We start from the raw sequence: 59,028 nt of genomic DNA, 5'->3' as shown, positions 1-59,028 counted from the left end.
CCCCACATGGGATGAGGTGCCTTCATTAACCACTGGCCAACAAAGGCACCTGCAGCCCTCGGACATTACCTTACACATGTGCTTTATTACAGAGGGCACGAGGAACAAAACAGCCCCTGCACCAAGCCAGTGCTCCCCAAAACACCTGCACATCACCATAAGCATGGCAGGGATGCAGAGCAGGGACAACCCTGGACAACGCACCCAAGCGTTGCATCAAAACACACTTTTTCCCCAATTTTTCCTTTGGTATGAGGTTTCCCCAGCCAGGTGCCCCAGATTTTGGCCGCAGAGCCCCACGGTGACACAGGGAGATAAAGTCACGGCGAGGAGCTCCACGCAGCACCGTGCGGCTGCTCCACAGGCGACTCCGTTGTTTGGCTCCTGCACCCGGGTGACCTAATTAAATTAATTTTGTGTGCTCTTTTTTTTTTTTCTTTTTTTTTTTTTCCCCGGTCTGGCTAAAAGATAATTAGCCAAAAGATGCCCTGATTTCTTTCTTCTGAGTAAGACCTTCCATTTAATTATTCAGAAAAGTGAGCTCGTCGTTTCGCTCGCCATTTGCGTTATTTAGGTCCCAGGGACAGCTGATGCCCAGAGCATTTTTGGGACCGCGATTCACACAGGTCTGCCCTGCTCTGGCCATCAGCGGGACAAATCCTGTCCCAGGCAGCCCCGTCCCACCAAACCCTTCATTCTCATTGGGGTTGTGTTGGGATTTGGGATGTTTGGGGGGATGCGGGGGGATGCCCGGCCCCTTGCGGGGGGTGATGAGGGCGGTGGGTTTGCCAGGCCTGGTGCCACAGGGAGGGAGCTGGGGGTACAGGGGCCGAACCCCCTTTCCCTGCTCCTTCGGAAACCCAAAGCCAGTGTTTTTGTTTTCTCCTAGGGTGTCTTCTTCTCCTTTTGACCCCGGAGCAGATACAAATCATCACTTATTTAAGAGAAAATGCAGCTAACGGAGGAGCTCCGTGCTACGTGCTTGGGGGGTGGTGGGAGGAGAGGGGGGATGCCAGCGGTTTTCAAACTTCACTCACACGCCCTTTTTAATCCTTTTTAACCCTTTTTATTTTATTTAGCACGTCAGTTGCCTCCGCTCATGGGGCGGTGGGAACCTGGGGAAGGGGGCAGGCCGGCTCCCTGCTGCCGAACCCAAACCCGCCCGGCTCCTCCTGCGGCCGGAGCAGCGCTTGTGGGGAGCCGAGCCGGGCTGTACCGAGCCGTGCTGACCCATAGCGATCCGTACCGAGCCGTGCTGACCCATAGCGATCCGTACCGAGCCGTGCCGAGCCGTGCCGGCACCAACAGGTGGCGACAGGCACCCGGGGATCGGCCCCGCTGCCACCCGCGCCCTGCTCCCCGCAGCCCTCAGCGGGCACGGCCGGTGCCGAGCCGAGCCGGGCCGGGCCGGGCCGAGCCACACAGCGCTCCCCATCCACCCCCAGCCCCGGCGGGTGGCTGAGGCACAGCCCGGCTCGGCTCGGCTCGGCACAGCCCTGCCCGGCTCAGCACGGCTCGGCTCGGCTCGGGTCCCCTCCCCCGGGCGGCGTGGTGCCGGTTAGCGCTGTATGTAAATGGCAGCCAATGGATGCTGCTGTTGCGCGGGGCTGGGATTAGCGGCGGGGCGAATGGCTGCCACTCTTACTGCCGCTCCAGAACAAAGAGCTCTCCGCGCCCGAGCAGGGCGCCCTGCCCGGCCCCGGCCCGGCCCCGGCCCGGCCCGGCCCGAGGGGAGGAGGCGGCGGCGGCGGGAGGCGGGCGGCGGGAGGCGGCTCTGCCCCGGCCCCGGCCCCGGCCCCGGCCTCGGCTCCTGCCCCGGCTCGGCCCGGCCCCGCCGCCCGCCCCCGCCCGGAGCCGCCCGGGGAGGCCGGAGCGCGGTGAGCGAAGTTGGGGCCCTGCCACGGCCGCCACTCCCCGGAGGGGGCCGGGGGGAGGTGGGGAGGGGAGGAGGGTGGCTGGGGGGGGAAGGTGGTGAGGGGGGGCTGGGGACAGGGCTGGGAGCAGCCCCAGGAGCAGAGCTGGGGACACAGCAAGGGACCGACCCCAGGAGCAGAGCTGGGCACCAGAGCTCCTCTGCGGCTCCCCCGGCCACACCGGGCTCTGGCCCTGCATGGGGCTGGGGACAGGGCTGGGGACAGCCAGAGCTGCGATGGGGAGAAAGTTCCTCCCCGGGGAGCCGGTGCCCTTGTCCTTCCAGCGCACGGGGCTGGCAGTGGGTTGATCCGGGATAAGCCGCAGGTCGGAGCGATCCCACTGCTGCGCCGCGCTGGAGCGAGCCCTGGACCCGGTGGCACGTCGCAGGTAACCCCGGGGGTGCGTGGCCGAGGGGCACCCCATGAGCCGGGGATGCTCGGGGCCGGGTGGGGATGTGGGTGCGGAGCCGCTCACGCTGGGAGCCCCCGCTGCGGGGTGGCTGCTCCCTGCGCTCCTGCAGAGGGGCTGCAGCCGGAGGAGGACCCCGCGATGTGAGCGCCGGGGGTTCGGCTCTGGAGATCCTCGCCGGAGGAGCCGGCACCCAGCCGAGCCGGGAGAATTTCGGGCTTCTAGGAAAACCACCGCAGCGCTCGAGCTGCGGACGAGGAGGCGATGCGCGGGCTGCCTGTGGCCAGCTGGAGCTCTCCGGCTGCCGTGGGCATCGAAGCAGCTCGGTGTGTCCCACGCCGGAGCACAGAACCCTTGCATGCCTGTTTGTGCCACCAAAATACCGCGCCCGCTCCTGCACTTCTCCCTCCTTCCCTGCTGACACTGCCTTGGTGGCCGCCCGGGTCCCACTGGGTGCTGCGGCCCCGAGGGGACACCCAGGAGGGTGCCAGAGGGGACACGCACCCCTGGGGATGTGCTGCCTGCCTGTGCTGCCCCTCCTGGAGGGGTTTTGTGTGGCTGTGGGGTGCTGGTGCTGCGGCGGGGCTGGCACGCCTCCTGGGCTCGTGCTGGCCTTCGGGAACCAGCATGGGAAAAGGGGACACCAGGAACGCCGGGCACTTCCAACACCCCCCAGTCTGTGTCTTGGGTGGGGAGAGAAACCCCCCAGTAAGGGGGACGGGGCTGTCCTGGGCAGGTCCAGGTGCCACGGTGCATCCCTGCCCGCGTGTCAGTGCTTTGCTTCAAGCCTGGTGCTGCTCTTGGGTCTGATCCCGAAAGCAGCCCCACATTTGTGCCTCATCTCCTGCGCCGCTCATGCCAGGGAGGAGAGGCGCGAAGGTCCCCGGCGCCTTTGGGTTTGCTAATGAGAAGCTGGAGAGGAGGGAAGGAACCTGCTCGGGGACGTATTTAGCAACTTGCCCTACAAGCCCGGCGTGAGGGACGCCTTGCCCTTGCTTGCTGTCCTGGCAGCCTGGCACAGGGAGGCGACTTGCAGGACCTCGCACGGTGCAAGAAGGGCCCGTTTTTAGGCTGTTTCCATCTCCCAGCACCCGGAGGACAGGCCGGGCTGTCCTGCACCCACACCTGCATGGACGGCGCCACCTCTCAATCGAGCAGCGCTCGCCTGAAACGAAGGAAAAAAAAAAAAAAACCCAAACCCCAAAACCCCAGACCATAACAGTGGTTGGAGTGATCTCCCGCTGTTGGAGCTGATGGGGGATTCCCATCTGCTGTTCCCACAGGAAATAGCTGGGATTTTTTTAGGCAATTATCAATGCCCTGTACTTCCTCTGGGAATTTCATCGGCTGCACCCTGGCGGTCAGGCTTGGTGGAGGAATGCGGAGGGACAGCGACGGGGCCCGGGCTCGTTCCCTGCCAGCCACGGTGCGGGCACAGGACTAGGTGCCAGCCGTCCCCATGGCAGAGGGTGCGTTTGCTCTGTTTGCTGCCTGAGCGTAGGTTGTAGCTGCTGCTGGTGGTGGACGTGCTGGTGGTGGTCATCACCAAAATTGAGGTGTGAGTGGTGCCACCAGAAGCCTTGCCCTTGAGGACGGGAAGGAGAGGACCTACAGGGAGCCTCTTCCCAGGATGGAGGTGTCCACCAGGAGCTAAATTTTGTATTTGTAGAGTTTCTTTATTGGCGAGCTCCCAGTTGAAAGCTGTAGGGAAGGGTCTCCTGGTATCTCCTGGATCTTCCCACCTGGAGGTTCATCAGAGCAGCAGGGCTTGAGGCAGAAAGCAGGACGATTTCTCGGGAGGTGAGCGGTTGTTGCAGACCAGGGCAAGGTTTCCCAGAGAAATTTCTCTGCCCAGGTGCAGCCTTTCACTTTCCACTGTGTGTTTTATTTCAATCTCTTGAGACATCATCTTTAAAAAGAGGTTAGGAGCCCTTGGTCTGGTCAGAAGCTGTGGGAGACTCCAGGCTGCGCAGTGGCTGTGATTCAAGCAGACCTTACAGATTGTGGCTTTGGGGTTTTTTGCTTATTGTTTTGGGCGAGGCTGCAGGTTTAATGCATCCTTCTGCAGCGCTTAACATGACCCCATGGATCGAATTTGCTTTCAGTGGTGCCGGGAGCCCTGCCTGGCCGAGGTCCCCCTTCCCCACTGGCTGTGTCCGAGCAGGAGCCGCGGCCCCAGACTGGGTCCCACCAGCTGGGTGCTGGGATTTGGCGGGGGGTCTGGTCTGAGACAACCCCACGGAGCAGCTTTATCAGCTGAAGAGGTTCCGTGTTACATGCAGGGCAGGTGGGAGGACCTGTGCAGGGCCTTGTGTTTCCAGATCTGCTGCCAATCGTCGCTTTTCAGACGCTTTGATGGTGATTTCCAGGGGGCTTACCTACAGCATCAGGAAGGCTTTCCCCGGCGGGTAAACGTTATTAAGAAAAGCACTCAGTGCAAGAATTGCCTTCTTAAAAGCAGATTGCACCTTGGTGGGATTTACATTTGTATATCCAAACAGCTTCTGTTTGAATTTTCTGGCTTTTGTGGCTTTGTCTCCGCTCAGTGCTGTGATGGCTGTTTTAAGAAGAGAATTAACTTCAACTAGATGAATAGGAGACCGGCACAGACTATTGCTCTGCCTTTGCAAATTCACAGCAATCTAATCATCCTTTACCAGGACTTTCTTCCTCAAAGCTAATCTCCACCTTTCCCTTGAATTATGAGGCGCCTCCATCTTTGTCTCCTCTAAACCTGCAACATCAGAGGGAGCAAACCCACACGTGGAGGCTCCGAGCCTCTCGGGAGCTCCTCCACCGTTTGCTCCAGAAGCTTGAAAGGGACACAGGTGGATGTCCCTTGCATGGATGGTGTCCTGCGTGGGGGCTGCAGGGCTTTGGTGCTCACCTGAGCCACCCCGGCAGCCGGGGCTGAGCATCAGGGAGCTGAGATCCGCTCCTGGAGCAGGGGGAGCTGCGGGGAGTGGAAAGGTGCCGTGGAGCTTCGGTTGGGCTGGATGTGGTGGGGGTGAAAATCCTGTGGGAAGGAGGCTTTGTAACTATTTTTTTTTTTTTTTTGTACTTTCTCTCAGTCTGGTTGCTGCCAGGTGCTGCTCTTCCTGCTTAGCTCGGGGGGGGAGCACTGATGTTCCTGGAGAACAAACCTCCCCCCCCCCCATGAGGCACGTGAGGGATTTGCACACTTCCAGGAGAAAGGCAGTGCCTGCCCCGTAATAATCAGGAGCTTCATGGTGTAATTTGTGGGGGAGAAATCCCTCTAAATGAGGCGAGGAGCTGTGCAGCCAGGCTGGGGCTGAGCCCTGCCCTGGCCGAGGCAGGGGATGCCCCATGGGTTGTGTGGTTGAAAGAGAAGTGGTTGAGGAGCCCTTGGCTTCCTCCTTCCCTGACTGAAAAAAATGGAAAAGCAGGAAAACCTCAGAGCTTTCCCTCTCTCATCTGACGACCAGAAGAATTTAGAGGTGGTTGTTTTGCCCTCACGTGGAGGATCGCGGCCTTTGGTGTGCCCCCTGCCTCACAGGCCCGGGGCCAGGCCGCGCTCCGACCTGTGCCCGTGGCTCTGCTCCCCCACACTGTGGAGCCTCATGGTCAAAAGGCCGAATCACAAATCATTTTGTGGTGCCTGTGAGCTGCCCTTGCTCTCCTGTTGCCTAAATCAGTGTGTAGATGTGAGCTCCGGAGCGATGGGTTTTAGTCCTGTGGGCCCTCCTCGCTTTGCCTTGTTCTTTTCGGCACTGGGGCTGCTGAAGCCCAGGGGCTGGCTTCTGTCTCGCCCTGTGTTGTTCAAGAAACGCGATAAAACAGCCTCGTTGGGTAAATACAACGGTGTTACAACCCGCCATCTGCCAAAGCACTGCGTGGAGTGGCAGCAGCTCCTCGGTGAGCTGCTGCTGGCGGGGCTGGAGAAATGTCACCTCTTTGGGGCCGCGCACCTCATGGTGGGAATGGGGCGGAGAAAGGGCTTTTCCTTATGGCTTCCTTCCCCTTCACCGGCCTGGGGACAGATAAATCAGACTGGGACAACTGATTGCCACAGGAGCAGGGTGGGCTTGTGTGGGGAGACTCCCTTGAGGGTCATCAGCGAGTCCCCCAAAAACCAGGTGTGCTGCTGCCACCTTCCTGAGCCAGAGCCTCTGGTTGTACCATAAGGAGATGTGCTTGTGCATCAGGACATCTCTGGGGGTCTGGGGCTCTGGGGGTGGGTGGGCACAGCCAGGTCTGCAGGGATGTCCCTGAGATGCCGCCACAGCCATGGGAGCTGTGGACACACGGCTCTGCTCTTCCCCCGCCGCCGTCCTTCCTCCCGTGGGGCTGGGAGCAGCGACGGGGTTTGGGGAGGGGGGGACACCCACACAGGCACTGGAAGCCCTCCCGCAACCTCCGGAGGCGAAATATGTTAGGAACTCTGCTTGTTTAAAGAGCCTTTGGGGTTTGGGGCCTTAAATAAACATCCTGGTTGGGGTTGGGGTTGGGGATGGGGATGCTCAGCCCGCGGGAGGCCGGGGGGGCAGGGAGCTGTACGGGTGCCCAGAGCCTGCGTGCGCCTCCTGACAAGGTTATAAATTAGCGCCATTAGAGGAGGATCACCGAGAATAAATCGCTCTGCACCCTTTCGGGCCATCGCTGCGCTGTAATTTCATCTCGTCTTTCTGGGGACAAATGCCTAGAAAGCCCCCGGATGAAATTACAGCCACCCAGCCCACGAGGGGGGCACCGCGCCCTGACTCCCAGCCGGGGGTTCGTGCCCCCAGCTCACCAGGAAGATGCAGGCACCCCAAATAGCGCTCGGCCGGAGGAGCTGAGCATGGCTTGCATTGAGAACCCCACGGGGTGGGAACGAGGGATTAGCCGGGTGTTGCTGCAGGGGTTTGGGGCAGGTTTTGCCAGGTGCCCGGTGGCCACGCTGGCCCCGTGCCATCGCTCACCGTGCGGCAGTGTGCCCGACCCGAAACCCCGGCCAAACAGCAGGGCTAAAACCAAGCAGCCCGCGTGCTATTAATACGAATGCGTGGCTAGAGCAGGAGGCGGGCGACCTTTATCAAGACATGAAACATTTATTAAAACCATTAGGATTAGCGTCAGGTTATATTTATTTATTTTCTTTTATTTTATGAAAACTGGAGCACGTGAGCCCCGTGAGATGGCCGCACCGGTGCAGTGCATCCCCTGGCTCCGGATGGGTCCCAGCGTTGCTTTGCTGGAGCCAGGGATGGAAAAGAGCCAAGGGCGGCGTTAGGTGGCTTTTTCCCACCTGCCCAAAGGTATTTATTTCTCTTAGGATGGGACTGGTGAGCGGGGGATTATTCTGGGCTGTGGGCGAGCTCCCTGCATCCCTCCTCGGGTTTTCCCAAGCTGCTGCTCCGCGGATTACGCGCGCTCTTGAAAACGTCTTTGTTTTGCGATGTTTGCTATTGTAATTTATGTATGATGCTGCCGCTTGTTGAAAAACAAGGTCTTTATCTCCGTGGGAATTACACCTGCATAAATACAGCCCATCAATGGCTGCGTGCGCCAGGCACGCCGTGACAAAAGCCGGCTCTGGCGCCGCAGCAGCGCTGCAAAAGTTTCCCCCACTTCTCCGCCGCTTTCCTCCGCTCCTCGCACACCCCGCTGCTTGGAAGCGAGCTGCTGGTTTTGTGGGCACACCGCCCTTTTTTTTTCTTGTTCCCCAGTTCTTCCTCCCCTAGCATCATAGGTATCGCTTCTGCTGTTGAGCATAAATATTTTTTTGGTTCCCGGTTGATTTTTTGGGGGGCGAAACAAGTGCTTTCATGCTCGCCGACCTCCCGGTGCGACGGAGCCGTCGGATGGAGCCATGAGCACGAAGGGGCTTCTGTGGGCGGCTGCCGGCGCAGGACTATTTTTAACACAGCCGGGATTTTACCGCGCTGCCACTGATGCACGGGAGCACGTAGGCATCCGTTCTCATTTTTAAACCCGATAATTAAGGTGAATGCGCAGGCCGGCCCCGCCGGGGAGAGGCGCTGCCGAGGATGCTCCGGGTTGCCGGGGCCGGCAGGCAGGTGGCCACCGGAGCCCTTCGGAGGCGTGGGCGCTGCAGGACCAGACGAGCAGGAAGGGAAATCGCTGCCGTCGGGGATCCGGCTGCAAGTGTGGCAGGACGCGCTCCCCATCGGCACCGCCAGACGGCCGGACAGACGGCCGGCTGTCTGTCCCCAGCCTCCTTGCCCCGGCCAACCTTCCCCCGAAGTGGAACGGAGGCGGTTGGGTGCACGGTGGTGTCGCACGGGTGGGAGCTGAGATGTGGGTGCCGGCAGCTCCCTCCTCTTCCTCCTGCTCTTCCTCCCCACGACTGTTTGGTCACGGTCGGGTCGGGGGGTGCCAAGCCCCTGCACGCTCCCCGCCGGGAACCTCGCAGCAATGCCGGTGCAAAGCCTTGCAGCAACCGCAGCTCCTCTCAAACTGATGTGCTGCGGGCTTGTGAAGGGCTTTTCTTTCTCATTTTTCTTTTTCTTCCTTTTTTTTTTTTTTTCCCCTGCGCTAACCCGCTTTTAGCCAGCACTGTTACAAGGCGTTTAAGCCCAGAACGTTCCTTCTCGCTATTGATTTTGCTTTCTGCTTAAATCTCTCTTTATTGCCCTTGGTATTTTGAGGAGCTGGAAGGAGAGCAGGGAGAGCTGAGCTGCTGCTTCGAAGAGTTTTGCCTCGCATGGGTGGAGGCTGAGGGAGAAATCCCTGGCGATGGCAGCTCCCCACTCCTCTGCCTCCCGCTGTGGGGTGAGGGCTGGGACAAGCCCTGGAGGTGTCCCCATCCCGCGGCTCCCTGTGCATGGAAAGGGGTCCGAGGATGTGTGGAAAGAGCTCTGAAGCCTCAGGTTCCTGGTGCCCAGGTAGCAGCAGTGTCCAGAAGAGCCGTGTCTCAGCTGGGTGAGCATCCCAGCAAATCCCACAGCTCCTTGGGGTCCTACAAAGGAGCTCGGCTCCTGTGCGGCAGGGCCGGGAGCTCCGGGTGAGCTTTGTGCCCTCGGCTCAGGGCACACCGTGGAGCTGTGAGCCCGGTGTGCTGCTTCTCCCGAGGCGATCAGGAGGTGGGCAGGGGATGTAGAATAAGTCCCAACAGCCCCGTTCCCAGGGAGAAATGTGCTTGGGGTGGCCAGCTCCTGTTCCTTCCTAGGCTGTAGCTTGGACCAGCTTTGTCCCCACGTTCCTGCTGGTGGCACGCCGGGATTTTGCTACCAATAAGCAAATAAAGCTTCTAACGAGCTTTTTGGGCTCCTCCTGGCTCGGGCTGGGCACAGGGCAGAGGGCAGGCACTGGAGACGTTTCGGAGGAGGAGGTATGGCAGCGCACAGCCCCACTACAGCCTCCTTAAATATTTACCTTCCCGGCACAAGGCAGCTCCGCGCTTCCCCGCCGCGCACGGCAGGTCGAGGGCTCTCCAGCGCCCTGCTCCGGAGGCAGCTGCTCCGATTGCCTAATTGCTTGCCGCCCATTTAAGGGGAACCGATTAAGAAATTAATTCAGAGTCTTAGGCGGCGCAGAGCCCGATGTGAATGCTTTGATCGCCGCGGAGCAGGGACGGATGCGGGCGAAGGCGCTGCTCGCCATCCGTCTGCGGCGGGAGGTAATTAAGGTACGGCTGCCGTTCGGGCGGTCACGGCTCCGGCGTGGGTTTACGCAGAGGTGGTCGGGCTTGTTTATGTGCAGGTTGTCCTTTTTTCTCCGGGTTTCACCCCAAGAATAGCGCGGAGATACCCTCTGTCGGTGCAGGTGAGCCCAGAGCCCTGCGTGCAGAGAGGGGTGCTTGGGATGGGGAAAATACTCTTTATTTTTTATTGGTTTCTACAAGTTTTGTGGTGTGTGGGTTCGGGGGGTTTGGGGTGAGGGTCCATGCTTGGTGCGGGCCTGAATTTGGGTAACCGAGCCCCTCAGCACCGTTTCCTTGTCATCCCCACACCCACGGGAGGCTCCGAATCGGAGGCGCCGCTTCGCTTTGCGCTTCTCCGGGTGCTGGCAACCCGATTAAAGCATCGCAGCGCTGCTTGGAAGGGAAATGTGCCATAAGGCAGGTTTGCTTTTTGCAGGATTAAAAGCAAATAAATATTTATACAGTATGCAAAGCAGGCTCGATAAGATATGCACATCAGCGAGAATTTGAAGCGGTTTAGTTTTGGGTGCAAGATTAAGGGGTGTGCGTGTCGGTGCATTATGTAGTTCTAAAGGGATGTTTTCCTCCTGCTGCACAAAAATAAAAATAGGAAGGGAAGAGCCGTTTGCGCTTCTTGGTCCGCTCTGGTCTTGGGTTTCACGATCTCCGTGCACGCCCGTATCTTTAACTGCAGGGATGGAAAAAAGCCAAGGAGAGAGGGCAGTGCAGGCTGCATTTCGTATGCAAATATCATGCTGGCCCCGTTCCTAATATTCGCTGTGTTTACACGTAAATGCAAACAACTGTTGACTTAGTTTCAACAGATAATGTGTTTCATAACACAATGGAAATTAGAATTAATCTGGAATTGAGCAGGGGCCGTGTGTGTTTCCGCCAGAGCTGAGGCTCCGTGGGGGCTCGGGACGGGGCTCGGGTGATGCTCAGCACCCCCAGCCTGTGCTGGGGAATTTCATTTCCCCTTTTCTCAGTTCTTGTGAATTTTTTTGTGGAGTCCCTCCTCGCTCCTGTTGGTGTGGGGGGACCCCTCTGCCACCGATGTGCTGTGCCAAACCGGCCTGAAGGCCGTCCAGGCGCCGTGGGAGGGATGGGGGGGGTTCCTCTGCAGGAAGAGTGAGCTGAACCGGCTGGGAGTGCGCTCAGGGACAGCGTCCCCCGAGGTGACACGGACGTGGGGTGATGTGGGGACAGACAGCTCCTCGTGGGGAGCGAGGTGCTTGGAGAAACGCCAGCGTCCGCATCCGCCGCGTCCCCTGGGGCTGGGTGGCAGAGCCCAGGTCACCTTGTCCTGGTGGTGACTCCCCGTGGAAGCATCCAGGAGAGGCCCCGGCTGTGTTTTAGGGCCTCATCCTGGCCTCCTCCGGCCCGGGGCAGCCCTCACTGGGCTCCCGGCTCCCTCCGAGGCTTCCTCGTAGCCCCGGGGCGGAGCAGCATTGCCCGGGAGCCGATCATTTGGGAGCAGCGTCATCCCCATCTCAGGGCGTCTGCCTGTCCCCGTCCATCTGTCTGCCCATCCCTAGTAATTTTTCACCGACTGGCTGGCTCCCACCGGGCGCCGGCTGCAGGAATTGGGCAATTGGATTTGGGATGTGCCATCCGCCACTGATGGATCTCCACGGGACAGGTGGCACCAGAGGGGACGTCCCGGCCCCGAGGCGTGCGGTTTTGCGGCTGCCAGGGCCCCTGGGGATGCCGTGCCCGTGCTGTTGGGGTGTGGGGGAGCAGGATGCGTCCCCGGCCGGTCCTGCTGCCCGTGCGGGATGTGCAGGGTAATTGTATTCCTGCCCGGGCTGGGTGGGGGCCGTGGGCACCTGGGGCTGTTTGTGTCCTGGAGCTGGCAGTGATGCAGCACCCCGATAACACCAGGTAAGGGCAGGATCAGCGTGGTGCTGGTTTTCGGGGCTCCCATCCCGATGCGCACACTCGGCGTGGCCCGCAGCTCCTCTGTCAGATCCTCTCTGGGTCTTCCCCTTAAAAAAAAGGACCGAGCAGGATTTAGGAGCAGTGTGCTCCATGTGTCGGTGCTAACCCCCAGCCCCCAAATCGCCTTTCCATGCCCTGTGTGGCGCTGATGGTTGCGCGTGGGTGCTGTAATCCCCGCGGAAGGCCCGTGTCGTTAGCTATCACCGGGCTTATTTATGCAGAGCGGAGCCAGGCACGGGGTGGCAAGCAGCACGTCCTGTAACAGGGGGAATACTCGCTCCTGAAACAACAATAACCGGAGAGCTGAAATATCAGCGATAAAATTAAACCGTAATGAGATTAGGCAGTGGCTCTTCCATCCGAGCGCGCCTCGCGCGGAGATAATTACCCGGGAAGAGCAGCGAGCACGCTGCGGGCACGGCCGTGGGCTGGGATGGGGACAAGGGACGGGGACGGGCGCCGGGGCTGCTCCTGGTGGAAAAGGGAAACGGGGCTGAGCCCCAAAAAGCCGGATGAGGCGCAGACCTCGCCAAATTCACGCCCCGGTGGCTGTGATTTCGTGCGTCGCTGCCTTGGAGCAGCCCAGCTCGTGGCCAGGCGCAGGAGCTGCGACGATGCGTCGCCGGCGGGTGGGATGGGGAGGCAGAAAACGTGCTGGGGCTGGGACCTCGTTGGAAGGGATTTGGTTCTGGGGTTTCGTTTCTGCATCCCCAGGCGCGGGGCATCACCTTCACCCGCACGCGGGATTTGTCTTTGATGTGGAGGAAAAAAGGAAGGGGGGAAAAAAAATAAATCCATGTGGCTGTGTGATATAAAATCTGAGTTTGGATCTCAGTAACTGCATGGAAAACAACAGGCTTTTTATGTTGGCTCTCGGGGTAGGAGGAGAGCAGGCTAGAATAAAGATTTACAGTGTTTGGGAGATTAAAGGCCCTTGGTACATTGTTCAAATACCACGAGATTAGTTTCCAAGGAGACGGATACCAGTTGCCATAGGCACCGGGGGGCCAGGAATTAGGATTGCGATTTTTTATCCTGATCACGCAAACAGTAGCTGAACGCTGCTAAAACTCCGGCTTTAAATAACACGAGTGTTAGCTTACATACCAAGAAAGCAGAGTCTGGAAACTGGATCCCATCCTCTCCCCGCTCCCCATCGCCCTTGGCTTCTTGCAGGGCACCTCAACCGCAGCCGCCCCGTGCCACGTTGGACCCAGCTTTAAAAATTCGGGTGCCGCGAGGCGGCGTGGGGCACGAGCCCCCCGTAACACCCGGTGTCCACCACCAGATGTTGGGTTTTGGCCCCGAGTCGCTCCTGATGCAAAGCCCCACGCGTGGTGCTGGGCGGACGATGCGTGGCACCGCTGCACCTCCTCGCCACCAGCCGGCTTCGGGCTCCTGCTCACATGGCACCGAGGTGCAACCCACACCCCTGGTGCCACCCCAAGCCCTGCCCCGACGGCTCCGGGGTTCCCGGGTTGGTCTCATCTTCCTATTGAGGCTCGCTCCTGTTTCGGGCCGCCCCGCAGGAACTATTCGTGGGCGGCAGCTGTGGCGGTGCAGCACCAGAGCGAGCTCCCGGTGCCCCCTCCTAATTTTAGCTGCTGTGGGCCACCCACTTCTGGGAAATGCAACCTGAGCCCTGGCACCACCGCAGCACCCATCCCTCGTGGCCCTGCCACCTGGGCACCCCGCGCTAGCAGCGCCTGCTCCCCGCTCCCCACTCCCCACCACAGCACTCGCAGCATCCCTCCCTTGCCGCGGCGGCGACGCTCCGATTAATGCTTTGGGTTTCCCCCCTCCCTTCCTTTTTGTCTCTCTTTTTTTTTTTTTTTTTTCCTTCTTTAATAAATGAAGAGGCAGTTGCTCGAAGCTAGAGCTTCTGTGCCTGCCCGCCGGGAGGTTGCGGCGTGGAAACTTGGCTGCGTGGGGATGCTTGAAACGCGCGGCGGAGCCGGGGGGAGCGATCCTGCTCGGCTGCGGTGACATGGAGGTGTTATCGGGGGGGGCACCCCGACTTCCAGCCGCCGCTTTGCTCCCACCTCTCCCTTCGCCCTGTGCAGAAGCCCACGATAATTTTCCCGTTCGTCCTGCGTGCGCCGAGAGCGGGATTTAGAAAAAGAAAGGTAGCGGCAGAATGAAACGCTCGGATTTTGCTTCCCGTAGGAAAAAGCTCCATTCCTGCTGCGGAAACACCTCCTGGCTGCTCGCGGGAGCCTCGGGTTTGTTCTGCGCTTGTTTGCGGAGCGGGACGGAGCTGAGCCGGGTGAGAGATTGGCCGTGGAGCAGCTGGGGCAGCGGCGCTCCGGCTGCGCTGCCTGGGGATGTTTTCGGTTCTGTGCCGGCGTGGACGTGAGGAGCTTTTCCAGCAGGTGCCCTGGTTCCTGTGGGTAAAGTAACCCAGCCAGGAGGTGTCTCGTGGCCTGGAGCTGTTCCTCCCGGTGTTACCCAGCTGGAGAGGGTGAAAGAAAACCACCAGGTTTTGGTGGTTTGGTTTGGGGGACCCCTCCTGGCCTAGGTGCGGGGGCTGCCGGCACCGCGGGGATGCGGGCGCAAACCACGTGCGTGGTCAGGGTACCCCAGGCTGTGCCTGGGGGCTGTCTGCCCCCTGATCACCTTCATTTGGGGACTTTTGCGAACAGGTGTAGCAAAAAAGGAAGCCTGGGGATGTGGGGAGAGACGTTGCAATGGGGCGGTGGTTATGGGGCAGGTTATGGGGCTGGGGGATGCAAACCTGGCCTTGTTCTCGCAGCGGCCACGTTCGCAGGGCTACATGGGTACCCCAAAAATCAGAGCACCCCCCCTCAGGAGGGCTGCGCAGCAGCACGGGGGTGAGATCAGAGATCTGGGGGCTTTGGGGAGTGTTTGGACACTGGAGAATGTCGATGGGTGTTTTGTGACCAGAGGTATCGTGGTAATTTGCTGGAGCTGGCATCAGTGCTGACCGTGCTGCTCACCAACCGCCGACGGGGCAGACTGTGCTGAGTTAGGCGCGGGGGATTACATTTTAGTGGGTTTTGGGATCACCAGGGTGTGAGGAGCAGTTATTTCTCTGCCGGCAGGCCGTGCAGGGGGAGCCTTTCATCAGCCCCTTCACGGTGCGAAGCAGTCGCTTGCCGGCGTGCGAGCAAGCTGCCCGTGCCGAGCAGACATCCCCGCCGTGCTGACAGAGCAGGGCCGTGCCACGGTGCTCATCACCGCCAAAAGACCCCAAAGTCCCCAAAATGTGTCGGGGTAGGTCAGTGCCCTCGGTCGGCCTCCCCTTCCTGCAGCCCGTGGGGACGTCGGGGCCGGTCCCTGCGCCGGGAGGGCGGGTGCTGTCTCCGGGGTGCTGTGCCCAGCCAGTGCCATGAATTGGCCCTGCAGCTCCTATCGGGACAGCTCATGCTGAATTTTAAAACGCGTTTGATGATGGCTGGGGCTAATTACTTAAATGTCCTCCAGGGCTGGTGTAATTTCTAAAAATCCCCTTAAACGCGCCTGCCCAGAGCAGAAGGCAATTACACCCCAGATCTCTGCCAGCTCATCGTTACACACGGACGTGGCTCATGGACCCTCCGGCCACCGGCGTTTCAGGTGAAACCTCCCGAGTGACTCAGGAGCCCCGGCACCATTTTCAGAAGTCCTTTTGATTCCGGGCAGCCCAATTTCCCCCGGCAGTGCCCCAACGCCTGCCCCAGGCCGTCCCTCCTCTCCCCCAGCGGGGTGAACGCGCCGTGAGCCCATCTCAAGTCCTTCCCTGAGACATTGCTTTGACTGCTTACATTCGGTGCGTTTTATGGATGCTTCATGCAGTAAAAATGGCCAGGGCTACGTTTTTATGGACCTGCAGGAAAAAAATAAATAAATCACCCGATTTGTGGAAAGCCGGTACTGGTAGGGAACAGGACGAGAGGGCGATGCACAAAGTCCTCGGTCCTGGCCACGCGGCTGTTCCCGTCCCGCAGCATCACAGGTCCCCTGCTTGGCACAGGGCTTAGCCGGGGATAATGCCCCAAAAAAGAGGTTATTGCCTTTTTTTTTTTCCCTTCTGGCTGCGGGACTTGGCTTGTGATGCCGCCACGCATCCGTTCCCTTCGCTTGGTCCTAGCTGAACCTGTTTATAATTTGAAAGTTACAACAGCGCCGTTCTGTGCTCGGAAATTTGTTTTTGGGGGGCGGGGGGGGTGGTGATGTTCCTGCTTTGTTTGCCTTATTTTGCTGTTTTGTTTGCTCGGAAGGCTGTGGAAATGGTGACGCAGCGCGCCGGGCGGGCGGATGTTTATTTTCGGGAGGGATGCTGCGAGGCGGGCGGGGAGGCGATGCTCAGGCTTGGGGTGGGGATTTTGGGGACCAGGTCTGTCCCTGTCCCCGGGAGCAGGCAGAGGGGGCAGGACGGGGCTGGCTGGTGGCGGGGACGCAGCGGCACCTGCGGGAACAGCTCCAGGTGGCCAGCTGGGACTCGTCCTTGCGTCCTCGGCGCCCGGACCCCTCGCTCGGGGATTTCGCCGTGCCCCCGTCCCACCCGCAGCCAGCCCTAACTGGTGTAAGAATGGTTTACCCCAGTTTCCCTAAAGCTTAGTTTCCCTCTGATTAGACAAACAACTTCAAGCTGTACATCTTAATTTGATTTGGATAAGCCTATCGCTTGCCATGAAGTCTTTTTTTTTTTTTTTTCCCCTCCCGTTTATTCCCCTTCTCCCCTTCTAAATCCGCTGTCGCTGCTGTTCGTGACCATAACTGATTAAACGAATTACAGCAATATTCTCCCCCCCCCGAGATGAAGACCCAGACGCATCACTTGGGCCACGTTTGTGCTGCCCCTGGGGGGGAGGCAGAGGGACGAGGGAGCTGCAGCTCGCGCTCGCCGCGGGGCCGCCACCAGCCCCATCCTCTGGGGCCGGCTCCTCAGCACCACCAGCAGCACCGACCTCTCTCTAATAGCAGCAATTTATCATTATAATAATTAGGGTGCTCGGAAATGCGTGCAGGCAGCGTGATCAAAATAAGGCTGCTGTCCACCAGCGCTCCCAGGGGGGCCCAGCAGCGAGCGGTGCTGCATCCCTGGGCCATGTCCCTTCCCGGCGGGGCCTCCAGGAGATGCACGGTCCGAGCCCGCTGTCCTGGCTGGGACGTGGGTGGCATCCCCGCCCGCACGGGTGTCCCAGCTCCTGGTGGCTCTGTGGCACCCAGCTGCTCGAGGGCTGCCCGAAGCCTGCAGGTGGCCGGGCCCCTCGTCCCCCAGCCCGCAGGACAGGGCGCTTTTGGTGAGCCTTTTGGGTTCCCTCCCCAACATCGTCCCCGGGGACAAAACTCCGCCGTCAGCTTTGCTCGGGCAGGCAGCGCTGTTAAGAAATGTCAGCTGCTTTTAAGAGGATTTTTCTGGGTCAGTGCTGGCGTGGTGCAGCAGAAGCCCTGGCACTCATTGCTCTGCCAGCCAGAAGTGCCCGCGTGGCCCCAGCGCAGCCCCACTGTCCCCTGCCACTGTCCCTGTGCGAGCAGCCAACCCAGGGCAGGTCTGGGACGCAATTTCTGCAGTTTGGTCATTAACATTTCCCTAACGAGGAGTTGTCCCTGCCCTCATCAGCTTGTTTGGTGCCCTGCTGAGTGCGCCCATCCCTCCCGGGCACCGGCAGAGATGCCCCGATGGAGACAAGGGGGCCAAACCCCACTCTTTTCCCCCTGCTTTATCCGGCCCGGATTTGCATGCAGCTGACTCCTGCAGGTCGGATGCAGGCGTGAATCAGAGCGGGGCGGTGAGCCGCTTCGGTTCTCGCTTTGACTTTCAGCCCTGCTTTTAAGCAGGGTTTAATCTCGGCCCAGGAGGCACCGGCACCGCGCGCGGGGCTGCCGGGCGGCTGCGGTTTTTGTCTGCGCAGCAAATCGAGTTACGCACAGGCAGCTTCATTCATATTCCTCGGCTCGCCCTGCCCGGCTCCTTCTAATCTCGCCTCATTAGAAATTCCCCGGCCCCTTTTATCTGCTCGCAGCTTCGAGCACATGATTCACGGTCTGCTTTGAATGGCTCGCCGGCGTTCTCCTCTCCTTTCGCCATCCTTTCTTTGCAGGTTTCAAGCCGGGCTGTGTGGCGCTCTGCATCTCCCCCTCCCCATGTTTTTGGGTGCTGCGGGCGCGATGCTGTACCCAGTATGGGAGCAGAGAGCTTGGTGCGGGGTGAGCCCCTGCCTCAGTTTCCCCCAAAGCATCGGCATCGCCCTCGGTCGTGTCCCGTGGGTGCACCCCTGTGCAGGGACCTGGCACTGTCACTGCACATGTGGCTGGGCCCCACACAGAGCTGTGTGGGGTCACCAGGTGTTGGTGCAGCGGGATGGGACATTTCCCCATGCTTATCTTCTCCACCTCATTCTGAGTAGCTGGATATTGTGGCTTGGCTTGAGCCAGTCCATTTTTCCCCTTTTTTTTCCCCATTTTACAGCAAGGGATGGAGCTCCTGGGGCTAAGCTCCTTTTTGGCTGCAGGGTCCCTGCTCCCACTGGCTTTGACCCCCAGGACCCCAAACCCTCTCCTGAGCGGCTGTTTGGGTGACACCCCATTGCCTCAAACCCCTTTGAGACCAAAACAAAAAGGAAAAAAAGACAAAAAAAAAAAAAACTAACGAGACTTTTGCTTTCTCCCCAAACCGAGCTTGTTGGTGGTGAGCGAGGTGATGGCCGAGCGCCCCATGGCTTTGGTGCACCCTGAGGACACCTTTGGGTGCCAGCTGCTCCCCTGGGTGCAGGGAGAGCCCCTGGGGATGGGGAGTGCGGGGTGGCTGGCGCGGCGTCCTCATGGGGACACGTGTGTCACCCCTTCTGCTCCATATCCTCCCCCTTGGCACAGTCACGACCCCCTTTGGGCAGGGTGTCCCTCGTGGTGGTGGCCCAGGGCTGGAGGTGACCCCGCTGGATCCGCCGGGCCCGGTGCTGCTGGGACGCGTGGCGCTGGCGCCGGGGTTTGGTTACGGCTTGGCAGCGAGCGCGGGTAGCTGCTTTTTCTGCTCCTGGCAGGGATGAGCTGATTCGCACGTGGGTGTCTTCCGCATGCCTTTGATTTTCTGCTTCTCCTCTTGCTTCTACCCACCCGCGTGCAGGGCGGCTCCACACCGGAGAGATGGGGCCGGGGGCGTGGGCTGCCCCAGCCCCGTGCTGTGCCTCGGTTTCCCCTGGCATCGTGGTGGTGCCGCATCCCGGCGCGTGTCCATGGGGCAGGGGGACCCAGGAGGAGCAGCAGCACTGACAGCAAGCTGAGTGCTTGCTCAAAACCCATTTCTCTTTCTTTTTTTTTTGGCAACTTTCATCATTTTTTTTTGCCATGAGGGGCACGCGCCATCAGAGCTCCTGTCAGTAACACAACACCTTTTTTTTCTTGTTTCCAGGTGAATATGGCACTGGCAGGGAAGCCTCTAGACGTGACCCTCAGCAGCTCCAGGCCTGAGCAGTGGAACATGGTTTTCCCCCAGAAAGACGAAATCATCACCAGCTTAGTGTCTGCCTTAGACTCCATGGTAAGAGGCCGTGGGCACCAGCGCGCGGCGTCCCCGTCCCCGTCCCCTCCCTCCCATATTTGCTACTTCCACCCACCAAGGGCATCGCTGCAGAGCAGGGCTGACGGCCCCGGGGCTCTCAGGAGAGGATGAGGAGGAAAAAACCTCCATCACCCAGCCCGTCACGTTCCCCTCTGCTGTGGTAAAGCCCGTGGAGCTGCAAAACGCAGCGCGCCCCGTCCCGATGCCCTGCGGACGGGGCTCAGCCCCAGCTCATCCCAGCTGCGCCGTGTTTCCCCATTAATATTTATGCCGGTGTCAGCCGAATGTAGGGGCTGGATTGTGTTTTTTTTTTCTTGCTGTTTTACCGATGTTACCGTGAGCTTTTACACAACAGGAGAACAATGGCTTTTATCTGGGAGAACAAAGAAAATAACTTTCATATCTTTTGACGTAGAATTCCCGGTGGAAGCCTTGCATAAGTCAGGCGTGCTTACATAAACAAGATAACTGGTGGGATTAATTCTCGTGGACCAGAGCTAATCTTATTTTTAACTGTGAGTGTGATCAGGAAGGGAAAGTGCGTGTGTGGCAACAAATACCTAATAAAAAGCAGCGTGCTAAGTAGCCCTCCCCTTTAAAGCCCAGCAGCCAAGGTATTCGCCTCGAGTGCATCTTCAGCTCTGTGCAGGCAGGCGTTTTTCCCCCAAACAGCGATTTCCTTCTTTTTGACCACCATCACCACATTAAAGAGCAGGTTCCCCGGAGGTGACGCACCCCACGTGGCTTTGCTACACGCGTGCCATCCTGTACAGCAAATCGTGGTGTCATCGTCGGGTGCCTGATGAGTGCACATTGCACAGCCTCCGAGCCTCGCCTCCCGCTGCAGGTTTCCTGGTTCCTTTTTGCAGGTTGAGCTTCCCTGAGCAAAATACTTCAAGTTATGTTGGGTTCTTGAAAGGAGGCTTCTAAAAAATAAATATTTTGGTGATGTGATTAAATACTCCCTTCCCAAAGAGGCTGAGCAGGAGGTTAAATGGCAGATTGAGTCTGCTTTAAGCCCAAGTCAATCAAAATCACTGCAAAAACATGCAGGGGGACTGCGAGAAGGTGGTGGCCATGGTGGGGTTTGGCCCACAGGCAGCTGCTTTCCTGCTCCATCCCTGCCTGCCCGCGACTCGCAGCATCCTCCAGCTCACTGGGTTGTGCTTTGGGCCGCCTGCGCTCACTTCTCATCATCGCTTAAGGATGGAAGTGGGAAAATCCCCAGCTAAATTCAGCGCCGTGGCTGCTGTCCTCATGGCGTTGATGCTGTGGCTTTGGGGATGGGACTCAGGCTGCGGGCGCTGCGTAGCAATCAGAATGAAAAATAATAAGAAAAATGCACATTACACGTGTGTTATGTATAGCAGGAAACGCACATTACGTAAAATGGATTAATGGAGGAAGTTCTTTTCCATCTCTAATGTTTTGCATAACTGTACAAGAAGAATCACTCGGCTAATCCAGACTTTGACCATATTAGTGTTCTGTAGCCGAAATAAGATTCCCGTGCTCCTTATTATATTAGGGTTGGTGGAAAAATACAAGTTGTTGGGTTTGCTTTTTTAACAGGAATGTTTTCTTCTAAAGAAATACTATGGAATGGTTACTTTTAGGGGAGGAAAAGTAGAAGGTTGGAAATGCTTTCAAACCAAACCAGCTGCTTTTTCATATCTAATCCACGTCCCTTTATGGGGTCGTAAAGTTGCCAAAGTGTTTGTAGCGTAGGAGGTACCATAAACACCATGATATTTGGGCCAACACAAGAATATTATTGATGATGGATGCGGGTGGCTGACGCGAGGCACCGCTCCGGCTCTGACCCGGCCGCGTCTCCGCAGTGCTCCGCGCTCTCCAAGCTGAACGCCGAGGTGGCCTGCATCGCCGTGCACGACGAGAGCACCTTCGTGGTGGGCACCGAGAAGGGCAGGGTCTTCCTCAGCGCCAGGAAGGAGCTGCAGGCCGACTTCCAGAAGTTCTGCCGTGAGTATCCCGGGCGGGAAGGGGGAGCGTGGCGGGGCGATGTGCTCGGGTTCGTTAATTGTGTGTTCGAGGACGTGCTGGTTGCAGGAGCTTGGTGCTCCATTAGCTCAGGACCCCAAAATTGCACAAAGAAGCTGTGGTTGGGGGGAATGGGGTGGGTGGGAGCTTTTTCCAATGCATGCCCCGACCCCTTTCCAACGCATCCTTTGGTCAGTGAGGTCTGGGGCACGGCCGTCTTGGGGAATTCGCAGAAATCGGTTCTTCCAGGGAACAGCCAGGAGCCAAGGGTTTTCTTCTGCTTTTGGAAAGACAGGAGCGGTTATAGGGAGCTGAGAGTGCTGGTTGTGAGGCTGTTTACTTTTGGGGGACAACAGAAATGGAAGGACACCTTGAGTGTCCCAGGTGCCACCACCCACTGTGCCCTGACCTGCGCATGCTGTCCTATATGTAGGCCCTACAAAAACAAACCAAAAGGTGAGGGGAAAGGTGAGGACCTGAGGTTTGGCATCATCCCTATCAGGCCAGCTGGAGCTTGCCCCCAGTGGTGGGAAGGGAGGTGGTTTTGGTGGCGCTGGTGAACCCCAAGCTGGGGAGAGGTGACCCAGAGCAGCAAGCGCGGCCACCACGCGCAGTGGGACATTGGTGGGGGCGAGCAGCCCGTGTCTGCGTGCACACATGGCCTGGTGTTGATAGAAACCATATTCGTGCTTAATCCGTTAGAGAAATTGCTCAAGAACGGTTCATCCTAGTGAAAACATGAGTGCTGTAAAGCTGCCAGGGTCACTGTCTGCTTGGATGATTCGTTGCACATGTGCCGGGCGAAGCGGCTCTGCTCGCCCGGAGCGGTCGGATTTGCAGCACAGCTTCCCCGAGCGCCTCGGCTCTCCCGGCCCTGCTCCTCCATCCTGCTGCGGATGGCAGGCTGACATTTCTCCCCCTGGTTGGAGCCAGCAAAGCCGCCTGCAATTATTCTCCATCTTGATGCGTTTCATTTTGCGGGCGGGTTTTTTCAACAGAGGCATTTCAGGGAAGTTTCCTGCACCGTCCGCTGGGGGTTCTGGCTCTCCGCCGCGGGCAGAAGGCAGGAGAGGAGCTTAGTGGTCAGTGCAAGGGAGCAAAACCTTTAAGTTAAAGACAAACTGTGTCACCCCACAGCTCTTGTTAGCTGATGACTGCAAATCTCACTTTTGGAAGCAGAGCCACAAATATTGTGCTCACTGACCTCCGACTGTCCTGGGTGAGCCTAAAGGTACTGAGGCGCTCAGCATCGGGTCAGAGTTCCCCTCGCCTTTGGTTTAATTTACACCTTTGTGAAAATGGAATTGTAACATCTGGTACAAACCATGAAATCCTGGCGGTGGGCTTCTGACAAAGCGGCTGATACTCGAGACAGGGTGAAATGCGATAACTCTGTCTTGAATTATAAATGGCCGAGGCTCAGCTCCACTACATAAAGCTCTTACAACTGGCATGCATCGTAAAGCATCCCTGGAAATGCCTCTGATTTATAGTCTAGCTGCCCCCTTAGAAAGGATCTGAAATAATCTAAACCAGACATCACCGGGAGATGTAAGAAGCCTCTTATCTGCCGGGCTGTGCTCCTCCGGGCACACAGACCTCACTCGAACGCCCTCATTTATCTGGAACTCTGGCTCAGCCTTTCCTGATTTGCAGGGGGACTTGACAATTATAAGGATTGATGCTAATGGAGGGGTGTTTGTGCCTCGACAGGAGGGAGACTCTTGGAAGGTGTGAATTTGGGTGGATTTCACCATGTTTGTAAATTACCCAGGGTCTCCTCCCCATCCCTCTGGCTCCTTAAAAAATAATAAATAAATAATAAAATAAGGGGGGGGGGGAATTAAGGGTCAGGGCAGCAGGTGGAGGTCTCCACTCAAGTCCATGATGGGCGAGACACTTTGCAGCAGGGATGCAAGGTGCAGTATGAGAGCAGGGATGAGGAGGGACAGCGTGGGGGTGACACGGGGACACTCCCTGAAGCCACCCACCAGTGGCAGATTGATGCTTACAGTGATTTGTTTTAATTATTATTATTTATTAAGTCATTTGTGCTGGCTATCAGGAGAAAGAGGACACGGGCCAGCCCCCAGAGCTGGGCACGGGGCGGTCACCTGCCCTCGGTGCCGATGTCCGGGCTGAGGTGGCCGTCCCGTTCCTGTGTCCCCGTGTGCCAGGAGGGGAGGGCGAGCTTCTCCTCGAGCACCCACGCGGCAGCCAGGGCTGATTGCTGGCGAGAGCCTGTCGAGGATGATGAAGGAATTAGTCCTTTGCCACTGAAAATCCCTGGTGAATCGGTTTAGCTAGAATGGCAATAATGCACTTGTAGTGTTTAATTTTCTGTGCATTTAGAGACGCAAGGAAGTCGTTGCCGAAGATATGCTTTATTTGAGGTTTAATGGGGGAAATTAGCAGGAAATAGCTGGTATTACTGAGGTACGTGATGCTGAAGGGTAAAAAAGCCTCTGAGAAAGGCGGATTTTCTTTTTTCGGAGAGATTGAAGGCTAAGCAGATTGAAACCAGAGAAAAGAAACACACCGGCCAATTAATCACAACAGCCTCAGCGCGGCTGGGTGTGTAAAATGGGGGTGCTGGGGCGCAGGATGACACTGCTGCCTGTGCCTGCACCTTTCCCTGTGTGTCTGGGGCTGCCAGATGCCATGGTCACCTCTGCTGCTTAAAGGACTTTGCTGACACCGGGGGCTGGCAGGGGGTCCAGAGCCCATGGGACTCCGTCTTTGTGCGTTGGGTGGGCAGGAATGTGTGCTGAAGCCATGCTGACTGCTTTCATCATTTCAAGTGGTCACTGCCAGGTGCTTCGAGGCTGCTGGGGGTGTTGCCTGTTGAAGCTTTTCCCACTGCAGCATCTCCCCTTTTCTTCTCTCCGCCCGCAGGAGTCCAGCAGCGGAGGGAGCAGGAGGCAGAGGCGCAGAAGAAGGCAAAGGAGTGCGGGCGAAGCATGCTCAGGGTCTCCCCGGACCAGGGATCAGACGTGTACCTCCTCAGGAAGATGGTAGAGGAAGTGTTTGATGTGCTTTATAGTAAGAACCTTCACGATTCCATTTGGGGATTTGGATGGCCCCGGGGCTCGCTGCGCTGCCAGCTCCAGCCCGCCTCGGCGAGCGCGCCCCTGCCTGCGGCTTTGGGACCGGTGGCCCCCAGCACGGTGGGACCTGCTGATGGGCAGGGGCTGCGCTGTGCTGAGAGCAGGTCCAGCCTCTGCCTCGGCCCTCTCCAGGCTGGCAATGAAAGGGGCTGCGCCCCAAACGGGTGACAACGTGTGCCAAAAAAATAAAACCCCACTTTTGGGGGGAGCACCCTCCCGTCAGGCCAGCTGAAGGCTCTGCCGAGGGCTAAATGGGGTTCTCACGTGCGCCTTCATCCCGAACGCTGCCTTACAGCACCTCCTCAGCAGCGTGTGTCGGGGCTCCGCGGGGCCTCGCTCTCCCCTTTCCATGGCAGGCCTGCTTAAAAGGAAAAAGATGACTTTTCTCGCAGGCGGCCCCACAGCCTCAGCTCCGTGAGACGAGCTGGTGCCATTCCAGCGCATGCATCATCCCCAGCAATAAAGCTTCAGCAATTAAAATGTAGATGACCATATGGCTGCTGCTACGTAGCCCGGTGGGTTGCAGAGCTCCCTCTGGGCCCAAGCTGTGGATGCTGGAGCTGTGGCAGTGCCCGCTTCGCGCTCCGGACGTCCCCGATCGGGGATCCACGGGGTTTGCTCGCAGAGTTTTGTGTGTTAGCAGTGAGGATCGGGCTCCTCGTTGTTGTGCAGCTCCACGTTCCAGTGCCTGCTCCTACCTGCATGCAGAGTTTGCTGCTGTTTATTTGAAGCTTGCCCCTCCAGCGTGCACCGCGGGCTTTGCAGAGGGAGAGGAGGCAGCATCGCTTCCCCCGGCTGGGACAGTCGGGATCAGAAGCTGAGGTTTTCTAAAACCACTTAAAGGACTCGGATGAGGTATTCCCATTAAAGGGGGTGATCAAATCCTCTCGCTGCCTTTGAGAGGCTCAGCCCAAGTCATGAGGAAAGGGAAATGCAGAAGAGCCAAGAGAATGAGCTGGGGCTGGCGTTGCAGCGTGGATAGAGCCCCACGCTGAGCCGCAGGCTTCCTTTTCCTGCTGCTGCAAGAAAGCTGGCCTTTAAAGCCTCCGGGGAAGATGGCAATAATCCTTAGATAATCCAAATACCTACTTATATGAGAAGTTTGACCAGGGTGCTTTGGCATGGTGAGGGACAGACTTAGATGGCCAGTGTGTTAGGGTGAGGCTGGAGATGCAGCGTGCAGGGTTGAGGTGTGGTGAGCGTGTGCGGGGGTTGAACGCGGAGCCCCGACAAGTCGGACACAACCCTGAGCAGAGGGGTTTGGCCCCGGCGTTACCACACGAAGGTGTAATTCTGGCTTTGCTGCTAATTCAGCCGCAGGAGCTGTTCCCATCCCCACACCTACCTTGACTCTCCGTCTCGGGAAATCTGCCGGGCAGATGCTCGCCCTCGGCAGCTGCTCGCTCCGCAGAAGGAGCTGTGGCTTGGGGAACATCTGTTGGTTTGGGGGAGAAACGCAGCTTGCCAGCAAGGCGAGCAGTGGGGCCATCGCTCCCGGCACACCCGGGGTCAGGTTTTGCACTGGGGCTGTGATGGGGCTGTGCTCGTCCCAGGGCCATCTCCCTGCTGGCTGACCAGGGGGAAATAGCGCAGAAGACAGAAGGTGTCCCAGGGTGATTCTGTTCCTAATACCGACAGGACTGGTAGAAATTAGCAGTTATCTTTCTTACCCTTTTTTTTTTTTTTTTTTTTATCCTTTCAGTTGCCTCCCATCAACAGGGATTGGAAACAAAAATCTTAGAAAACGCTCAGTCAAAAAGCTCGCATATTCCCTCCAGAGCTGGGTAATCTCCACACCAACAGGATGACTGATTACCGCCGGCTTCTATTAAACAGGCATTAATGATGATTATTGTCTCTCTTTAGCTAAACCGTGAGCCTCTGCGTGGCAGCGCGAGGCTTGGTGAAGGTCACTTTGACAGTAACACATTCCCCATAAAAATGTGTTCGGGGAGTTGTTGAGCTCCGAGTTGATAAGGAGCCGCTTGGGCACGGGGAGCGTCTCCCCCCGCCGCAAAGAGAGGCGCTGGTGGGAGGTGGAAAGCCGCTAACGCCGGCGCATCGAGGCAGGGAAGCTGCCGGTGCCTCCCGAGCCTGCAGAAAGTGTTCTTGCAGTGTTGTGGTTCAAAGGTTTGGTTCAAAACTTCTGTTATTGGCTTAATTAAAACATTATCCATCTCGGCTATAAGGAACCTTGATGGCTTGTGCAAGTCACACATCATTAGTTATCATGCTTTGCTTCAAAGAACATGTTGAAGAAATCACTTTTAATAAGGACTTGCTGACAGTGCCACAAGATTTCCAGGGTTTCTGTGAGATCTTTTGTGTTTGTTTATTTATTTATTTATTTTTCAAAGAGAGAAAAAAAAGAAACCATTTGAAAGAAAATCACCAGTATAAAATCCCAACACTCTTCAAATGTCCCACAATCTCCTCTGCTCCTCAGCTCGGTGCTGTGGCCTGGATGGAGACCCCATGGGGCTGGAGATGGAGGAGCGAAACCTTGCCTTGCCACGCAGACAGATGTTGTGCATCTGGCCGCTGGTTTGCCAGACAGGTCACATTCATGCACGGCTGTTCCTTCTGCTTCGTGCTTGGAGCGCCAGGTTTATTGGTTGCAGTTAGTTGGGTTGGTTTCCAGAGTAATTGCTCAGGAGAGAGCAGCTCAAGGGGCTTGGCGATTTCCCCCTGAAACACTTCAGCGAGGCCTGGTTTTGTGTCCTGTCTGGGATTCAGGCTGCCTCAAGCATCCCAGCTGTGGGGACACGGCCTCTGTGGTAATTTTAGAAAATCTCTGCAGAGCAGCAATGCTCTCTGGTCAGCCTTCACTGCTGGGGAAGGGTTTGCTCCTGTTTGCTCCCAGCTTTTCGGGGAGGTTTAGCTATCAGAGGTACCGGTTGTGTCACTGAGCCAGCCCCATGCATCTGTGGGATTTTGGGGCTGCTGAAGGGGATCATGTAGTTGAAAGTACTGATGTTCGCTCTGCCTTCCACCTGAGGACTGGAGGGAAACTGCTGGGGGTTTTCTTCTTATCTTTCCATGTGCGACGAGGCTGCCTGACAGCAGCAGGGCTCAGAGTGCTTTCTTTTTTTCCAAGAGGTAAAGTAAGAAAAAAGGCTGAAAATAAGATTTGCAGAATATTTCAGTAAACGTGAGATAGAAACCCACACGAGCCCATCCTCCTCCTTTGTCAGCACTCGGCTCCCTCTCCTCCTGCTGGTGACCAGATCCCTCGCTGCCACGGGTCCACGGGGATGCCGTGGGTGAGCCAAGTGACCCCAGTGAGGGATTTCACTGTGCAGCCCCAGAGAGGAGACATCTGCTTGTTGGCTTTTGTGAGATTTTTAATAATTAATGCTTTGAAAATTCTAAAGATCCTTAAACGCTAAGCACAGAGGTAGGAGATGGCTTCCTTCACCTACCTACGCCTAATGGTGTCTCCGTTGGGATCTCACAGCAGTGCCCGTGGTCATGGTTTTGCTCTCGTGTTTGCTCCTTGAACCCTCCCTGGCTGCAGTCCGGAGGGTTTGGGGGTCCCTGCCCTGTGTAACTCTGCCCTTTCCCCAGGTGAAGCGGTGGGGAAGAGCAGCGTGGTCCCCTTGCCCTACGAGCGGTTCCTGAAAGAGCCGGGACTGCTGGCAGTGGCCGGCTTGCCCGAGGGGATCAGCTTCAAGAAACCCATGGAGTACGACGTGAAGTCCCTGATGGCCATTTTAGAGCACAGCCACAGCATCCGCTTCAGGCTAAAAAGGTAATTTCAGGGATCCCGGCGGGGCTGGAGGGGGACGAATCCTTGGTGTTTTGGGCCCTGTAAGACCGGTGTGTGCTGGGGCTGCTGCTGAGCACAGCCGTGCCCTCGCTGTGGGAGGACCCTGCCAGAATTTTAGCTGCGGTACACTAGGTGCTTCCTTGTCTCCAAAGAGGTTTCCAATGTAAATGTTTCAGGCTCCTCCCTAAGTATTTTTACACCAGCTGATGAGGGAGGCTGGGGACAGTGGCGGGGCCAAGTCCCCTGGCTGTTGTGGCCGCATTGTCACAAGGGGCCTGTCGGTTTGGGATGCGTTTCCTCTGAACTCGCCTGAGTTGAAGCACCTTGGATCAATTCAGAGAAATGCTGAGCACTTGCAAATACCTCCTTTGAAGGCTCAGCACTTCTGGAAAATCAGGCTGAGATAGCTAAAAGTAGGACACGCAGAATTTGAGCTGTTTGTGTAACCGTGGCTGCCTGTCTCGTGTGAGGCATGTGTGCTTCCTTGCTACGAAATGCATCCTTGGGCTGCCTGAGGTCCCAGGGGAGCGTGCCGTGAGTCCTTGGTGCTGAGAAGGGCAATACAGTGGGTTGGTGACAGTCCCACAAATTGTTTTACTCCTTAAATGCACCAGGCTATGGAGCTAGACAGCTTTGCCGGAGCTGTAAACATTTTGAACTACCATAAGACTGCCCTGCTCTACTTAAAGAAGAAGGAAATGATGCAGGTGCCTGAGGACGCTGTAGAAGGCGAGGTGGCTGCCTTAATTTTTGAAACAATGAGTAAAAAGGAGCCAGGCAGCCCTCAGTGTACACCTCAGGGTGTCCCCTCCTGGGCATGGCCCATCTGAAGGCTCTCTTGTCCCCTTCCACATCTCTGCTCAACCAGCTTATTTATTATACTCTTGTCTGCCCTTAACATTAGCAGATGATGTGGGCAACTTCCGAAGCCTCTGTTCCCACAGTTTGGAGCTCTGCACACCCCATCTTTCTCTGAGCACCCTTGCTTTGAGCAGTTTGCCCCTTTCCAGACGCTGGGTGTTGGTGGCAGGAGCGGCGGGACAGCAGCTCCTGGCACACGTAGGCCGCGGTGCTCAGCTCCCAGGTCACCATGGACCCGAAGGAACCTGTTTTTTCCTCTTCTTCTCCTTTTTTTTTCCCTTCAGGCCGGCGGACGAGCCCAGCAGAGAGCCGAACCCTAGCGTAGACTTGACTTGTACCTCCCTCGCTCCCAAGGGCAGCCGGGACGCTGGTGCCAACGGCCACATGGCCAAAGCCTCCGGGCAGGACGCTCCCTCCGCCGTAGCCGTGACCAATTTCTTATACGGTGTCTCGCTGCCTACGCAGATTGCCGTGGACCTAAAGCAAGAGGTGTCCTCCGGTCTGCACGGGGCGACCGCGGCCAGCGAGGCGCTGCTGCCCAGGCCCTCAGGAGAGCTGAAGGTGCCTTCCTCACAGGAGTACAGCGACTGCTGTGGTAATAGCCTCGAGTTTGCTCGCAGACGAGGGCCTGGTGCGAAGCCCCACAGAGCTGAAAGGGGAAAGATGTTGTTTTTTTGGGGGGGGGGCTGGGTTGGGCTGAAAAGCGGCCTGCTGAAACCTGTGGGGTGTGTGGGGCCGGCAGGGTGTGACTGGAGGTTGGACCCCAGGCTGTGGCAGCACAAATTGGTAATAAAATTGGCCCTGGTGCTCACACAGCCCTTGCAGAGATGAGGAAGCCCCCGTGGCACTGTCCCAGCCCTTCTCTGGGTTCCCTCTCTGGGTTTGGGGGGGACACAGTGTGGCCAGGACCCCACGGGGTGGTGAAGGGGAGGGCGGGTGAAGGAGAGCTGGTGGGGTGAGGGACATGGCACAGCTGCCCAGCCCCGGGTCACTGTCACTGGTGGGGACACCTAGGAGCTTGTTGAGGAGCCCAAAGCATCGTTCGGGCTCTTATCAGCCCTTTCTCATCTTCCCTCATGTCCAGGACAGAAATCGGCCGTCTCTGGGGGCCCTCTCATCCAGAATGTGCACTCGTCCAAGCGCATCCTCTTCTCCATCGTCCACGACAAGACAGGTCTGTGTCCCACCTCGGAAGCAGCCATTGGGCACCTCTTTGGGAAAGGTTCCCCCACCCGGCCATAAATAGTCTCCATCTGTCCCCATGGTCTGCGGGGACCCTGCAGTGCCACCACAGATGGCAGGGAAGTCCTAGCCCTGCGTTGTGCATGGGGAGCCGGGGCACGGCTCGGGTGAGGCTCTTTGCCCAAGCTGCCGAGGGCAAACAGGCGCCGAAAGCTTTGCATGGTTTCAAAACAACTGGAACCTGCTCACCCCGGCCTGACTCTGCTGCAGTGCCCAAGGCAGGATCAGTGTGAGGAGGAGACTGCCACTTCCCCACCTCAACCCCACCCCAAGGACGTGCAGCCTAGAAATGCTGACGTGTTTACGCCAAAACCCTTGCCTCTGTGCTTAAAAAAAAAAAAAAAAAAAGGGTGGGAAAGTTGGGAAAGAGAAGGCATGAAAAAGCTCCTTTGTGAAATCGCTGTGCCTTTCAAAGGTTTGTTTCAGGTAGAGCTTGCTCTATCCCGGAGGGTCTTTCATTTCAGGGTTGAGATGTTTTATGGGGTCATTTCTCAGGAATCTGTTTTGCACATGCACAGCTGCAGAGGAGCTTGCTTGAGGCTGGGGATGGGGAAGCCCAGACCTTATCTGCCAGCCTGGCAGAAGCTGCTCAGGAAGGGGGAAATAATTATTTTTAAAGCAACAAAGTCTTGTTCCTGGTTCTCAACACTTCGCGCGAGAAAAGTGCATCTGCTGTGTATGAACCATATGGAAGTTCCTTATTTCTTATATTTTGTTTTGATAGATAAGTGGGACAGTTTTATAAAAGAAACTGAAGATATCAACACCCTTAGGGAGTGCGTGCAAATTCTGTTTAACAGCAGATATGGTGAGTAGGAGTTAATATCCCATTATGCATCTGCAGCTCTTGTGGTTTGCATATCATTATATAGCAATCATTTTTGTTCCCTAACACAGCAGCAGGAGCCATATGCTAGAGCTCCCTTCTCTTCTTAACACATTTAGCCCAGCAGCTCCCAGTCTGGGTGTCTGTTGAAGGTTATGTCAATATTTCCATTTGGAGTCCCTCCGTCGAGGAATTTATAACTTGGACGTAAAACAGCCTGGCCTGGAGCGTGGCACGGCCAGGTCAGCGCCCGCTGGCACTGCGGGTGAGGGGGAGTGGTCGCACGCAGCCGTTTTAAATTAACATGGCAGGAAAAAAAAAAAGGCAGATCATTGCTGTTGCTGCTTTTTGTCCGCTCGCAGAGCTTACGAACATCTTTGGCACTGCCCTTGCCACGGGCAGCACTTTCAGGTTAGGTCCCTGGAGGTTTGGGCTTGGGAAATGGCTCGCAAATGGGCTGACAGGCTGGGGCTTGTTGCCTGTGACATCCTCATCAGGCCGTATAGCTGGGGTTTTATGTGAGCTGTGTGACTGATAACCTATATATGAGCTGTGTGACTCGCGAGCTGTACTGCTCAGAGACCTGCTGCGGGCCAAGCAAGAGATAAGAGAACAGGAGGCACACGCTCTGCTTTTCACACCAGCTTGAGTTCAAGCCCTTTCACCTTCATTTCATCATTCGCAAAAGAAAAAGCGTGCACTGCAGTGAGAGCCATGCGTTCACCTTTCAGCCGAAGCCTTGGGGTTAGACCACATGGTCCCTGTCCCATATCGGAAGATCGCGTGCGACCCCGAGGCGGTGGAAATCATCGGCATCCCTGACAAAATCCCCTTCAAAAGGCCTTGCACCTACGGCGTCCCCAAACTGAAGCGGATCCTGGAGGAGAGGCACAACATCCACTTCGTCATCAAGAGGTGGGTGGCGAGGCGGGTCACGTCCTCCCTCCATGGGAGCTGCTGCCTGTCAGGAGCGGGCTGCTCTCCGTGCAGTCCCCTGGCATCAGCTCGACACTGATGTGCTCCACGCTAACAGGGTAATTACAGCACATTTGGCTCGCATTTTGGCTCGCTCACAGCACATTTGGCTGGTTGGGTGCCTTGGGAGCGCTCCGTGGGGACACAGCCATCCCCCCGACAGGCTGCATGCGCCTCGAGGGGACCGGGAATTTAAGCTCTGTTCCCTCTATGCTCAGAGGGATTGCTTTTACACCCAAAACTCATTTTAATCTTTGTTATGGAAAAGAGTTAAACAGCTATTGGACAGAGTTTCCCTCCCCCACTGCCTCTTCCAATTTCCATCCCTTTCCCTTTCTGTGAGCATGCCACGGGGTGTCTGTAGCACCATCACCCAGTCACCCTGTTGTAAGCCCGTTCGGACATTGCTGGTGCCTCTCTGAGCATTCAGGTGATTCGTTATTCTGAGGTGCTCCTTTGTGGACGTCCCATGTACACAACCACGAGGATGTATCACATACGGGCAGGGTGCTGGGGCCTGGTCACTTTTTTTCTGCTGGAGTAGGAGGATTGGAAGCTTCTGCTTTGGTCCCGTCATCTTCTGGTAAAGCCAGCCTGTAGCAGCCTCATTTAATAAGTTAATTGAATGAAGAGAATGACTTATACACAGATTTGAAGGTGCTTCAGTTAAAAAGCGTACAGTGTGAGATTGCTTGGTTGCACAACAATCTGAAAGGCTTTTTTTAGGGAATAAATAAATTGACTATTTTGACTCGCTTTAATGCTGCTCATAAATAAAACCTAAAAGTCAGTCATTAGAAGCACCTATTTCTAATCCTTTTTTTTCCCCTTCCCTTCTAGGATGTTCGACGAGAGAATTTTCACAGGTATGTTCTCTGTGCCTTTGGATTTTATTGCCTGCAAATTGAAAGATTATCCAGGGGAGCAGAGTTGAAGTAACATCATCTGTAAACAGCAATAGTGCAGGGCTCGCCGTTGTGCTCGGTGAGGAGAAGCCCAGGCTGCGTGCCGTGCCCGGGGGCGATGTGATTGCCTTTGCCCATGACCAGACACCCTTTGCCAGGGTGCACCTGCACTGTGCACCCCCAGACAGTGGCTTGAAGTGGGGAATACCCGGGGCACGAGGCTGGGTTGCTCCCTGCACCCAACTGAGCTTCAGCTGCAGGCAGCACGTGACGTGTTTCTGTGCTTTTGTGAGGGAGAAAAATCGCTGCTGGGTTCCTCGTTGGTAAATTATCCTCTTTCTTTTGTCTGGAAGGTGCTAGCACCATCCAGTCGCCGACTGGTTTTAGAAGAAAAACGCCAAAAATCAATCTGATCAGTCACAAAACCCTGGGGGGATTCTTCTGCTTTCTTTTCCCCACGCTTAATCCTGCTCGCTGGAGATGGAGCAGCCACGTTAAGTGCTCCTCATCACATCAGGGCAGGTGTTGGGGAGCTCCCAGCTCCCTCTCGGGGCAGAGAGGAGCTGGCTCCAGCGGCTGCCACATCCCAGCCTGGAAAATTGGGAAGCTGCTGCGGGAACGGCACCGAGCGCTCCGGGTTAATCGCCCAGCCCTGCTCCCAGGTGTCCCGGGCTGGGCTTGCAAGTAAAGACGTGTTTGGGGTTTTCCTTTCTTTCCGCATGCTGGCAGCATCCCAGCCACCACCTGACATCTCCAAGGGATGGATTAACCCCTGTGGCACCGCGACAGCACCCCAGGGGTGCTCACAGAGGGAAATCCCAGCAGAGCCTGGAGGAGGTCCCACCTCCACGGGTGGTTTCTCCATCTCCAGTCCCATTCATGATTTTCTTTGCTCGAGAAAATGATTTTTAAACCCTCGCCCACCCCTAAGGGATGGAGCTCCGAATCACTTCTTGGACGCTTGGATTTTCCTTGCAAATCCATCAGTTTGCCTGATGTCTTGGGGGAGGCATCGCGCGCAGCCTCACACGGGGGTGATGGAGCAGCTCCTCCCTGCCCACGCTCGAGAGCTGCTGCTGGAAAGCTCCGTGCTGGGAGCTCGGGGTCACTTGGCAGGGAGGTGCAAGTGGAAATGAGGAGACTGGGAAGCAGATCCAGCACGGCTGGGGCGGGTGGCAGCCCCCCTCTTCCCTGCCCGCTCCCTGCAGGGCTACCAGAAGCAAAACACATTAAACCTGTCTTTCTGCGATTCGTGTCAGCACTTCTGACTGTGCAAAAAAAAGCATCTGCTGAGTCAGGAGGTGCCATTTTTGCAAAGACACTTTTTCAGCGCAGAGCTGTATTTTAACTTGCCGACTATAAAGCATCCCAAAGCTTCCCCATACAGTTTTACTCACCCTTTAATTAAAATACCCACCACTGCTAGGAAACCTATTTTTGCTGCTCCCCTGGGTAGTAGCTTAAGGCAGGCTTCGTTGCTGCAAGAACAAGATTTGGTCCATAGAAAGCACAAATTAAAAGGAGCCTTTTGGACTGTCGGTAGATAAATAGTGTCTTTATGGCTCTATATTGCTGCTGGTCCTATTGCCGGAGCCCTGCCCTCCCATGCAGGCTGGATCCTAAAGGAAAAAGGCTTCATTTTCCCAGCGACAGGATGTGTTTTGGAAGGGTGGAGATGTTGGGATGGTGCTTTGGGACCAGCCAAGAGCCTTTTGCAGCTATTTAACAAGACACCTACAAGATTTCTGCAGCCTGGCGGCATAATTTCATTCCCTCCTTCCCCCAGCACTAATCCTTCAGCTCTTCCTTCACCTTCCCTGCCTGATTTTCATTTCCTACCCTGTCATCAGATCACTCGTTTCATCTCCAAGGTCATTGCTGAGGCTTCGTTTCAGCTCCTTTCAGGCTGCTGAGGGACACGGAAGGGAAAGGGGAGGTTTTGCAGGGTGACCCGATCCTTGTGCCCCCCTGCAGCCCATCCTTTCTCCCAGGCTGCTTCCCAGTCCCAGCAGCCAGCCCCTTCGGGTGGTGCTCAGCAAGGTTCCCCAGCACACACCGAGTTTTGCAGGGGTTTAATCAAGAGCCGTGCTATTATTTTGACATGTAAACCCAATTAAATCTGCGCTTTTCTCTCTGCAAACAGACAGCTCTTGAAAACCTGTCCCTCGTCCTGATTTTAGCTCTGGGACTAGAGAGGGGGCACGTGGAGGTGGAAGAGCTGTGTTGCTGCGTGTTTACCTTTCAGGTTGCTAATTCTGGTTGCTAATTCTGGTTTTGTTTTTAATTCCAAACCCGCCCTGCGCACCCGGCACCAGGAAGTAAATTTACCAAAGACCCAACCAAGCTGGAGCCCTCCAGCCCCCCCGGGGAGATCTCCCCCGAGCCGCACCGCGGGGCCATGCTCGACCTGGCGGGGACGTCGCAGGCTGGCAGCAGGTAAGTGGCGTTTCGGTGTGCCTGTGCCAAAACAGTGAAGTTTGGAGTCACTGTTTTTGTCGAAAAGTGGTGAAATGGGTGCCGTGCCCGGGCAGGCTGGCATTATCTGCAGCAGCGATCTCAAGTGTTAAAGCATGGCCTAAGGATCCACCCTCAGCCAGCACCATAACAAACCATCCTGCTAATTAGGTGTTATTTGTTTATAAAGCTCACCAGGAGACTAATAGCGGATTAACCAACGCTTAATAAAGGTGGGGTTGCAGAGTTCAGCAGGTCACTAGGGTTTTTGTGTCTCTGCCTCTGGCACGACCAGCAACCGGCTGTGCCACGAGCCCCACGGGTCCATAATGTGCCCGCAGCACCTACAGAGCGTGTGGCTCTGCTCCCCAGGCCGTGCTGGGGGATCAGGCAGATATTATTCTCTGTGTAGCCCCCGTTCCCTTCAATTTTGCTTCACCTGACCGGCAGCAACAACGCTAGCCCCAGCGTTTACCTCCAAGCCAAGTTTCCTGGGGTGCCTTTCTGCAGGGGGTTAGGAGGGAGGGGCAGGAGCTCCCTACAAGCCCTGCACAAGGTCTCGCTGCACATCAGCTATTTAAGCCAGGGCTGGTGGACCACGTTTGAGTTTTGCCAAAGGAGATGGTTCCACAGGTGAGCAGATTCACTGTGGATGGTTGCAGAGAGGCAGAGCCAGCTGTAGGCATCTGCGAAGAGCACTGGCTGGGCTGGCTCGCTTGGCCCAGGTGTGGTTGGTGTACTGGCTGGTATTGGACATGGATTGATGTGATCAGTGCTAGCCCCAAAGGAGAGCATCCCCAGAGGCTGCCCCGATGCTCGGGGGGCAGCTCATGGCTGCTGTGCCAGAGGGGGGCTGGCTGAGTCAGGCCCCGCTGGCGTCAGCACAGAGCTGGAACACGGTGATTCATCTCCTCCCGAGGCAGGAATTGAAAGCTGGTTAGAGGAATCACACCCAAGTGCCCGTTTCTCCCCCCAGAAGCCATGCAGGGTCTCCAGGTGAGAGCCTGCATTACAGCAGGGGAAACCAGGCTGGCCTGAATCCAGGCACTTCACTGGTGGTTCGGGGTGCCTGTGGCGAAGGGGGAATTAAACTCAGATCTCCAGGATCCTGCACAAGGGCTTGGCCATTAAGCCATTTTTCAGCTAGCTCTTGCTTGCTCTCCACACCTTGCGGAACGGCCCCGTGGCTGGAAGCATTTAGACTTGGAGAGCAGCAGAGTATCACAGGGGTGTCAGGGAAAAGTGATGCTGCAAATATCGCTGCTCCCCAAGCACACTGCAGGGCTGAAGGCTGGCCCGAGGCTTCTCATTTTTCTCTTCATTTGTTAACATTTGCAATTAGAACACTTTTAATTTTTGCCACAGAAGATTTCACCGCGCTGGTAAATTGGTGTGACTGAAAACAAGCGGGCAGACAGACAGGGGCTGAGGGGTGCAGAGCTGGTTTCTGCAAAGCAGCAGGTGGAAAACCAGCTGCTGCATCTCTGCGGGAGCATCCCCGGTGCTGCACCAGCCCCGTCTCAGCTGCCGTGCTCCAGCTGGGACCAGGCAGGGGTTGTGTGGTGCAGTAAAAACGCTTCAGAAGACTCTGTGGAAGAAAAATGGGCTTTGTAGGGGCAGTTCATGCTCAGCCAGGTTTGGATGGCACTTCCCGTGGTGTTGCTGGGATGCGGAGCTGGGCTGGGCTGGGCTGGCCTCATCCCACTGCTAAAACTCGGGCACCACCTGGAGATCATCCTGGGGTCCCTTTCGAATCTGTCAGACCTGTCCTGGTTGTGCACGTGTGTGCATCGTTCCTGATTTACGCTGTGTGCGTGCACACTGAATCAGGCCACGTTCCCCAGTTTTCCGTGTTTGTGGTTAAATTTAGGTACAATGGGAGCTGTGAATTCCTGCGGTGCTGGTGGTGCGAAATGGGCTTTGCTCTCCCGCAGGCAGAAATTAAATCTCCAATGCATTGATCACACAGACCTGCAGGGAAAAAAAAAATACGTGTGCTTGAAAGACACTCAAATCCTGCTTTGTCCTTCCTGCAAATGAGGAGAGCTCAGTTCCCTGCTCGGAGCACAGCATTTCCATACCTGTGGTCCACCCAGGTCAGAGTCCAGGTCCAGGGCAGTGCCAGACACCCCAGGGTAACGCACCCCTCCTAAAGACATCCTCCTAAATTTCCCTAGTGAAAGCTTGACTTTGACCTGAGCTGGAGAAGTCTAACCCCCTTCCCAAAGCTCCAGTTTGATCTATGTTGTAGACAAGCCATCCTTTCTTACCCATTTAAGATCTGTCCTTACAGCAAGAGCAAGGAGAATATTTCAAGAGCTCTCCTGGATCCCTTCACATTTCCCATGCTTTGACGCTGTTGAGTGGATTTAATCGAGTGAGGAGTGCTTTTGAAAATCCCCCCTGAGCCAACAGGGATGTGAAGCCTGCTCGGGAGGGTTTCCCTTCCCTCCGAGGACCAGCATGACGGAGGATGGCGTTCTCCAGTGCCGTTCCTCATGTGCTTTACTGCCAAAGTGCCATGCTTGTTCTTGTTTAAGAAAGACAGGAAGAAAATCCATCCTGAGAATGCAAAGTGATCTAATTTGGATGCCGAACACCTTGCATAAATTTCTAAGCGTGCGAAGTTAACTGTAGACACAAGTTTGGGATAGTGCCCAGTATCCAGGGGAGAAAGGCTTTGGGCAGAATAAATATTTACCAAATCAATTGACTTTTTTCTTCTCTCCCTGTTTGCTTTTGCTCCATGAGTAACCACATTGTAATGAGGCTTTATGCACTGCTCTCTGCCGTGATGGGATGGGGTCTGTGAGGTTTGGGGCTGTTGTTAAACCCCCTCCCTCCGGGATGGGTCCAGCACACACACGTGGCTTTAACCTTTCCCTCTGATTGCTTCATTACTACCCCTCTTGTCTGCCTCTCCTTTCCAGGTCGGAGAAATGCAGTGTTTCTGAAAGCTGTGAACCAGGTGAGGAAAAAATCGTTTTCTCTTGCAAAATGGTGCTGGTTTGGAGTGGAGTTTTGGTGGAAAGCCACTGGAGAAGTTGGCTGTGAAGTACCTTTGAAGTGTGGCCTCAGTTACACAGTTTCCCCACGGGGCACTCCTGTCGGGGTTTTATCCCCGTCTGATAGATGCAGTTATGGAGGGTCTTACCCTGTGACCCTCCAATTAGATCCAAAAAGCACATAAACTGAAATATCAAGACTTCAGCACGTGCTTAAAAATGATGCTAAGTGAAGTCTTTCATCTCCAAGTTCCTTTCCATGTGAAAGCTGCCAGGGCTGGGTCACTGAATGTCAGCTGAGTGGCAGCAACCAGCTCTGTCCGTGCTCTGACCACTGCCAACGAGAAGGAAACATTTTCCCCAGGCTCAAACGAATTCCCCAGGATTTTTCCCTGGTATGAGGTTGCTGCACTGCTGCCTGATTCACTCGGGGGCTTGGACCCATGTAAATGCCACCAGATAGGCAAAGCCACTCTGAGTGAATTAGGAACGTGTAGGTTCAACTTAGCAGCATGGCTTAGTGGTGGGCTTGTCAGGACGAGGTTAAAGGTTGGGCTGGATGATCTCAGAGCTCTTTTCCAACCTGAATGATTCTGTGATTGTACTCTGGTGATTGTCTTTGGTTGTCTTTCCCCCTTAGGTACCTCAGGAGAGCTGGGTGGGATCAGGCAGATCAAAATCGAGCCGGACGAGCTGGACATCATTCAGATCACTGTTCCAGGTAGGCGCTGGGGTCCTCTTCACAGGGAGTGCTGCATCGTGGTGTCTCAGAGTTTTGCTTGGAGAAGATCCACATTGGGGCATCTCCCCATGCCGGCTCTCTGCCTGGACACTTGCACTTGCACTTCACTGAAAGTCATTTCAAGGGGTGTATCAGGAATCAGCTGGGTTTGCTGCTTTCCTTCGGGCATGGGCTTGGAAGATCCCAGGTATTGAGTGTGGGACACTTGTGACAAGGCACTACATTTAGAGTGACAGCCTGATGAGGACGAGATTGTAAGAACAAGCTTCATTTTAAGCGCATGCTGAAAATGTGCTGGATATGGCAACACTGGTGTGTTTCCCTGCATTTCTTCCTAGGAGGGGTCGGTGGTGATAGATGGGGACAGAGTTGGGGACAGAGATGGAGCAGCTGCTGCTGGAGGGCAGCTGGGAGCCTTGCTTCCCCAGGAACATCCATTTCTAGAGCAGTTACCTGACCTGGGTAGTGCCCCGAATGGTAGGGCGATGCATAGGGCTTAAGGAGTGGATAGGTAGCACTTTGCATTTTCAGTGTGCTTTACAAACATTAATTAATAATCTCACCAGAATTAGGGCAGCAACACGACTCCCAGCGTGCCCGAGTGTGAGCGATGCTGGCAGCAGCGATGATGCTGATCCTCGTTGCACCCAAATTGCTGCAATCTCCATTGCACCCCAAGGCACTGGTCCATGTTCTGGGAGTCTCTCCAGGATTATCGCAGAAAGAATTTAACGTATGGTTACTACAGGGGATGGAGAAAGGAGCGAGGGCTAGCGGTAGATCAAACGTTTTCATTTTCAACTTGGCAGCTCGTGGAAGAGAAGAAAGTTAAATGCGTGGTGAGCTGGCAGTGCGGGGGAGGAGGAGGTGTTATCACTTCTCCAGAGCCAGGTAGATCACACTTGAAGTCTGGAGTCCACTTTTTATTGCCTTATTTGAAGGTACAGTTCAATCAGAGGGAGTACAGCTTAGGGCAGTGGAGATGATTAATAGAAAAGAGGTGCTCATGTACAAGGATAAATTGATGAAATTTGGATTATTTATCCTGTGAGGAGAAGATTAAGAAGTGACCTGATTGAAGTATTTAAACTAGCTAAAGGTTTATTTAAAGCTAAATTTGGATAGCTCTTTGAGGGCATCGGAGAGTCCAGCATTAGGGGATACAGGTTTAAATTAAGAGGGCGTACACATGTATGTGTAAGGGAGACTTCAGGAGGTGGCATTTCAGGGAGGAAGGCAGCTTTAGTGGAATGGTCTTCCCAATGTGAAGTTGTTCCAAGCAGCATTAATTTTTTAAGCTAGAACTGAGTGTCTGGATGGAGTTAAGCCAATTAAATCATTCTGAACCCATTTTGCTCTTCACCTTCTGCAAAAGTTAGGAAGAAACTTTTGCTCTTTCCCCTTGGTCTGAGAGGTTGGGTGCATTTTGGGGATGCTGTAGGCCACAGCGCATGGGGATCCTACCTAGACTGGGGGTGCCCTTAGTGCAGCCCCTGCTGATGGGCCAACCCCTTCTGAAAAAAAAAGAAGTTTTTGGGGTTGGTTCCCCTCTCCTTGAAACAAAAGCTGCCCGTGGTGTGTTGTCCACAGACCGATCACCCACTTCGGACGAGATGCACGACCCGGTGACCACGCACATGGCCTCGGAGGAGTCGAGCTACATCCTAGATGCAGTAGCAGGTGAGGGAAATGGCACGGCCGGGAGCCTGCATGTCCCATCCAGTGCACGGCAATTCATGCTTGTATCAGAAATGAGTAAATGCGAGCCAAGGTGATGGGGTCAGGACCCTCTGCCAGAGTCATGGTCTCAGTTAGGCTGGCTGGGAGCTCTGGTAGACAGGGGATGCGTGTTGGGTGCTGCCATGGCACGAGCCAGGGTCCCAGGGGACACTGTGACACTGCCAGCCTGAGCCTGTGCTTGGGCAGGGGCTCAGTGAGAGGTGTGGGTGTCATTGGGTGATGGTGGGGGACCTGGAAGGCTCCTGCTCATACCTGGTCTGGCTTTGCTGGTGCTGGCCGCTGCTTACCCTCCTCTTCCTCAGCAGGGACCGAGAAGGGGCCTGGTGAGGAGTCACGACACGAGGAGAAGCAGATGGAGGGATCAGGTGAGGTTCTGATGAACATCTCCAATCATTGCAAGGTTTGGGAGGTTTTGACAGACACAGATGTATTTCGCTGGGCTGCCTACAGCATCTGCAAAGCATCCAGCCCCCAGAAAGCTCCATGCAGAAGGGCACCCCTGTATTTTGGGGTGAAATGCTCAGACAATGTGTGCTGGTGACTGGAGCAGATCCCACCAGCACCATCTCCATGCACAAGCAGGAGGTCTCTGCCCTCCCTCTCACACTGGTAGCATATTTTGCCCAGACTTACATTTTCCCTATCTTTTCCTCCTTGCTGCTGTGCAGCAGGGAGCTTGGTGCTGCATCCTTGCCCTTCCTCGCTCAGGAGGTTCAGAGGCAGCTGCCACAGGACCAGCTCTGACTTTGGGGGTAGGACGAGCTCACGAGGGCTGCTCACCTTCGCTGCATGTTGCTTGCACTGGAGGCAGCAGATTTCTCAGAGCATCTCTTTTTTTTTGCAGATGGTATAGGGGACGTTTTAAGTCATTTGAGGAAACAAGTGGAAATTTTGTTCAACACGAGATACGGTGAGCTGGTCATCGACACGTGTGTGTAATGCCAAGTGCTGCCTGCGGCCGCGGGGAGCTCCTAATTGCTAAGAAATGTCACCTACCATTTCCAAACCGGTTGCTGAGGAAAGGTGCAATCTAATTTGTTCATTTGCTGTCTGCCGGGCTTATGAACGCATCTGAAGTCTCCCTGGGCCTCGTTATTGCAGCTCTTCCCCTTGGCTTCCTCGATGCCTTTTTGCTGGCTGCAGCCCAGGAGTTGTGGCGGTGACCTTCAGCCTTCCTCCTGCAGAGGCGGAGGGCTGGCAGGGCTGCCCAGCACTCGTGTGAAATATCCGAGAGGGTTTTCCATCCTTCTGGGCTGTGTCATGGCCAGGAGGGCTGGCTGGGTGCAAGGGCTGGCACTTGGCATGCCCTGCCCTGGGGGCACGCACCAAGTATCCCGTGCTCCCTCCTCCTCGCAAGGAAAGGCAAAGAGGTCTGCTGGGGAAGCCTGCTGTAAAAAATAACAAAAAGCAGGTTACTGCCTGCTTTCGGTGCCAAAGGATGCGTCTCCTAACTTAATTAAGTTCATCAGGGCATTCGGGGTGGCAGACCAAATATGTACCTTACCTCCCACTACTTTTCCTAAAGGTTACGTAGCTCAGGAAAAATGCACGAGCTCACGTGCGCTCTGCGAGCTGGCAGAAAGGTTTCTGTGCTGCTGGGGACAGGAGGTGCAGCTCTGCCCGTGTGGCCCACCAAATGCCAGGGGCAGAGCTGCGAGAGCAGATAACCCCCCTCCTTGTGGGGCTGAGGGGTGGCCGGGAGGTCTGGGCGTGGGGTCCCCGCTGCAAACACTTGCAGCTGCTTCAGGATGTGTTACTGAGCTGGTCACATCAAAGCAGCAAACGCAAACAGAAATCCTGGGGGCTGCCTGGCTTCACGCCTTGACTCCCACCCACCTGCATCAGGCGGACAGGACGGCCCTACCAGCATAACCAGAAATGGCCCCAAAACCTCTCCAACCCCCCAGTGATTATCGTGTCTCTGCTGCATTGACCCGACGGGGCAAACTAACGAGACGTGGTCCTCCTGCAGCGAAAGCCATAGGAATATCGGAGCCAGTCAAGGTCCCCTACTCCAAGTTCCTGATGTACCCCGAGGACCTGTTCGTCGTAGGCTTGCCGGAGGGCATCCTGCTGCGGCGCCCCAACTGCTTCGGGATTGCAAAGCTGAAGAAGATCCTGCAAGCGAGCAACAACATCCAGTTTGTCATTAAAAGGTGAGGCGAGCGGAGTGCCCGTCCCGCGGGGAGGGTGCTGCAGCTCGGAGCTGTTGCTCCTGGGGAGCACACACACGTGCAGTGTCCTGGAGAGCACCCATCGCTTGGTCACCCTCAGTGAATTTGTTTGATTAGGAGCCATCAAATGATGTGGCCTTGGTGGAGCAGTCCCCAAGGAGTCAGCGGTGTTGCTGTTGGTCTCTTCCTCTTCGTCTTTTATTTTAAAATCCACCTTTGCAAGGGTTTGGCCTTAGGAGCAGGGAGCACCCAAGGGTGCCAGGCATGGGGCAAGGAGGGGCTGGGCACCTCAGAGGGTTTTCCTGCGTGCAGTGGCTCCAGCCAAGGTCCATCTGTGCACATCGGCGTCCCAGAGGGGTGTTGGATGCTACAGGCATCAGGCAGATGCTGTCCTTGCACTGAGGGGGTGTCACAGAAGCTGGGGGAGCTGTAAGAAGCCACTGGCAACACGCAGCAACGGCACCGGGAAAGAATCCCACAGAGATGGATTTTTAAATGTCTTTAGGTATCTTTGAGGGTTTCTCACCCAAACAATGACAATTTTGTGTGCCAATTGTATGTTGCAAGCAGTTAGGCAGGCTTTTCCCGTCCCCGAGACGCACGCAGGACCACATCTCATAAAAGTTTGTAGGCACTGATTTAAGCTGCTCAGCCAGCGCGGGCTTAATCTTATCCCGCGGAGTGTTACACGGGCTCGCTAAAGAGGCTGTCAGCATGAAAATTATTTCCGAAGTTCCCCTGCTGTACTGCAGGAGCTTTAAAATTGCATTAGCCAGATATGTTTAGTGGGTTTGCGGCTGGAGGAGCGTTATCCTCGGTGATGGATGGAGCAGTAAAACGCTGATGGCTTTGCTGGCTGGGGGCTCGCTCACGCTGCGCCTGCTTCTTGCTCTTTTCCAGGCCAGAGCTGCTGGCAGAGGGCGTTAAGGAGATGGCGTCGGACAGCCCAGGAGCCAAAGGTAGGCCTCAAAGCACCGTTAAGGGCAGGGTACCAGAGGAACGGGGGCATTTCCCTGCTGCACATCTCGTGCTGTCCCTCTCCACCTCGTTTTTGGGCTGTGCAAAGGCAGCTGTGGCGTTTGGCGCTGCCAAGCCCAGCCCTTGTGCATCCCCTCGGCGGTACCGCGGGTCCTAACCCTCTGTGTCCCCTGCCCCAGCTGCCGCCGAGAGGGACTGCGGTGACACACTGCTGGACGATGCTGTGAAGAGGCAGGGCTTCCAAGGTGAGCCCCAAGAGGCCTTCGGGACGGGCCTGCACGTACGGGGGGGGCTTCGGGGAACGTCCCCTGGCCACCACAGAGCCCTTGTGGGCTGCATGGAGGCAACAGAGGTGGAAAAGGAGCCACCGTGAGATTGTAGGGATTGAGGGGTTGGTAGAATCAAGGATGGGAGGGAGGAGTTTAGTGGGGACTGTTAGCGTTAGGTCAGAGGTTGGACTCGATGATCTTGAGGTCTCTTCCAACCTAGAAAATTCTGTGATTCTGTGATTCTGTGAAAGGAAAGGAGACGGGGTGAGAGGCAGCAGGCAAGCTGGAGGGAGGATGCGCAGCCAGGGGCAGGTCCCACAGGTCCACAGGAGAGCCTTGAAGTGCCCTGGGTGGTGCCCTAATTAAACAGCTTTGCTTATCTCACCATCTGACCTTGCGAGACACATAATTAAGCCTTGTAAGATTCGGGGTTTGCCTTTTTTTGTGGCTTTTTCCACCCGGGTGATGTTTGTGCAAACACCGCTCCCACCACAGCACATCTCCAGCGCGGGGCGCGTCTTTTTGGGGCGGCTCAAAAAATCAGGGGAAGGAGCAGCCACAGAGAGCCCCTGGCTTGTTATGGGCGAGTGCTGCCCCACTTGAGCAGTCCACAAAGAGGGATGGAGGCCTTTAAAGGGCTTCGGCTTTTCAGGCAGGGTTTTGAGTGTGCTTTATTTTAACGCTGCTAATTATCACAACTGAATCTTCGATTTCATGCAGCTTTTATTCTTAGCAAACAGGCAGGGGAAAAAAACATACTTCTGTTTAGATTATTTTTAAGGACTTTGAATGGCCTACTCCAGAGATTAGCTAATTGCGAGATAAGGACTTTCCTATAATTAGAAAATCGTATTACTTAAAAGTCACAGAGTGCCTTTTAATTTAACAGCAGAAGTCCATAATTGTTTCTTTATTTTACAGAAAATTATGATGCCAGGCTTTCCAGAATAGACATCGCTAACACACTGCGGGAACAAGTCCAGGACCTGTTCAATAAGAAATACGGTGAGGAATCGGGGTGGGAGTTGTTCTCATTCCCCTCTCCCCTCCCTGATTTTTTGCCCCCATCCCTCCCTCTCTCCCCCCACCTCCTTGCTGGGTGCTTCCCTTTGTCTCCCCCTTCCCCTGCGGAGCAGCGGGCGTTTTGCTGGGTGCCCAAGGACCTGTTTCTATTTCCTGGGGAGGGGAAGAAGTGCTCCCTGCCGCAGGCGCTGGCTGTGTGGGTGGCTCCCACATGGCACCCTTCGTGCCGTCCCTGGATGGGCTGTTCCATATTTTATCCCCCCTCCGTGCAGAACAGCGCTGGAGATTTCATGAGTGGAGCTGGAGAGATTTGTCTGAGTGCCTAGGGATGGGGGCGGAAGAGAATAAGGAGAGGGGGGGCATACAGCAAGTGCTTGGATGTGCAGGTACTGCTCTTCCCATCTTTTAGGGTCTTTTAGGGACACCTTCTTGGGCTCTGCAGGGTATCCCCATGCCCTGCCACGCAGCACCTGCTGTGTATCACACAAGGCAAGGCACTGCCTTTATCCCGTTTTCTGGATGGGGTGAGCCTCGCCCAGGTCCCCCAGGATCTGCTCTCCATCAGCCAGCAAGCCAGTGGGATTATTGCCAGGCAGCCCATGGGCTCAGCCCTACAGCCAGATGTCAGAGAGGGGACATGGATGTGAAGTTATCTCCAAAGAATGTCCCCAAGCAAACACCGGGGTTTGGGGGGGACTGGGGATGGAGCCAGAGCCACGGTCAAGGTCACATCACTGCCATCCTGCACGCTTACCTCTTGCTTCTCTTCCAGGTGAAGCCTTGGGGATCAAATACCCCGTACAAGTGCCATACAAGCGGATCAAAAGCAATCCGGGCTCGGTGATCATCGAGGGGCTGCCCCCCGGCATCCCCTTCCGCAAGCCCTGCACCTTTGGCTCCCAGAACCTGGAGCGGATATTGGCCGTGGCCGACAAAATCAAGTTCACAGTGACGAGGTACGGCCCCCAGAGCTGCCTGCACCCCGCGGGCAGGGGGAAAGCAGAGGGAGCAGCCATGGGGCTGTTGTGCCTCATCCTAAATGCACTGCGGGCTCCGCCAGCACCTGTAAATGCAGCACAGACCTCCAGCCCCAAGACAGCAATTGGGCTGGCACTTAAGGCTTTGGAGTGGGTCAGAAAATGGAGCCTCCTCCTGCTCCTTCCTCCTGCCTGCTGCCCAGGAAGGAGGTGGGAAGGGGCTGAGAGCGGCGCCGGCAGGGCTGCAGCCCCCAAAACAGCTCTGTGGGAGATCGCAGGGCACTGGGTGCATTGGCAGGGAAATCCCAAACAGCTTTCCTTGGACTTGAGGTGGGAGAAAAGTGGATGGAGTTAGTGCTGGAGCGAGGGCAGAGAGACGGGCTCCTGCAGCAGGGGGATGGCTCCATGGGCAGTTTCTGCAGCCAAACTGGGGGGGCACCACTGGGGAAGGGGAAGGCAGTGGTGCAAACGGGTGGGGAAAGAGGTTCACGTGAATCCATCGCTCTTGTTGGGCCCCGCTGCATGTCTTCATACCCACAAAGAGCGTGCTGCCCAGAGCCAGGAGCGTGAAATCTTTTGAAATCATTTGAAATCTTTTTTCCTTCTTTTTTTTACAGGCCTTTCCAAGGACTCATCCCCAAACCCGGTAAGAGATGATGCCTTTTTGCCTAAGCAACGCGTTGGCTCGGTGTTTATTGTTGGGCAGGGAGCTGCATGGTGTGAATGGGGCACTAATTTTATCAGCTGGGAGAAGGTTGTCGCAGACCTTGCTTTCCTGCGTTTCCCATTTCTTTATTTTGTGCTGTTATTTGCTGCCTCTGATGCTGTTCCCCTGACCGAGGCAGCTGGCCTCAGCTTCATGCAGTTGTACTGGCGCTGTTTCCTTGAAATGACAGCGTTTTTGAAGAGCTAATCTAGGGCAGGAGTCCAGGTTCTGCATTTCAGAAAGCACACGCTCCTAAAAGTAAACACCTCGCAATTAGCCGGGGGTTCACCAGCGAGGTGCTGGGGAGGGGGGAGAGCTGTGGGACCCCCAGCGGTCTGCAGCGGTCTGCAGCTCTGTGTCTCCCTCCTGGGCTCCCTGGAAAAGAGCTGCTGCTAGAAATGCAGTTAAAAACCTGTCTTTGTTTTAAATGTCTGTAATTACAGCCAGTGGAAGAGCACAGATGGGTGCAAAAACCGTTGTCGTCTTTATTGATGGCTTTCCATTTCCTTGGCCAGCCTCCACGGAGATGGCACAATTTAGGGAAGAAAAATATGACAGAGAGGAAAACATTTGTATGGCCTCATTGGGAGCTGCAGAGAGGTGGTAGACTCCAGAGACGGCTCCGACACGAGGAGATCTGTCTGCAAAACGGGGAGCAGGGGCTGCATGGCACGGCTCCCTGCCCGGCCACGTCCATGGAGAAGTCCCCTGAGACCTCCGCAGGCTTTGGGGCAGCCTCCTTATCTCCTTAGCAGCCTCCTTATCAGCCTCCTTATCTCGTGTCAGCCAGATCTTTGGCCGAGCCCTGGGCGATTGCCAGTTCAGCAGAACGTGGCTTTTCCGTGGGGTCGCAGGGACGTGGCACTGGGGCGAGCCGAGGGCGCAGCCGCTGCTCCTGCCCTTCCCGTCCCCTGCCAAGAGCTGCGGAGCTGCGTTAGGAGACACCGACCCGACACTAATCGCCCCGTTAACGAAGGAGCGCATCAGAAGGCAAATATTTCAGCCTGCCAGCTGGCTTGGAAATGCAGCGTGATAGATAGAGATGTAGGAGAATTTGATTTTATTTTCTGTGCACATTTTTTTTTCCCCTCCTTCTCCAGCTGAACGTGCGCACCACGGGTTTGCCCACGCTAGCACAAAATCAAAGACGTTTTATGCTGTGTATTGTCTTACCTAGAGGGCTCTGGAGGAGGTCACGGCATCCCTGCCCCCCAAAAAATCCCCACTGACAGCAATTAACCTCTCTCCTGCTTTTCCATCGTCTCACACCTCGGTGGATGGTGGCCACGCAGTGGCACATCCCTCGCGTTTGCTTCGATCGCTTTTTATCTGCCTTAACAAAATTAATGATTTCAAAATAGCCATAGATCATAAAAAATTCAGATTTAAGAGAGGCTGTCATGTTCTTTTTGCCTCAATCTTTTGTAGTGAAGTCCTGCCACATGAAATTAAGACCAACAGAAGTGCATGCTTGGCATTAGAACAAAATCAATGAACATCTCTTTTCTTTCGTGGAGGAGTGTTAAAATAAAAGCAAGGGCTACTCCCAAACGGGAGGGCACTGCAAAGGCACCTGAAGGTCGGAAAGCCCAGGAGATGACTTCATAGATAGAAGGGAGGTTACATTTTCATGGCTCATCTTGGCCAGAAATGATGTGAAAAGTATACATTTTAAGGGAGGAAGGAAATTGAACATGAACTTTTTTTTTTATATATAAAAAAAATCACTTTGGTGTGATTTTAGGTGCTTTTAAGGTGAATTAACAGCATTTCGCTTGCTTTAAGGAGGTTGTGCACCCTCTGCATGGCAAATAACCGCCCAAATAACCGCAGGGCTGCAGGGGGGGGGGTTCTCTATTGCTTCTCTGATTTTAGGAGACCCATTTTTTTGAGTGCAACAGAACCAGATAAATGGCTTTAAATACAATGCGGGTGCCCGGCGCTCTTTGTCTCCAAATTATTTGTCATTTCTCTGCCACGGTGCTCTCTCCCTTACGGCTGTGGGGATGGGATCGGCTGATGCCTGCGTACACAGAGGTGCCCAGCGGTGCTTTCTGAGAACGGGGCCATTTTTAGGGAAAAGCAAACCCCGAGGCGATGGGGAGCCGTGGGTGCTCCCCGGTGTCCACAGCAGGCCGGCATCTGTAGCACAGTCGTTCAGCACAGGTTTCCAGCTGCCTGTCAAGGCTCAGCAGTGCTCCTGGTGCTGCTGGCACAGCTGCCAGCACCTTACCCACGTGCTGCTCCCTGCAGTCAGCATCCCTGTCCCCGGGATGGTTTGAACCCCTCTGAAACCCAAACCAGGCACAGCGCAGCCGGGGGGCAGGGGTCCCACGGGGTTTTGTTCCCCCTGGCCTCCAGAGGCTGGCATTTTGTCTTCCAGTTCCTTTTCTCCCCGCTGCTGGTGTCTGCTCGGGGCAAAAGACCTTCCCAGCCCCTTTTTGACAGCATTCAAACAGGAGTGGGGGAGCAGGGGTGAAGCTCCAGTGCTACAAACACAGCACTTAGCCTTTCTTTTCGTCTTTCCTGAGGCACAGAGATACAAAACAGGCTTAATTTGAGCCTTTGAAAAAAAAAAAAAAAATCAGGCATAAGTAATCTTGCAAAAAAAAAAAATATCTTTCTGTATGTTAATTTTTATGTGCTTTGATTGAAAATGTACACCAGCTCCATCTGTCCTATTCCCCAAACTCCCCACCACCCTGATAGATTATTTCCCATACTCCAATTAATAAAGTAGGGCAGGCAGTGTTCTTTAATTAAAAAAAACACACATCCAGGCATCCTTTTTTTTTTTTTTTTTTAATCACAAGAGCACAATCCTCCACAAGACTTTGATGAGATGTGCCTCACGTTGGAAACTCCAAACCACAAAAAAAAAAATGAGAGAAAAGCTCTTGGATCCAGCAGGAACCAGGGCAAAACGTGGCTCACTCCATCCCCAGAGCTCCCAGGCATCCCCACGTCCCTCAGCCCCATTTTTAAGCCCTGTGAGAGCCACCGGGTTGTTGTCCCTTCTGCTCTGCCTGCCTTTATCCAGGATGAATTACTTCTTGCTTTACCATTAAGCTGGTCAGCATTGTTAGTCTGAACATGGAGCAGATGATGATGTAAATGGCTGTGTGGCTTCCAGGCCTGTTTTAAGCACCTCTGTGGTTGGGATCCCAGATCTTTGCGTTTTTGTTGTTGTTTTTTTGCCTCCTATTCCCTTCCATGTGGTGCACTCAGCATCCTCGCGTGGAAGGCAGTGCCATCGCCCAGCCAATCCCAGCCTTGCAGTTGCTTTGCTTTGCTCCCACTCCCCACAGCCTCATGTCCTGCTGTGGTCTTCAGAGACCCCAAAATCCCCCTTTTTTTTTGCATTTTGCAGGGCACTGGGCACTGCCGTGTCCTGGCGGTGCCGCAGCGCATGCACGCTCCACACACGAGAGCAGCGGCCGTGACCCTGGTGGGTGGCTGAGCACACCTGGGTTACCAGGGCAAGAAATTCAATTATCTTCCTTAATCAGCCTGATTTAATAACAGCACCTTGACATCTTCACCTGAGGATGAAAACGTTTGGCTTTGTTTTATTTATTCCCAAAGAAATAACAATTAAAATATATTTCAGTAGCTCCCAGACCTGCCTTCACCCCCTGCCCGTGCTCCAGCACCCCGACCCTGCTCCCCAGCAGGTTTCCCTTGCCCGTGCAGGCGTTCCCCAGCTGCATTTCTTCCTCTTTGTGCTACACATTCACCAAAATACTTTGTGCAGGGACTGCTTCCCCGGACCTGCTGGAGCTGTTTGCTTTTCTGCCCCTCCTGGGAGGCGTGCTGTTGCTCCTCTCCGCTCAGCAAATTCGGCAGCGCCCCACTGCTCGCTCACCCCTTCCCCTGAGGTTCCTGTTTGCTGCCCCCCATGGGAATTGTGGCCCTGGCCCCTCACCGGGGCTTTTCCCCAGCAGATTTGTTTCTTTTTGGTGCTGTTTCTATGAGCCAGAGGCGAGGCCAGCCTCCCCGCAGGGAGCCCTTTGCTCCGTTTCCCCCCGTAGCTGCAGAACTAACCCAACTCCCCTCCGCTTTCCATCTGCTCCAACCTCAATTTTTCCCCCCGGTGACATTTGCCCACCCTCCCAAGTGTCCTCCAGGCTCTTTAGGGGTACATCATAGCCCCGTGGGATGCTCAGGGCCTTAGGCAGTTCCCCAAATCAGCCCCTGGGCCTTGCAGCCTGCCCAGCAGGTCAGCCACCGTCAGCTCTGTGCCACGAGGAGCCGGGACCAGAGCACCCTTAGTCGGGACAGCACCGCCCTGGGTTTTGCTTTTGTTTGTGAACACAGAACCAAGCTGTAGCACTCATTGCTCTCTTTTTCTTTCTCTCTTTTTTTTTTTTTCTTCTTTTAACTTGCGCTGTAGCCCCTAGACGGATAACGTCATTGGAAAAAGCGTACGCTGCCTTGAATGGTACGTAGCTCAGTTGGTGCATCGTAGATGGTAGCAGACAAGAAATGCACTTGCCTATTAATGTGGGAATGAAAATGCGTTCCAACCCCAAATTGCAGGTATTTTTTCCTCTCTGCTGTGTTTCCCTGTGACGCCCAGCCCGGCTGTGTGTGCCAGCCCCGTGTTGTGCTGTTGATGCTCTCCCCTCCGCGGGGCTGTGGCCATCGGTGCCAGCTCCGCTCGAGGCGCGCCAACCTGACAAGTCACGCTTAGCTCCTCCACGTGGCCCAGCAATTACTGTGTTAAAAGGTCCCCTGCCATTCGCAATGAGCACTTGCACAGATTGGGGGCTGGTTTTTGGGGGAGGGTTGGTTGGTTTTATGTTTTTCTTCGCTTTAATACACTGGGTGCTGGTGTGCAGTTGTGCAGGCTCCAAGGATTTAACGTCTCCGCTAACATAGGAGTAGAGGAGCCTGCCTGGTGCAGGGCCCGGTGTTTCTTTGGCAGGATTGGGCTTATTCCCATCCTCTGGGGTTGTGGCCGTGCCTGGATGCTCACCGCGTGCTCCCACACGTTTCTAGTTGTGCTCTGAGAACACGCAGAGCTGGAGCTGCCCCTGTCTGCCTTAACCCCGGGTCACTGCGGAGCAGCCGCAGCAATGTTAGTGGGTCTGTGCCGGATTTGCACTGGTGTCACTGAACTGCACCCTGAGACGAGCTGGAAGGTGAGGAGAGGTGTGTGGGGGTCCTCTGGAGGCTCAGGGCCAGATCCTGACAGCGGTCAGCACACTGATCCCAAGCCTGGCAGCGTGATCCATTGAAATCAGTGGGATTGCCCCAAGGAGGGACAATCCCCTTGTGAGGGCAGCGGCTACCAGGCCGTGGGGATGTAATTTGGGCAGTGGTCACCTGCTGCTGGACATGCTGGAGCACCCGGGTGTTCAGATAACAGCGGGGTTCATTCATCACCCAGGTTCGGGGTGCGATGCCTTTGGGGTGCGGACACCCACGGTGCCCCATCAGCATCCCCAGCTTGTGCCTCGGCTCGGTGCAGGCGTAAGGGTGCCCCTGCTGAGTTAATTGCTAGAGGCAGGGAGTCCCAGTCCGGTGATAAAACAGCAATAAGCACATTACAGATTTTTTTGGGGGGAAAAAAAATAGTCAACTGGCTACTTATTTAATTAAAAAAATAATAAATTGAATTGATAGCACAGACTTGAACCCAGCAGCATGCATAAACCCGCTTTTTGTTCAGGACTTAGCGCATCCTTGGTGGCTTTTGTCCCAAACCAAATGTCTAACATAAAGGTGGCTGAGATCTCTCTTGCCCAGAGGCGGTGGGGGCACGGAGGATGCAGGGGCAGGTCCCCGGGACGGAGCCTCCTCTCTGGCTTCTCTGTTACGCATGCTCAGTTCCAGCTTTTTCGTGGCATTGGCTTGTGTCCCCGGCTGGGAATTCGGGAGCGCTGCCCGTTGCACAAGGCAGAAAAAAAAAACAAAAAACCTTGGGATTGTGTTTCTGCCAGTTGGGTCTCCCGGGGCATTAGCGGAAAGGAAAGAGCTTCTGCGTTTTTCAGTCTCAGAGGAAAATGAACCAAGTGAGAACAACGTCATTCTGATGTTTCTTTGTCTGCTACCATCTATACCCATGCGGGTGTGTGCGAACATCCCAGCAACTGAGCAGAAATGACAGGGAAGTCACAGAGGGAGCCCGCAGGGTTTGCCCCCGCCAGCCCCCCTGCAGCAGTGCCACGGCCTCAGGAGTGGCACAGCAAGCAGACGGCTTGTTTCTTGAAACCAGAGGGCTTTGGAGATGTTTGTGTTATTTTCTGCCATTTTACCTGTTTTTTGCTCCATCCCTTTCGAGCTCCTTTTGTTGCCGTTTCTGGATCTGAAGCACAACTTGGCCCAAAGGTTCCTTCGCAGAAACTTCTCCCCTTTGCTCCCAGCTCTGTCTGGGCACACAAAACCCCCTTTTTCAGGCTCAGCAGCTCGAGAAGAGGCTTTGCTGGGGCCGTGCCCTGGGGCAGCAGGGCACCGAGCTGTAAGGGTGGCAGCTTCGTCCCAGGACCCAGCCCCGCAGCAGCCGAAGCGTGGGGCTCCTGCTGCGAGTGGCAGTGCTGAGCGCCAGCCTCCAAATCCCCTCTCAGGGAGGCAGGGACCCACGTGAGGTTTTCCATATGTACATAAAACGAAATTTCAAGCCACGTGGTTGCTCAAAATCAAATTAAATAGCCCCGCACCGCAGGCAGAGGATGCTCAGGTCCTTTACAGCTGTGCCAAGGCTTGCAGCGTTCACCTTGGTATTTCAAATAACTGCCCCTGGGCAAAATACCTGCCTTCAGCATGGCAAGCTTGGTTCCTGGAGGTGAGGTCTCTGGGACTCCTGTATTTAAGGAGCTGAATTAAATTCCTGTGTAATGGTGCCCGTGCACATCCCAGCTCACTGCCGTCTGCTTTAGAGCAGCGGGGACCCACTCGGTTTGGCTGGGAAGGCAGCGCCCACCCCTGCTCTGCCCAACTTGGGTGCCATGGTCCTGCCTCGTGTCCCAGGGCTGGGGGGTGAGGCACACAGAGAGGTGGAAAAGCTTCGTTTGGGCTGTCCTTTATGTCTGGGGGTGGGAAAGCATCGCAAGGAGCAGGTACCGCAGACGGTCACTCTTATCCTGGAGCCCCCCGAGGATGCTGAATAGCTGGGGAGAAGTGTCCTGGCACGGGCACGTCATTTAAAAGGAGAGAGCGGAGAAGAAACGGGTTGGCGTGATGAGGATAATTAAAAAAGCTAGTAAAGCCAAGCTGATTATATGGTGTATTATAAAACAATACTGTACTTAGGAGCCCGGCTATAAAAGCGCTATCTCATTCCTTGATATCACTTGTGGGAGCATTTGTGGCGCTCAGGGCCTGAGTCTCCATCGCTTTGCATATTTTGCAGTCATTTCCAGCACCGCAAAGTGGATGTAAAATGCTCTCAGCCATGGCAGCGCGTGGCAAATGCAGATTTGGCAGCATTTTATAGCTCCTACACGCTGCTCTGAAAGGTGGCAGAAGGTGCAAGCGAGGAACGGCCGCGTCTGAGCTGTCCCCACGTGGCGGTGGGGTGGGCTTTCCAGGGGTCAGGAAGAAACGGGAGGTCTTATTCCCTGCCCTTTTTTGCTTTGCAGATGAAGACGACGCCAACAGGCTTGGAGAGAAGGTGATTCTCCGAGAGCAAGTGAAAGAGCTTTTCAATGAAAAATACGGTGAGTCTCCCATCTGCACACAGAGCAAGGCGAGTTTGTTTTTGCTGACAGCAGCCGTAGTTAAAATTAATTAGGCTGAAGGGCTCTATTTATAGGCCGAGCACACGGCAGCCTGCTGCAGCACAGGTTTCCTCCCGCTGCTCCGCGTTGCAGCCCGTCCCCGGGGACGCTCCCGCGCCTCGCTCCCGCAGGTGGGACCGTGACCTTCTTGGTGACAGCTCATCCTTGGAGCGGGGAGGGAGGAGGGTGAAATGCAGCCCGGGAGCTGGATTTGTTCAGGCTGCCATCAGCCTTCGATGCGTTTTTGATGTGTCCTGAGCTAGCGTGAGCCGTGGTGCGTGCCCGCCCTGCGCCAGCCTGCTGGAGCTGCGGCAGAAAAGCAGGTCAGGAGGTGGAGGGAGATTTGCAAATGCCCTTTGTGGATTCCTTGTGCTGCCTGGAGAGCCCACCCATCCCCGCTGGGCGTTGGGAAAAGGCATCGTAGGAAAATCAGCTGGAAATGGGGAGAAATAGGAGCCAGGGGGAGGATGTAAATAATTGCTTGAAAGAGAAGGGAAACAGCCAAGTGATGGCAAAGAGGTGGGGAGAGAGGCTTGTAAAACCATGACCAGCACAGAAGGGAGGGATGCGTGCTGTTCCCCAAAGTGCAGGAACTAAAGGGACCCAGAGAAATGGGCAGTGAGCTTAAACCACACAGAAGAAAGTACTTCTAATGCAGCACGTCATTAAATCGTCATATTTTGCTGCCGTGGGGTGTTGTGGAGGCCAAAGGGCTGAAGGACTTCAAAAAGTGGGCAAGAGAATTCTTGGGGCTCCTGGGGGCTGCTGAATGCAGTGTGCTGGATGTGATCTCCAGACCCCAGTGACCCCAAAACTCCTTATATTTGGAGCCGAGGAGAGATGGACAAATCCCTCTCATTTGCCCTGCTTCCTAAACATCCTCCCACGCTGGTGCTGGAGGTGCTGGGCTCGCTGGGTGCATGGTGCAAGCAGGGCAGTGGGTGCGCTCTGCACTGAGCAGAGGTGCTGGGGCCGTGAACCAGCCTCCACATGAGGCTCCTAGAGACCAAAAGTTTAGAGGCAGGAAATAAATAGGACAGGCAGACGTGAAACAGCTCAGTGGGATGTGGCGATGCAGCCCCATGGCAGGTCCGTGGTCATCGCAGCATCTGTGGGTTCCCCAGCTCCCCCCAGGGCTCCCAATCCTTCTGTTGGCGTGGTCCCGAGCCCTGTGTGTAAAGCCGGTGCGGTGTCCTCTGCTCTGCCCTTACAGGAGAGGCTCTGGGCTTGAACCGGCCCGTCATGGTGCCCTATAAACTCATCAGGGACAGCCCCGACGCGGTGGAGGTCACCGGCCTGCCGGACGATATCCCTTTCAGAAACCCCAATACCTACGACATCCACCGGCTGGAGAAGATCCTGAAGGCACGGGAGAGCATCCGGATGGTGATAATAAACCAGCTCCAGTAAGTTCCCCCAGCTCTGCGGCACGGGGAGGTTTTAGTTGGTTAAGCATTGTCCCAGCCACAAGTGGGGTAAGGCCCCATGGGGCCACCGGCATGGGACCACATACCCATAGAGGACCTGCCCCATCCCCACCACCCACAGTCCTGCACCACGGGAGGTGCCCAGCCATTTTTCCCCTTTTTCTTGCACAGTTGGAGGTGTTGGTGTTGGGAAGGGGCATGGCACAGGGGCCAGGGGCCACCATGGGGCAGATAAGGGGCTGGCCCAGAGACCCAGCTGAGTTTTTTGGGGTTGCTTCCCTCCAGAGAGCAGGGGGAAAGTGTCCACGTGCTCTGACCCCGTGTTATCTCTTACACAGGCCTTTTTCTGAAATCTGCACTGAGGCCAAACAAACAGGTAAGGGCTGGGACATATCCATGGCTTTCCCTGCAGTGTGGCAGAGAATATATGGGCAAAATGGATGGGGGGCTGTGGGGAGGCATTTGTCCCTCCCGCATCCTACTGGAAACAGAAAAGTCAGGCTCAGCGTTGGCTCAGGAGCAAGCTGTCATCTTAGATGATTGTATTTCTGTGAGCTGGCGAGAGACCTGTGCCATTAGACTCAAATTTTCATCGTCTTCTGGAGGATTTGATTGTCCCTTTCCCATGAGCAATTTATTCACTGTGAGCAATTTATTCGCTGGTTAAAGCCCTTAATTTCATCCATCGTTTATCAGTCGAGCTTCTAAGGAAACAAGGTTTCTGTGATCCCTCCGAATGTATTTCTCTCTCTGTCCCATCCTCCCCAATAAATTTCATTTAATCAAACGTGTCAGAATTAGCAACCCAGAGATAATTAGGATCCTGTTAGTTTTTTTGAAAATAGGTGGCTAGGTAGAGGAGAGAGATCTGGCAAGCCTGCAATCTGTGAGCTGATGGAAAATGAGACAAGGAGAAATTTTATAGGCACGTATGTAAGTGAGAGTATATCACATCTATATGGGTGTATCATATATGGGTATAGCATATATATAGGGGCATATTGGTGTCAGAGCTGGCAATGTCACGGTCCTGAAGTGTTCAGCACAGGCACCGTCTGCAGGGTATCAGGCTCTGCGAGGGCTGGACTTTGGGATTTATCCATTTTGGGGGTGCCTGAGCACTGTTGGCAGCTCGGTGCCAGGTGGTGGAGGTGAAGCCCATGTCACCAGCTGTGTCACCAGGTGGCTGCGGGGACGCTCAGCAGGAGGAGAGGTGGCAGCAGCTGGAGGCATCCCCATGCCCGAGGGGCTGCACACCCCTCGGCCACTCTCACGGGGCTCAGACACCTCATTTCTCCCCTCTCTCCCCGCAGAAAAAGACAGCAGTGTTCCCAAGAGGAAGCGGAAGAGGATCTCCGAAGGGAACTCGGTATCTTCCTCTTCCTCATCTTCCTCCTCCTCCTCTTCCAATATGGAGTCCACGTCATCAACAAATCAGATCTCTCTTGTGGTAAAGCCTTCCAAATATTAAGTGGGTTACTGCCTACCTATCTTTCTGCTTCAGGATGCTGCTTTCTGCTCTCCTCGAACCGTCACCACTTCCCTCCACCCGACAAACCCTTAAAGTGTGACATTAAGTGGCACGACCAGGTTTGGCGAAGGAGCTGGCGCAGCTTTGGGGCTGCGTTTTCCTGCCGGGCTTGTTGGGGGTGTCAGTGGAGCAATGCTCCTGGGGCTCCCCCGGACCCCAAACGCAGGCAGCGGGAGCACCTTGGCCCCATAGCGCCTCTCGGCAGGACCCGGCATCCCCCCTCCAGTCCCCTTTCTGGGCGCGATGCTGAGCTCAGGCATGCATCAAAACTGCAAAAAAATAGGAAATGAGATCAGTGGAGATGCATTCAACCTGTTCTCCCTCAGGGCTTGGCTTCGGTTGTGGATGATACCAAACACTTCTTTAAAAAAAAAAAATACACAAGAGAAATATAAGCTTAGAAGGTTTTTGTCAGGTTTGCTGGTGGTGTTTTGTTTTTGGGTTGGTTCTTTTATTTGGAAAGTGGGAGCAACTGCCTGTGTCTGAACATGTCAGAGATTTGATGTATGCATGTTTTTGTGTTGTGTCCTAACAGAGACTTTTGCCTTCTTTTTCTCTCCCTCTCTTTCAGCAATGGCCCATGAACATGTACATGTTAGACTATGGTGGTCTAAACGTCCAGATCCCAGGACCTATTAACTATTAGACCTCAATACCGAATAAGAACCTCAAATGAAAGAATAAATAAATAAATGTAATTTATGTAAAAAGTGTATATTCCAATATGTATCAATGCCTTTTAGTTTTTCCAATGATTTTTACACTATATTCCTGCCATCAAGGCCTTTTTAAATAAAAATAAAAAGTGTTGCCTTGCTCTTAAAAGTACTTATTTCGTTACATACATTATTGACAAATGGCACGTGTAGGTAAGAGTAAGTGCAGGAGGGCTCCTCTGGACAGACCTCCTCGTTACACTTTGGCTGCTGAATAGGATTTTTAGCATCATCAGTGTTTGAAACCAAGAGGTTCGACGCACTTTGATGATTCACTTGCCACTGATGTCTTCAGGTCTGAATCAAAGGTGTAAAAACTTACTGAGAGCTGCAGGAGGAGCAGGACCAAATTGCAGCAGTGAAGTCACAGAAGCAATTTTGGTTACGCGCATTTAACTGTCTTCTGAAACGGCGAAGTTCTTTGCTATCTGTGATTTCCTACAAGGCTTTGATGCCTTCTGGAGGGAGGAAAGCTCACGCGGTGAGTACAGGCTGCTCTCTGATGC

At 55.3% G+C, this 59,028-nt stretch overlaps 1 protein-coding gene across 7 annotated transcripts; it reads left to right on the top strand.

Moving 5' to 3' along the window:
* The first annotated feature begins 1,548 nt into the window (after positions 1 to 1,548).
* Positions 1,549 to 58,631, top strand: GTF2IRD1 (GTF2I repeat domain containing 1). Of its 7 annotated transcripts, none has more exons than XM_084492907.1 (28): positions 1,549 to 1,566; positions 19,224 to 19,352; positions 21,215 to 21,356; positions 24,270 to 24,416; positions 28,049 to 28,232; positions 29,396 to 29,706; positions 30,196 to 30,285; positions 31,078 to 31,161; positions 31,911 to 32,094; positions 32,995 to 33,020; positions 35,375 to 35,495; positions 38,444 to 38,481; positions 39,159 to 39,239; positions 40,851 to 40,940; positions 41,303 to 41,365; positions 41,845 to 41,910; positions 42,973 to 43,156; positions 44,075 to 44,133; positions 44,332 to 44,397; positions 45,343 to 45,426; positions 46,217 to 46,400; positions 47,039 to 47,067; positions 51,521 to 51,568; positions 54,711 to 54,788; positions 56,062 to 56,254; positions 56,614 to 56,651; positions 57,589 to 57,725; positions 58,378 to 58,631. In XM_084492907.1, the coding sequence occupies exons 2-28, from the start codon at positions 19,230 to 19,232 to the stop codon at positions 58,450 to 58,452; spliced, it is 2,925 nt and encodes a 974-aa protein (XP_084349033.1). In that variant the 5' UTR covers positions 1,549 to 1,566; positions 19,224 to 19,229; the 3' UTR covers positions 58,453 to 58,631. The 7 variants fall into 7 exon arrangements, with proteins under 7 accessions (XP_084349033.1, XP_084349028.1, XP_084349027.1 ...); XM_084492902.1 differs by lacking the exon at positions 1,549 to 1,566 and adding an exon at positions 1,614 to 1,877 and having other exon boundaries at positions 41,306 to 41,365; XM_084492901.1 differs by lacking the exon at positions 1,549 to 1,566 and adding an exon at positions 1,614 to 1,877.
* The last annotated feature ends 397 nt before the right edge of the window (positions 58,632 to 59,028 follow it).

This window comes from Aythya ferina, assembly GCF_964211825.1.
Source record: "Aythya ferina genome assembly, chromosome: 19".
In the NCBI taxonomy this organism is placed as follows: Eukaryota; Metazoa; Chordata; class Aves; order Anseriformes; family Anatidae; genus Aythya; species Aythya ferina.
This window is presented reverse-complemented; position numbering and strand designations above follow the sequence as displayed.

Excerpts from the sequence above, each read along its gene's own strand:
- GTF2IRD1 (XM_084492901.1), top strand. The coding sequence starts at position 1,629 with ATGGCTGCCACTCTTACTGCCGCTCCAGAACAAAGAGCTCTCCGCGCC. Across the intron at positions 21,357-24,269 it reads CGACTTCCAGAAGTTCTGCC|GAGTCCAGCAGCGGAGGGAG; the intron begins GTGAGTATCCCG and ends CTCCGCCCGCAG. Across the intron at positions 46,401-47,038 it reads ATCAAGTTCACAGTGACGAG|GCCTTTCCAAGGACTCATCC; the intron begins GTACGGCCCCCA and ends TTTTTTTTACAG.